The sequence below is a fragment of the Trichosurus vulpecula genome, chromosome 2 (genome assembly GCF_011100635.1).
Source record: "Trichosurus vulpecula isolate mTriVul1 chromosome 2, mTriVul1.pri, whole genome shotgun sequence".
In the NCBI taxonomy this organism is placed as follows: domain Eukaryota; kingdom Metazoa; phylum Chordata; class Mammalia; order Diprotodontia; family Phalangeridae; genus Trichosurus; species Trichosurus vulpecula.
In genome coordinates, this window is record NC_050574.1 from 238,366,391 (window position 1) to 238,438,479 (window position 72,089).

The 72,089-nt window shown below is 36.6% G+C and overlaps 2 protein-coding genes across 4 annotated transcripts; one reads left to right on the forward strand and one right to left on the reverse strand.

Annotated features, from left to right (window-relative positions):
* Nucleotides 1-6,322: 6,322 nt before the first annotated feature.
* ITPRID2 (ITPR interacting domain containing 2) lies at nucleotides 6,323-51,516 on the forward strand. Of its 3 annotated transcripts, none has more exons than XM_036744441.1 (18): nucleotides 6,323-6,656; nucleotides 7,194-7,239; nucleotides 10,440-10,489; nucleotides 11,528-11,584; nucleotides 13,539-13,578; nucleotides 13,666-13,764; nucleotides 15,823-16,031; nucleotides 16,735-17,426; nucleotides 29,288-29,360; nucleotides 30,482-30,573; nucleotides 33,850-35,046; nucleotides 36,275-36,355; nucleotides 36,465-36,592; nucleotides 36,974-37,124; nucleotides 40,143-40,208; nucleotides 40,913-41,374; nucleotides 50,010-50,133; nucleotides 51,267-51,516. In XM_036744441.1, the coding sequence occupies exons 1-17, from the start codon at nucleotides 6,443-6,445 to the stop codon at nucleotides 50,112-50,114; spliced, it is 3,762 nt and encodes a 1,253-aa protein (XP_036600336.1). In that variant the 5' UTR covers nucleotides 6,323-6,442; the 3' UTR covers nucleotides 50,115-50,133; nucleotides 51,267-51,516. The 3 variants fall into 3 exon arrangements, with proteins under 3 accessions (XP_036600336.1, XP_036600339.1, XP_036600338.1); XM_036744444.1 differs by having other exon boundaries at nucleotides 40,143-40,196; XM_036744443.1 differs by having other exon boundaries at nucleotides 13,669-13,764.
* A 10,186-nt stretch (nucleotides 51,517-61,702) lies between these two features.
* On the reverse strand, nucleotides 61,703-62,299 carry LOC118836932 (proteasome subunit beta type-7-like). Its single transcript, XM_036744027.1, has one exon. The coding sequence runs from the start codon at nucleotides 62,297-62,299 to the stop codon at nucleotides 61,703-61,705; it is 597 nt and encodes a 198-aa protein (XP_036599922.1).
* Nucleotides 62,300-72,089: the final 9,790 nt, after the last annotated feature.

Sequence of the window (72,089 nt, forward strand, 5' to 3'; positions counted from 1 at the left end):
CCATACCCAGATCAGCTTTCAAACAAAGGCATTTTCATTCCCTTCACCTCTGATAATTGTTACCATGGCTAGTGTGAAGGGATAGTTTGCAGGGTGACCAGGGAGAGTATTTGCATACCTAATATTTGATGTTGTTCAGCATTTCAATCATGCCTGACTCTTCGTGACCCCATTTGGGGTTTTCTTGGCAAAGATACTGGAATGGTTTGCCATTTCCTTCTCCAGCTCATTTTGCAGATGAGGAAACTGAGGTGAACGAGGTAAAGTGATTTGCCCAGAGTCACAGTGTCTGAGGCTGGTTTTGAACTCAGGTCTTTCTTCCTGACTCCAGGCCCAGAGCTCTAATCCACTTTGCCACCTAATTGCCCCTAGTATGTGATGATGGGACTGATGTTCTAGTATTTTCTGTCCTGAAAAGGTGGAACCTTGCTTAGCTATTATGTAGACTATCACCATTATATAAGATCCTTCTTCAAAATGCAGCAATCATCAAATATTCTAATGGCATTCATGGTAAGGGTAGCCTTAAGGATGTCTGAGGTCCTGAGTTGAGAACTGCTGGCTTATCTATTAGATGCCAAAAAGTCAGAGAAAAGGACTAGATAGTCTGTGCTTTCTTTCCAGTTCTTTGTTCTCAGGTCTTCCTGAAAGTAAAAATAAGACACTTGGTTGTTCTATAAGAAATGTCAGATATGTGGGGAATTCTTTTGAATACAGGAAGAGTAATATTTGTTCTAGAGAGGAATGAATAGGAAAACAAAGTAAAAAATAATATCAAATCACTATTTTATGTACATGTCTACAGACCACTTCTTTAAGCCATTGCATAGAATCATTGCTTATTTATTATAAGAAATGATTTTTAAAAATTCCCTGCCTTTGTACTTTCCATCTCCTTTGGGTTTCTGTTGTATGAGGTGCTTTGTTGGGATGCTGCTTACTTTAATCAGCCTAGAAACAGATTTAAAGGATTATATGGTGGCTTTAAATAAGACTTTAAAAAAAAGTTCGCTTGTGATTGTCATTATATCTTTATATGAGTATTCAATCAGTCAAAAGGAGTGGATTTTTAGATTTATACCTTTCAGAAATTATAGGTTTGGGGTTTAAAAAATAATAGGCCATATCTCTCACTATAAATATAAATGTTATTTCATTAGAATTATTAACTCCCTTATGCCATCTATCAATTTTCTACCCTAATATTAAGTGGAAGCCTCTCATTTTGAGCTCTAACCTTCTGGTCCATACCTGCATGAAATAGGTGTACTTTCCAGTTAGATGTAATAAAGGAAAGGACTGTAGTTCAGAGAAGGCAACAGTAAGAAATTGTTTACCAGGACCAAATCCAAAGTCTGGCAGTTATACTGATCTCTCTCCCTTTTGTCTACCTTTGGATTTGCCAAGTCTTATTCACTTTGGCTTTATTTTAAAATGCATTACTGGTGAGTGAGGAAAGGTTTGTACTGTGTTTTCAATGACTCACTCAAAAATGTCTCCATTTAAATGATATATTTCCCTATTCAGAATACAGATATTTTTCTTTTTGTTTTAAGGTGGGGATGAAGGGACAGAGAGAAGGAGATAAATGAGAGAGCAAGAGAAATGAATCAGAAGAAATCAGTTTTTATTTATTATCAGGTTTTTTTTATTTATTCAGATTTGTGGATATATAGCAAGTATTCATTACATTGTGAACTCCTTGAGGGCAGAAACTATCTACTCTATTTGTATCCCTAGTCCCGATGCCTGGAACAAAGTAGGTGCTTAATGTTTATTGATTAATTCATTAAATGAAACTTCATTTTCATAAATTTTTACTGAAGTCCCACCATGATGCTTCTAAAGGCTAGAGCTGACCCTTGGTTCTTTTTTTTTTTTTTGAAAGTAAAAAAAGTATGCTTCAATTTGTATTCAGACACTAATTCTTTCTCTGGGGATGGATAGCATTTTTCACCATGAGTCCTTCAGAGTCTTCTTGCTAATTCATTCACAACTAATCATCTTACAATATTGCTGATACTTTGTACACAGTACATTTTACTTTTCATCAGCCTGTGCAAATCTTTCCATGTTTTTCTGAATGTATGTTGTTCATTATATCTTGTGCCTTTGTTCATGCTATAGTATTCCATCATAATCACATACCACAACTTTATTCAGTCTTTCCCCAATTGATGGGCATTCCCTCAATTTCTAATTCTTTGCCCCAGAAAAGAGTTGCTATAAATATTTTTGTACATATAGGTCCTTTTCTTTTTTGTTTATATATTTTTTTTGGATACAGAGCTAGTAGTGATATTGCTAGGTCAAAGGGTATGCATGGTTTTATAGCCCTTTGGATGACCCTTGGTTTTTGAAGGCTATAGAAGCTAAGCACAAGTTCTGGAAGGATCTACCAAAAAAGGGCATGTTTAAATATGCTTTCTAATATGCTTAAATTGTCTTAACTTTCTGTTTAAGAGGATGCCATTTGTTATATTTATGACTGCAAAACCAAAACCATTCCTGTTACATAACCCTGCTTTACTTCAATGTGGATGAGGTATATTCTTAACCTGTTGCTCAGAAACACCACAGTATTCAGCCACATGCAAGAATAGTGTACTCTCAATAAGGTTTCAATAGCTCTTCAGGGAGTTTAGTATCAGGAAGAAAACAGGAAAATGGTATTATGTTAATTGCTAAATGAACAGTGAAAAATGACAGCTCAAGTCATTTAAAAGCTTAAAATCAAAATGTGCTAGAGTTTAAGACTAACTTATTTATCCAGAGCCATTCAAGGACTGGTATATTGGGGACTGGTGTATGCATGCATGCATGCATGTATGTACACACATATGTGTGCATATGTATATGTGTAGGTATATGTATGTGTATATATGTGTATGTATGTATGTGTGTGTGTGTGTGTATACACACACACACACCAATCAAGGGATGAGTATATTGGGAATCGATATATCAGGAAATAGCATGAACAAAGGCACAAGAAGAAAATCAGTAAGTATGTACTATGTTGAAAGAATAATTAGGGTTTGTTTATAGTGGTAGTGGAGGAATCAAATTCTGAAGGAGTAGGAAATATTGTTGAATAGGTCATGCACATAAAATTTGGAAGTGAAGTGTGCCTTTAGTATCCTATCTTACTTTCCAGTGTCCCCCACCATCATCTTCTTTCCCTGAAAAAAATGCATATATATATATATATACATATATATATACACATACATACATATATATGTATATAGTCTTCTTTCCATATTGGTATCTAAATGACTGTAGAGTAATTCAATAATTTGATTCAACAAACATTTATCAACCTCCTACTGCTTGTAAGGCACTGTACTAGGTGCTGGGATTACAAAATCAAACTGAAAAATAGTCTCTGCCCTCGAGGAGATTATATTTTACCAATAGAATATAATACTTAAACATATAAGTAAATTGAAAAATAATAATTTAAAGAGAGAAAACACTCATAGGTAGAGGCATCAGAAAAGGCTTCCTGTAGGACTTGACACCTGGGATATGCCTTTGTTGTTACTATTCTATTTCAGTCATGTCTAATTCTTTGTGACCCCATTTGTGGTTTTCTTGGCAAAAATACTGGAGTGATTTGCCATTTTCTTCTCCAGCTCATTTTACAGATGAGAAACTGAGGCAAACAGGGTTAAATGACTTGCTCAAGGTCACACGCCTAGTAAGTGTTCAAGGTCACATTTGAACTCAGGTCCTCCTGACTCCAGGCCAGGGACTCTATTCACTGAGCCGCCTAGCTGCCCTGAGCTAAGCTTTAGAAGCTAAAGATTCTAAGAGATGGCAGTGATGAAGTGTATTCTAGGTATGCACGACAGACAGCTTGTACAAAGATATAAAGAGATGGAATAAGGAGTTCTGGGAATAGCAAGTATGCCAATTGGCTAAAACACATAATGTATAAAAAGGGAGTAATGTGAAATCATTCTCCAAAGGAGGTTAGAAGTAGGTATAAAAGGACTTTAAATGACAAGGTAAGTTTGTTTTGTCTTAGATGCAATAGAGAAGCAGTGGAAGTTCTTGAAAAGAAAAGTAACAAAGGTAGATCTACTTACTAGGAAGATGATTTTGGCAACTCTGTGAAGGACGGTTGAGAGACTGAAAACAGTAGTACAGTGAGAAGTGATGAGTATAAACTACGGTGGTGGCCTTGTGAGTAGAGATGGGGATGAGTGGGAGTGATATTTTGGAGGCAAAATCCAAAAGATTTAGCAGCTAGTTGGATATGGCCTGGCGGCAGAGTGCAGAACCAAGAATGCCAAAAAGATTTCAAACTAAAGTGGTCATTTAGATGGTAGTTCTCTCAGTTTGGAAGAGAAGCTTAGGGATGAAGATAAGTTCTGTTTGGGGTATGTTGACTTTGTCTATGGGACATCTCCAGGTGAAAATATCTAGTGGGCAGTTGATGGTGTGGAACTGGAATTTAGGAGAGATGTTAGGTCTGGGTATCTCAAATATAGTCTATACAGAAAGTTGGTTACCAACCAAGTTGGCCAATAAAAAATACTCATATTGACCAAATCAAAGGTCTTTGAAGCTAGGATTTGTGTAGGATTACTTTGAGGTGGAAGAAATTGCAACTTGGCAAACTAGGTTAGAAGCTATTTAAATAATTGACAGATGAATTTTTAAGAGTATGTTATATTCTACATGTGCTATTCTACACAAAGCCATGTTCTTACAAATTCTCTTTAAGAACTGAGATTTCCTTTTACTGTCAATGGAACTAAATTTGACTGATTTGTAATTAAATTTGGAATCCAACTTGGAAACTTAACATGTTCCCAATTGTATTGAGTCATTGTCATCATGAAAAAAATTATTTTCCTATTATGAGTATATTTATGGAAAAGTTAATTTTAATTAAAAATGATAACCAATGTTACCTCTTGTTCTTCAGAAGCTAGTCACTGGATAAGTAGAAAAGTTTGAAAATACTCATCAGGTTAGTTGTTACGTTTGGGGGAATGGAAGTTGCTTAATATTAACACTGTATCAGCTTCTAGATCAGTAGCTGACATTACTTTCCTAATTTGTTTTGCTTATTCCATTAAAAAGATAACTTAAGAATCTTTACTGTGATCATGATTGCTGGACAGCTTCAAAACTCAGGGAATTTTTTCAGCATCCTCCTTGCTCCCTTCGCCAACCTCTTCTCCTTTCCTTGTTCAATGGATGCACCAACTGTACGTAACACAGAAAGTAGCCAGGATAGTCGAGGGACAAACAACCAAGACAAATCTGCACCCTCATCTCCCCAAGCATGGACTTAGCACTACAGAAAAGACTTCAGATTTAGAAAACCTTACAATGGCCGGAAATATCATCTGCGTGTACCACTCCCCCTCCCAGTCTTCTCCATGTTAAAAGCAGCTAACAAAATAGTGTTGGGACTATCATGATGGCAAATAAAGTCAGACATTTTAAGAACCCTAAACTGTAGAGGGCGGGGGAGGGGTTCCTCATAGACGTGAGCGCTTCATTTTCTGGGTCAAATGGATTATGTTTTTATTAGACGGGGAGGACAGGGCAGAAGATTGCTTGTTTCCCCGACCCCACCCCTCATCCCAGGTGCGGTAAGGGGGCAAAGCAGCCTAGGTTTGGAGTTGAAGACCTTTGGCTAGATTCCATGCTCCGTCTTTTTGAAGGTGAAGCCTTGGACAAGTTACTTAATCCCTGGGCCTCAGTTTCCTCATTCGTAAAAATAAATAAGGTGTGCACCAGATGAGCTCCAAGTCCGGGGCAGCCTCTCTGCCAGCTTCACAGCCAACACCCCGGAGCAGAAGTGCAATGCCAGTGACGGGCACTCAGACGGTGGCCTCGGCAGCTACCGTGCCCACCTCCCTTCCCGCTCAGCACCACCCCTCGGCGCACGCGCGCGCTTGCTTTTATATGGGCCGGAAAGGGGCGTGGAGACGCCGGGGAGGGACGCGCTGACGCCAGGCCCGCGGCTGCGGCCGCCACAGCACCATCAGCCGCAGCCCCTGGGGCCGCGCGAGCCTCGCTCCGAGCTGCCGCGTCAGCCCGGGGAGGAGGGTCGGGGGGTCGGGGGGAGGGGCGGGGGGCGGGGGGGGGTGGTCCGCGGGGGCCGGGGCGGCGCAGCTGTTTTGAAGTTGAGCTCCGGCCTCCGGCCGCCGCTGCCTCCGCCGGCTTCATGTGAAACTTCTCCTGCCCGCCCCCTCCCTCCTCCCGCCCCTCCCTCCTTCCCTCCCTCCCTTCCCAGTCCCCACCTCCTCCTCCTCCTCCTCCTCCGCCTCCCTCTCCTTCTCCTCCTCCTCCCGGCCCCGCGCTGACAGCAGGGCCGGGGGCTCCCCCGCCGGGCTGTCTTTGCCAGGTTGACGGCGGTGGGGCGGGGGCCGCTCAGCCCGAGCCCCCGGAGCCCCCGGCGCGCCCCGGGGCCGGGATGGAGAAGCCCTCGGCGGTGGCGGCGTCCGTCTCGGAGGAGGAGGTGCTGGAGTGGCAAGTGGCGAGCCGAAAGAGGAAGGCCTGGGCCAAGTGCCGGGACTCCTGGCAGGCGTCGGAGACGGAGGAGCTCTCCACCGAAGCCACGCAGGAGGACGACGACGAGGACGACGCGGACCTGGCCGGAGAGAAGCTGCCCCCGGCTGCAGAGCGAGGTCAGGCCCGTCCGTGCGTCCGGCTGTCGGCCCGCCCGTCTGTCTATTTATCTGTGGGTCTGTCCGTCCGTCCATTAGTCCGTCTGTGTGTCCGTATGTTTACAGGCAGGGACTTTCATTTCTGCTAGGGAGGGGGCCTGCTTGGGAGTAACCATCCAACTCTTTGAATTCAGCCCCCCCCCCCGCCTCCAAACTACCCCTCCGGGACACCCAGACACCCCCACTCCCCTGGACGGTGAGGCAACCCTTCATTGATAAGGTTCGTAAGGAAAGGGTGGGGGGGGGGGACTTAAAAAAAAAGGCATTTTGTAACTTAAAATGCTTCGGTTGCCCTCTGTTGACCGAGGAGTAGTCAAAGTAAACACAAGTCAATTTTGAGACTCCTAGCCTCGGAGATGGAGAGCTGATTTTTTTTTTTTAATGCTTCATTTTGATGCGCAGCTAATCGTGTCTAAATAAGAGCAGTTTGGGACTTTCTCATTGGATGGAAAGTATCTTAGTACTAATGATCTGCCTCCCCGACTCTTTGTTTCATAGGAAACGTTCCAAATGAAAAGATCGCTATATGGCTCAAGGACTGTCGGTAAGTCAATTTTAATAAGAGAGAAAGGAAGAAGAGCCCCCAAAGGGACTGTCCGCTTGCCCATCTTCTCTTGATTCTCAGCTTTAAGTCCAAACAGCCGTGACTGATTTTTGTAAGTTGTGTCACTTTTCCGTGGAACCTTTACTCATCCCTTGTGTTGATCTTGAAAGGAACTATCACTTTATTTGAAGGAAACTTCACAGTTCGATGTTTTTCACAAGATCACTGATGCAAACTTGTACAGTGCTTCCTTGAGTACATACTGAAGCAGACTATAGTTAAATTTCTCTGCCTCCACTATGTTTTGGAAACTCATTAGAGCAAGTTTCTTCTTGTAGTTTTGTATTTGGAGCATGGATTTATCCATGTCACTGGCACTGAAAGAAAACAGCACCTTGAAGGCATTTGGTGCTCTGAAGTAATTTAATTATACTCTTCTGCAATGGTGAAAAATGTTTTGATAAGGTACATTAGGTGAAGCACATTTGTTTGTAAGTTTGGCTCCTGTAAAGTTGGCTTTTTTATATTTTAATTTTTTTGCAGGTTACTTGTTTAAGGTTTATTGAACCTTTAGCTTCAGAGCACCTTGTGTCAAGGATCATTTTAGTATTTCCAGCTTAGGCAGCTGATGACATTTTCTTAAAGAAAATATTTTCCTCTGAGAATGTCCTCTTCAGTTTATTTTTCTTCCTTAAAGGCAGATGAAATCCTGACATTTTTGATGCCATTTTTGATAAGTACCTTAGAATCTCTAAGCACTTTTTAACCATGGAGTTTAATTTTTAAAAAAAAAGCAAGATTTTGTGACTCAATCATAAAATCTAGAGTTAGGCACTTTAAAGATCATTCAATCCAGTCTCTGTCAGTAGGAAAATTGTGCCTGGTTATAAGGCGATTTCATTTGTCTTACACCTGCTTAACTTGATAGTGAGGCTCTAATTTGTTAATGGTGTTAAAGCTTAGTTGATATTTTACATTTGAATGGAAGATTTGTGTAAGTATATTTGGTGATTCTTGAGAAAAAGACCATGAAATTCAGTGAATTTACTTTTATTCACTTCTGATTATGACTATAATTGTTGTGGATAATGATATTTTCTCGTATAGCTTTTTAAAATATTCAGTCTCCGGTTTTAATTGCAGGATTGTTATTTCTTATATTTCTTTTTTTTTTGAGAATCTCAAAGATATTTTAGCTTTTAAAAGAATATTCTTAAATTTTATTGCTTGAACATAAATGTGCGTATAGAAAATGTATTTCTTTGGTAACAGCAAAAAAAGGAATTGTACCTTGTTAACTGATTTGCAGAGTTGAAGCATTTGTAGGTAGGATATGATTACATAGGAAGTAAGAGTCAATATTTTTGGTTTTTAAATTGCAGCCTTTAAAATAGATGCAACCGAAAAGTGTTTCGAGTCTTAAGTATTTAACCTTTCATGAAAATCCTTGGACTAGTTAGTATGCCATTCATTCTAGACTGATTTTCAGTCTTTTTTCCCTCTTAGATCTCATTCTTCTCCTTCCTTGCAGTCACACTTGTTGGGTACAAATACATTCTTTTTTACTTGTGAAAGCTAAAAGATAAGAAGTTTCACTAAGGTTGGTAATACTGTCATAGATTTAGCTGCCTAGGAGGAGGTATTAAAGTAGCATCTCTTTGGAGAAAACAGAGTTTTGAGGTAGCCTCTTAAACTGAGTTTTTGGGTTTTTTCACCCTGAATGGGTGGACTATGTGTAATACAACCTTGAATATGGTATTTTTATTTTATGTGTTATGTAAAATCTTTTTGCAAACTTATCTGTATGTATCATTCTATTAGAATTTTCAAAATCGACACTTTTCTTAAGTCCTATCTTTATTTTAATTACCATTTTATTTTTCGTGGGAAGGGGAAGCAAGAGTTGTTCAGATTAGACATAAATTGGCTAAATTACCCTCTAATTGCTTGTCACAGAAGCCAAAGAGGGTTTTTGGAAGACTTAATTATGCTGTTTGGGTTTTTTTTTGCCATTTACTGTTAGGTGCATGTAACAGTGTAACAGGTATTGGCATCCACAGAAATAATTGCCAATATATCTGAGCATTGGGAAGTAATTATAATTGTTAAAATGAACCACACACAATTAGATGTTTTAACATATAAGAAAAATCCCATAGTTCCCAAAGTTTTATTGAGATAAGTAACTTTATTTTTGCAAATTCTTTACCACAGAAAGCATTGAATTTGCTTGATCTGTATTCCGATACACTTAACATTTTGAGATTTTATTTTTGTTTTGGTTTTTTTTTTCTCTTCAGTTGACTGTTAGATTTACAGCAACTCTATAAATTACTTCAGAAGGACAACTTTCATTTAAGATAAAAGTTCTGTTACAAAGCAAACCGCAAGTCTCATGCTATGATTTACTTTTGAAATGTTTCATACTGATTTTAAGTGTAAAAATATTTTTCTTTTTCAAAAAAGAAATTTCCAATTCATCTGGCTTTAACAAACTAAGACAACACATTCTTATGAACAGAGATCGTATTAGCAGTGGTTAGTTGTGTGTAGATTTTAATGTTAATACGCAAGATTTCTGAAGTACCCTTTAAAATAGTTAATAATGATAATAATAAAAATAGTCTTTCAGTTATTTGTTCCTACCTCATACTGAGGTGTGAACTTTAGAAGCTTTAACAGATTTGTGTTTTGATTTTTTTTGGTAGTCATTCTTGAAGTCTAACAAATATGAAAAAAATGTGGGAAGTTTTTGGGGAGAGGGAGGACAGGAAGACAGGGATTCATAAAATGTTAGACCTAGAAAAACAAATGAAATTTAAGAAGATTGGGACTTGTTTAGTAGTGTCAGATTTTCTTTAAGTTTCTGACATAAATAATTTTGATTTACTTCAACTCTGGTTTTTTATTTTGGGAAGGCTAGTCTAATATTTTTAAAAGAACGTCAAGCTATGTCAGTAATACAGTTCTTGCTCTTGATCGATGACAGTTGAACCTGTCTTAGTGAACTGTTTTTGCAATAAATAATTTTTTAATTCTTTGAGATTTACTCATGTAATCAGTTTTCATTCTTTGTGTATGTTCTAGGAAGAGTGTGAAACTTTGGTTTTAAACTTGTTATTATATAGCCTATTAAGGAAGTATGTAAAGGAACAATATTTTAAAGAATTAAGACAGTTATGTGTGTTGTGTGGTTTCAGAACACCTTTGGGAGCATCACTAGATGAGCAGAGCAATATTACACTCAAGGGTAAGAGAAAGTAACTTGTCAATATCATTTTTAAAATGTGGTTTCTGCTCTATTTTATTTTGGATTAAAAGTGTATATTTAAGTCAAATGCAAATATATAAAGTTTGCAGATACAGATAAAAAGTTTTCCTTAGGGGGGCAGCTAGGTGGTGCAGTGAGTGGAGCACACCCTAGAGTCCGGAGGACCTGAGTTCAAATGCAGCCTCAGGCACTTGACAGGTGTACTAGCTGTGTGATCTTGGGCAAGTCACTTAACCCCAATTGCCCTGCCCAGGGGCGGGGGGTGGGGGGGGAACCAACAAGAACACAAAAAAAAGATTAAAAAAAAGTTTTCCCTCAGTCTAAATGAGAAGAACTTACCTATTGTAAGCGGTAAAAGCAAATATTTCATGAAACTCGCCTCTTTTGCATTTATAAATCTTAGTTTTCTGATATGATTAGATATGGTAGGAATTTAGCAGTAGTAATAAGTATTTGTGTTGAATGGACTGGGTAACCCTTGATATAATAATTAAATATTTCTTTGCTTATACTTAACTTGCCGCACCTGAAAACTTACCACCTGTGCAAAACAGAACTTTAAAGTTCAAAGTACAAGAATGTTCAGGTAGTTACAGGGCTAATAAAAAGCACGTACAGTATCAGCAGATCTAGCTTGAGCTCCTGGGTTTTAATATGAGAGTGAAGGAAGAATGACTGCTCTAGGATGTGGTTTTCAATGAAACTCCTAGATAAGATGTTACCTAATTAAACCTCATCAAAAAATAGCAAGTTTAATTAGCTTGTAGGTGGATCTGTGAAAATTTAATGTGAGTACAAATTATTATTATAAATCTTTTTTTCCGGTTTTCTAGAGCTTTTCATTATGTGATTTCAGTAGAGATATCTGAGTAATTTCAGGGTCTGAAATATTTCACTATATTTTACAAATTTGCTTGGTTAAATATAACTGTAAATATTTAACTAGAGTTTCACCTTGCTGTTTGGGAAAGAAAACACAATACTAAGTTTTCTGAATTCTCAAATGTTAATTTTCAGGTGTTCTTGTGAAAAATGGAGGAAGTTTTGAAGATGACTTGTCTTTGGGAGCTGAGGGTATGTTTGCAAGAATTGTGTGATTTGAAGGCAATAAATACGCTTTTAAATCCGATATATCATTCTGACAAAACTTTTTTTCCCTTAATGGTGAGGAAATTGAATGTACTTTGGAGTTGGCTATCCAATGAGCTAAATTTAGTTATATTAAAAACTACTTGGACTTATCTGCCAAGATCTTTCCTGTGTGCTCTGATGCTCTAGTCATAGCATGTAGGATTAGTATAAGAAAGCTTGTGGAAAAAAACCTGAATTTTCCATATTCCTTGGGTACCATGCTTAAATTTTGTATAGAAAGAATGCAGAAATAACTGAGAGAAGAGTGGTGCTGAGAGAAGGAAACTAAAATAGATGTACTTTGGAAAAAACAAGTTGAAGCTGATTTTAGTATGAAGTAAGCTAAGATCAAGCTGGCAGCTGCTGCTTGTTATTATCAACTGTTTTTGTGACAATGCAGATTTTTTTTTTCTTTTCTCTTCCCCCTACCCCCTTTCAAAAGATTATAGAACTAGGACAGGGATTTATTAGAACTTAACAATGGGGAAACCAGTCATTGACTATATTAGTTCTTTATTAGTGTGCTAATAATGCTACAATTTTCAAATTATTTCTTTCTGTTGAGAGCAAAATTGACTAGATTAAAAATGGTTTGGTTGTTTTAGGAGTAAATGCTTATTTTAGTGGAGAAGTTTTTAGTTGTTTTTAGGTTTTATTGCTCTCCTTTTGTATTTTTTCATGTCGAATATCACATTATTGATAGTAGCTATCATTGTTATTATGTAATTACCTTTGTGCTGCTTACTCGTGGCTAAAGACAGTTATTCAGAGTTTTAAATTGTACTAAGGTAATAAAACCATTATACTCATCCAAGTAAGTAATACCCTTAATCTTTGATTGATTTAAAATAATCTACCTAGCCTAATGTGGTTTCAATTAAGAATGAGAACTATAGAATAATTTCTCAAGATGTTATTTTTGTTGATATGTTCTGAAGTACTTATTTTTTTCAGTGAACTTGAGTTTATTGCTACCTATCAGTAAATTGAAAGTTGTATTAAAAAATCCCTTGTAAAAATGCAAATTATTATTGAGAATAAGAAGACACTTTTGTCACTGGTTTTAGCAGTTTCTCAGAATTGAATGATTTCATAAGGATCCAAAGTTGTATTTTTTTTTTTAAGTTTAACACTTGTTCTCTTCATGCAAATATTTCCTTGGTTATATTAATAATGAAATAGCTAAACCAGAAATGGAAAATGAATAGTTGGCTGAAATGCATATTGCTAAGCATTTTTTATTAAGTGTTTTATTTCACATGTATGTAAAAATTTAAGAAACAGGTAAAATAGCTATTTAATGCATGCTTGGTGAATTGAATCATTGAATCATATATAAATTTTTTCTTATTTTTGTAAAATGAAAGAGCTATATTAAAAAAAATTGTACTGTCAGAATCAATAGCACATATATAATAGTGTGTTATATAGGAAAAATTGGTTGCTTTAAGTAGTTAACTTTTTAGCCTTTCAGAAAAAGTGTGTTAGGAATATAAATGTTCTTGGTTATATTGAGGAATGAGAGCTAAACACTCCCCCATCCCCTTTTTAGGTATTATTTTTATATTTCTGTTGCCAGTAGTTTCTAATTAGCCCATTAGGACCATTTATAATATGTACTGTATAACCAAATTCATTTATTCCAAATGATTATGTAAAGGAATTCGGGTTTTAGGGATTTTTTCCTTCTTAATTCAAACACTAAAATGGAATATATAAGAAACATGTGACTCTCATCTTATCTCTGCATTATGCCTAATGGTATGCAGATTGCCAGCCAAGATGAGAATTTGGAATCTAGGGCACTAGTGTTCCTGTAGCTAATTTACTTTCATATGTACTATATCATAGTAATCATGACTAGTAAACATTTTTATGCATTTTTTTCTTTCTGCAGCTAACCAACTACATGAAGGTGATGCTCAAACTGAACCCTGGTATGTGCTTTGTTTGACTTTCTCTCATTAAAACAATAAAAGGCATTACGAAAAGTAAAGTTTGATGTAGTTTGTTTATATTCACAGCAGTAGTGTCTTGGCTAAGGAAAGACGACTTCAATTTCATCAGAAGGGGAGAAGTATGAATTCTACTGGCTCTGGAAAAAGTAGTGGAACCGTATCAAGGTAACTCAAGTATTTTAAAATTATATGGAATTAAATTGTGTCATGGGTTCCTTCCTTCCCTACTGAATTGTCTTCCTAGCATAACCAAATCAAATTAAAAATATTTCATTTTCCGGTTTCAGCCAAAATTTATTGTTTTAATTGTGCTTTTAAAATAATTTAAAACAAAAAAAAAATAACTCTCTGTGTCACAGTGGTTGAATTGAGCTCTGAAGGACCTTGTAAAGCCAGGGGTTCCTAGCCTTTTTTTGTTTGTCATGGACTGCTTTGGCAGTCTAGTGAAGCCTATGGACCATTTCTCAGAATAACAGTGTTTACATGATTGAAGACAATGCTAAATTTCAATTAAATTCAGTTACATTTAAGTTCACAGACCCCTTGAAATCTATTCATGGAGCCTTTGGGAATTTTGGGCCTTAGGATAAGCCTTGGTATAAAGGGAAGTAAGAATTTCATAGTAGAATAGGAGGGAATAGTATGAAATAGACTGTACTCATATGAAGCAAAATACAGAATAAACTTTACTAACTTGCTGAACCTAGAACCAAACCCATATAATAATTTTTAAAATTTAGCTAAACTGAAGTTCTGCAAACCACACACATTTATCATGAACCAATTTGAATTAGAATAAATCTATATATTTTCTAAAAATCTCCTGAATTGGAATTTCAGAATACTCTGATAATAACTTCAAGTCCTCCAAAGTTTTCAAATTTGTTACTCTTTCTGCCCTGTTGTTTACAAGAACAAGTCCCAGAATCTGAAATAGTTTTAGAAAGAAATTGAGGGGGTGAGGTGGGGGGAGGGGAAGAGACAGAGAGCATGTGCAGAGCAAAAGAGCACGTGAGGAAGTGAGTTGGAAAGAAAGGGTGGCTCCTCTGCAGGTTCTGAAAAGTTTATATTATGTAGGATTTTTGCAAGTATACTTCCACATGAATCACATGTATGCACTTACGCAGTTTTTGCCTAGAGGACAACTTGAAAGCAAGGTAGATTGAGATGGATATTAGAAAATAGAAACGTTTAATAAAATTTGGACAAAACCAAAACACAAGCTTTGGTGGATCCTAAACAAGTCCTGGGTGTGGTAACTTAAAACAAGAATACTTTGGGTGGATCCACAGCCTAGGGGAATGCAAAATAACTTGTAGCCATCTGTAGCATTCCTAGAGTTACTGGGTTCAGGCAGCATTCTAGGTGCAGATTATATAAAATTGGATTTAAACAGTATAATAATTTTTTCTGAACATTATAATAAATCATTTTTCCCATAGGCCAAGGTGGTATCTTGGATTACCAATGGGAGCAGAGTGGAGGGATGATATGTGTTTCATTGAAACTACCTTTTTTATTATATGCTGTTGTCCATATCTCACAGCTTCCATTGCCTGAGCTGAATTGCTTAAAGGATTCAGGCCCCTCCCTATCTTACTATATTTGTCCACTCCTATCTGTATTGTCTCGCTAGAATAGAAAAGATGATAAAACCTGAAGGAAAGCAAAAAAAAAAAAAAAAAGCTCTATATCTCTTGGCATAAGAGTTCTTTAAGTTTCATAGGCTCTTTTTGTTTCCTTCCTAATGAAGAAATTTCTTCCATAGCTTGACTTTTACTTTGTTTTCTCAAAACTTCCCTTTCCTTCCCACCTGGGGGAGGGGAAGGGGGAAGAGGGAGGAAGGGAAAACAACTACTTTTCTTTAGTGGAAATCCACTAAAATGACAAAGTCAATAAGGTGAGTATTTATTCTTTTAGAATTGTGTTGATTGGTTATTTTTTTTAAGGCTATTTAGTCAACTTTCTAACTAATTCCTTGAATGTAACGACTCTTTGTTAGGTATTATGCCTTATTAACACCAAAATGGATAACAGCTTAAACAGATAATAGCTGCAAAGAAAAAACATATTTTATTATACTTTTTATTTTTAAATCTTAGAAAAACAGGGATAGATTGTATTAGTTTTTAACTTGTGTATGAAGTCAGTTGTTTGTGATTTTTTTGTCTTTGCATTTTGCTTCATTTTACTTCCCTCCCTACCCCCATTCCCCCTTCATAGTGTTTCAGAACTGCTGGAACTTTATGAAGAAGATCCTGAAGAAATTCTTTACAATCTTGGATTTGGACGAGATGAACCAGATATTGCTTCTAAAATTCCATCAAGGTTTTTTAATTCATCATCATTTGCCAGAGGGATAGATATTAAAGTATTTTTAAGTGCTCAAATGCAGCGGATGGAAGTGGAAAACCCAAATTTTGCTTTAACAAGTAAGTTTTTTTTTTTAATGGAACAAGTTATGATTTTGCAGTCACAGTAAATAGTTGTTTAAACATCCTCATTCTTCAAGAATAGTACTACAAATGTACTTGAATGAAATGTTTATATTTAAAATCATAAATAATTTTTTGAGTAACTTTTTATTCTCTAATAAAAAATGATGGTCTGACTTGGATTCCTGTAATTAATTTATCAAACTCATTATGTGTGTGTCTCTCAAAAATAAGGTATACTTACACAACCTGTATTGATATTACCAAGAATAATTTACTTGCAAGAAACTTACCAGTTGTAGTTCAAATTTGCCGGTTGTGTTTTAGTTTTGGAAATGAGAGGTGGGAGAGGGGCCATTGTAATCATTAGATGAAATCATAGTCTAAAATTTTTGCAGTTTTCCTTAATCACTTAAACTCATTGTCTTTGTGCTTCCTTTTATATTCTCTAAATATTCAATAGGAAAATAAAAATCTGCCATGTATACCTTACAAACATACACTCTGTTGCCATTTTATATTTGCTTTGCTTTGTCATGTCAAAAACTGATAAATTCTGTGCTTTGTGCTAATACATTCTATTCATAAACGTGCAAATATAAACTATATGAAACTCAGATTAGAAAAAAGAAAGGATTGAGAGTTTTTCTTATTTAATATAACATGTCACAAATTTAAATTCATTTTTGTCTTCATGTAGGCCGTTTTCGTCAAATTGAAGTGCTTACTACTGTGGCCAATGCTTTTTCTTCTTTATATTCTCAAGTCTCTGGGACTCCATTGCAGAGAATTGGTAGTATGTCTTCTGTCATCTCTAACAAGGAGACAGATGCCCCTCCACCTTTAACTCGAAGTAACACTGCAAGTCGATTAATGAAAACACTATCAAAACTGAATTTATGTGGGAATCAACTAGCAGGAGAAAGTACCCCATCCCCAGCTGCTGAAAAGGGAAAAATTTCAAGTGTTCCATGGACTGAAGAAAATGGCATTAAAAGTGATCAAAAATCACCCAAAAATGTAAAAAAGAAAGATAGTTCACCTTTGTTGGCCACAGTGAAAGAAGAGGTATCTGGTAATCCAACAAACATGGGCAGTGTTAACATTGAAAGACTTTCTGATGAAGTAAGTAGTAATTTAAACCAAGGAACGGAAGATGGTCAAAATAAGGAATCTGAAAGTCATGAAATTAGACAAGGTGAAAAATCTGGCATTATAGACTCTAATTTGAATAGTGACTTCATCATATCCAGCAGTAGTGAGATAGAAAGCAGCAGTGAGCTGAAAAATGTACATATATCTACACCAGATAAAGAACCATGTGTACCAATACCAAACCCATCCTTAAAGAACATAATGACATCACAAAAGGACTCCTTTGAAATGGAAGAGGTAAGTACAAAAATACCGGAACTGTGTTCAAGTGATGTGCAATTTTCTTAAAAAAAAAAAATCAGTCATTAATTCCCTCTAATTCATATAAACCAAAGCATTTATAAAATGAAACCTAGCTGGATGAATGGAAAAAAAAATTAAGCCTTTCAGGTTTTGACAGTGTTGGTATTAAAAAAAAAAATTTGTCTTATTCAAAGGTGAAATAAATGACCATTTCCTGGTGTAGGTGTGATTTTGTATGCACACACGTGCATACAAAATACATATAATACATATGCGTATATGTATTAGTATGAATGAAGAACCTGAGAACAGGTTTTGTTGGAGGTATGTGGAAACAGAACATGATGATATTGGGTCTTTGGAAAGAAGGTAAAATATACATAGAAAAAGGGAGACAATAGGCATTAAAAAATTTTACCTTACAGTTCTGATTAGGGTTAATTATGCATCTAGTGTAGCAGAATTGGATATGACTAAAAGATTAATTTGATCTGATTTGAAAAAGCTTAGATGAGCTTGCTTTGAATAGCAAGAACTAGTAACCTCTTAAGTTACTGAGAGAACGTAAACTCCTTGAGAGTAGAAGCTGTTTATTTTCCTTTGTATTCCTAGCACAGTGCCTCAAGTATAGTAGCATTAATAAATGTTTGTTGATTAATGATTTCTTGATCTTTGGAAAGCTTCATTAATGGATCATGCAGAGTGATCTGTAGAAATCAAAAAATTTGGTATCATCTGATTTTCTTGCATTTGTATAGTTTCTTCCATTTCTATTAACTTAAAGGTAGCCCACCAAAAGATTCTAACTTACTCTGATTTTACAAATTTTGTGTTTATGGAGGGGGGAGGCTTATCTAATTTCTTCTGAAATTTAATATCGCATTATAATTTGTCCTTAAAGTAGAATGCTTTTGAAAAAGATGTTAATCTAAAGTAAATTCCACCCTGCTTTAGTCAATCCTTTTTTAAAATAACAATTTGTTTTCCATATTAAAATAGTCTTTAAAATGCAATGTTCACCTGCTAAGATTTGAATGTACTGTTTCCTTTACAATAATTTGATGGCATACAGACTATTTGCAGTAGCATATTTCTTTTAGTCTCTTGTCGTAAAGTAACATAGAACCTTAAATATTGACCATGGTATTTTTTTTTACAACTTTATTATTTATTACAATTATTTAATTGTAATTTAAATTACAGATGTCTTATTTAGCATATAGGTAAGGATCACTGCTACTTGATAAACATTCTAAACTTGGAACTTTGAGATCTTTCAGTACAATAACCATTGCTGGGAGGGAGTAATGTGCAGTCCCAGTAATCAAGTGACTACTAGAAATTGCCAGTCTCAGTCTCTCCTCTGAGTTTCAGTCCTGCATCACCAGTTGCATTATTAGACATTTTGCACTGAATGTATAAATTAAACATTTCAGACTTTGAGACATCTTAAATTTATTATCTTTTACTCTAAACTCTCCCTTCTTGCAAATGTAAATGTTTTTGTCCAAGGCATTATCATCCTTCCAATGTCTCTGCTTTATAATCTTGGTTATCTTTGATTCTTTATCCTCCCTCAGTTCACATTTCTAGTCAGCTGCCAATTCTTGCTTGTTTTCTACCTTGCCTTCCAAACATCTCTTCCATTCAACCCCTTTTCTTTATTCAAGTAGCTACCACCTTAGTTCAGGTCTTTGTCATCTCTTGCTTAGATTGAAATAATCTAATTGGTTTCCCCAACTCAAGTCTCTCACCACTCCAGTCCATGCTGCACACTGCTGCAAAAGTTATTTTCCCTAAGCTTAGTTCTGACCATGCAGCTTCCCTACTTTACCAATTCCAGTGGCTTCCTATCTCTGCTAGGATAAAATTGTAACTTCTCAATGTTTATAGTCTAGCCAAACTTATTCTCTCTGGTTCCTCTCTAATGATATCCCAGTCTCCCTTTTCCATCTCTTTGCATTGCCATCCTCCATACTTGGCATGCATTCCTTCTTTACCTCTGTTTCATAGAGCACCTTTCTTCCTTTATGAGGTAGCTTAGGCACCATCTTATTCATAAAGCCTTTTCAGATAATCCCTTCCTCCCCTTGACCCCAGCTCCTAATAACTTTCCTCCCAAAAACTACCTAGTAATGTATCTACTATATGTGTGTATATGTATTTATTACATATATATGTATATATGTGTGTATATATATTATATATATGTATATATGCTTATGCTGCAAAGACATAAATATGCTTGTCTAGAATGTAAGCTCATTGTGAGGAGGGATTATCCTATTTGTATTTTTTTTTGGAGTGTGGAAGGCAGGGCAGTTGGGGTTAAGTGACTTGCTCAAGGTCACACAGCTAGTAAGTGTATCAAGTGTCTGAGGCCGGATTTGAACTCAGGTCCTCCTGACTCCCGGGTGTGCTCTACTCACTGTGCCACCTAGCTATCCCTATTCTTTGCATTTTAATCCCTACTACCTTAGTACAGTATTTGGCCCGTGGTAGATACTTAATAAATACTGGTTCATTTTTTATAATGGGCATATAGGAACAACCATTTATTAGTCTTTCTGAAGCAACTTTTCAGTTAAATCAGAAAAAAAATTTTAAATTAGAAAACAAAACTGAAGAAATATGCTTAGAATTGAATCTTAATAAACAGGGGCATCCTTAGATCAGAATAAGAAGAGAGTTCTAAGATATCCATTATTCCAATTAGGACTTAATCAGCTGTCTTGTTAGTTATTATAAAGTTTCCAACAACAGTATATCTGAGGAGTTCAGACATCAAAGGTGATATTCACACTGGGTTGTCCAGACTCCAGTTCTCTTTTCCTGTTTGTTGTACCATGGTGGTCCTCGAGGCCTTTCTCAAGATAGCAGATGACCCTAATTTGAGTCTCAATCAAATAATGGGAACCCATACACTTAAGTGGTATGTTGCTAATTGTTTTTTTTTTCTTTTTTCTCCCTTCTTTTTGGTCTTTGAAAGCAGAAAAATTCACCTCAATCCAGAATTTAGGGCTGGCTCCTAGATAAGGAGAAACAGTGTACCACCATTCTAGAGTAATAGACTTATAGATAGGATTCTTGGGTTTTAATGCTATCTTAGGCACTAGTTGTGTGACTTTCGTCATAAGACTTAAACTTTCAGAGCCTATGTCTTCATGTGTAAAGTAGGAATTTCTTGTACTATGTACCTTACAGGTTGTTGTGACTAAGCACTGTGCGGGCCTTACAAGCACTGTATAAACATTTGTAGTTGTTATTCTATGTAAAATTGTCAAAAAGCCAAAATACTGAGGATTACAAAGTTAAATATTTTGGTAAGATCTGAAGGAATTGGAAAACCTTCCTTTCTTCGAAGTACATATATATATATATATATATATATATATATATATACCCTTAAACCTTGATTTGTCTAGATTAAATTGAGTGCTTCATAAACACATTTGAAATATGGAGAATTAAAAGGGGAGAATAATTTTGCTATTCAGGTTCATTGAATTATAGACTTAAAATGACTAGCACTGTATTTTCAAGCTCTACACCCTCTCCCCACCCCCTTGGGATCCTTAAAGAAGGTTTATTAAACAATGGATAAAGACGGGAAGCATGTTATTTTACTTCCTTTTCTCCCAGTTAGATTTGGGGCATATTGACAGAAATGAGAACAATCCTACTAGTGCAACTTTTAGATCCCAATGAAAATGTGTTGTAACTTTTTTCAATCTCTTTCCTTTGAATTTTGAGTTCTATTGGGAACTTACTTCCTGTGAAGACAGCCAGTAAGTATGAGTAAGAGTTCTTTCAAAAGAGTCTTTTTCAGTAAGTCAGTTCTCTTTAATAGATTAGTTGAACATCAGTCAGTACCAGTGGAGGGAAAAGAGGCTTTTGGGTTGCTAGGTAAGGCATTAAGTTCTAAAAGTGACATTGTACCAAGAGGAGAGGAATACTACCAGGGTCAGAGGTGAGAAGCTTTGGCAGCAAGAAGTCTGGCTTTTGAGAACTTGGCCATTGAGAGCAAAGAGAGACTATATATTATATGAAAAAAGAGCCAAGAAGCTGGGAAGACTAATCCAGGTCTGTAAAAATGCAATTGTTTGCCTCATATAAATTACCCAGACACCATTTCTCAATTTGGATGCCAGTTTATTTACATGGAAGTATTTTGCAAACTATTCAAAATTATATTTACTTCTTTTTTTTTTTGAAACTTGCAAAATTAGAAATTTATTTGGTTTGTCTATTCATAATGACAGAATTACTTATGGTTTCTTTTGTTCTCCTTAGACAGCTTATTGTGAGTATGTTACTACAGCAGTGTACTTTTCAAAACAACAGAGCAGTAATATGAGTGATTGATTGAGATCTAAATTGAAAATTACCCTATATCAGCAGCGCCTCTTTGACAAGCTGGGACTACAGTCTCTCCCACAGAGTTAGCATTATGTAACAATGAGCTAACTGATTGTGCATTTCAAGAGAGATTTGTTTTGTCTTTACCTGCCTCTGTGAAAGAAGTTTCTATGTGATATTTTCCTTATATCCAAGTGATTTGCCCAGGGTCAAAGAATTAGTATGTGAATGTGCTGTGCTGCTGATGGCGTAACTATTGGCCATGTGTGTAGATTTGTGACCCTCTCATTTGTAAAATGTGTTCAGTATATATTTGTGTGCTCAAAATGAAGTTGCTCCTGTTTACAGATTTAGCTGACATTCATTTTTTGACTTTTCCCCTCCTAAACTTCAGAACTTTATTTTACCAAAATTAGTGTACTCAAACTTATTAGACTTGGGTTTCAATCCCGATTGTTCTATCGTGTATTCTTTTGTACTTTACTATAGAACAATCTTCATAATAATTTTCCTCTTGCAGCGTAAATAATTGTATATTTTGCTTTCTTATCTAGATTGTAAATTTTCTCAGGACAAAGAAAGACTGCCCTTTTTTAAAAATAAGATATTTTCTGCACAGTGATAATTTAGTAAATATTGTTAAATTAACAGGTTAGAATATTTTGAGCTAAGCTCCCTGCCCTCCCAGGTTCTCATTCTTTGTAGAAATGAAGTATGTCTTAGTTTGTATAATGGAGGTATTTTTCCAAGTTAAAATTTTTGGTGATTGTAGGATATTTTAGAGTGTGATGTGATCTCTCAGATCATCCATTTCCATATCCCAATCTTCGCATGTGAAAAAAAACACATTAAGTGAATTTGCAAAAGTCATGTTGCTAGTTAATGCAGAGCCAGGACAAGAATCCAAGACTTTTGCTCCCAATTCAGTTGATGTTCTTTCCACTAATATCATACTACCTTTGTGGTAGTAAGATTTTCTTTTGGATTTTTAAGATGCAAATCTAAATTGATTCAGTTTGTTAAAATATGCAGCCTTGGTTTTATTTATTTATCTGTATTTGTTTTTTCAGGAAATGCAGTGTGGTATAGAGGGTAGAAAACTGACCTCAAATCCAGGAAGACCTGAGTTCAGTTCCTTCCTCTTAACAGCATATTAATTCTTTGACCATAGGGAAATCATTTAAATCCTCAATGCTTTGGAGCAACTCTATAAACCATAAGTTGCAGAGAAGATGCAAACCCTCCCATCACCCCCGAAGTCAGATGTTCGGTCCTTATTTCCTATCCTTGTCCAGTAAAATGTGTTTTCTCTTTATTAAAGATTCCTGACAAAAGATAAAATTTAAAGTTAAAACATCCACCTGTTGATAGTGCTATGTAAAAGAAGACACAAGAATGTTCTAAAATGTAAAATTAATACTGTTGAAATCAGGGCACGATTTTGATAAGTAACCAAAACAATTAGTGTTTTTACCATTCTTCTGGAATACCAATTTAGAATGTTCATTTTCTGAAGTTTATCTTTCACTGTGATGTATATGTAGTCTTGGGAGAATTTATTTTTAAGAGATGGGGATTTGGTCATTTATAAAGTAATATAAATATGTTCTATATGTATTAGGAATTTTTAATTCCAGAATATTGAGACAACAGGAATTCTTCTTTCCTACTGAAAGCCTTTAGAAAGTTTCAAAACGAATAAAGAATACTTCTGGGGGCATTTTTAAAGAATTCAAAATGCACATTAATCAAAGGGTGTCACTATGGGTCTCATCATAGTGTGATCCATTTGGGAGTTACACATTTTCCTTTGCAAAAAAAAAATTAAAATTATAAGACACAATTTTTTTTTATTTCAGTAGCCCATAGAACAGAATATCGTAAATTCAGTCATTGTTCTGAGTCTGTATTCCTGCCTTTGCTTCGCTGGTTATTAGAATTGTCTAATTTTAGTAAGTAGAAAATAGTGATTAAAATTATAGCTGCTCATTTAAGTAAGACAGAGCCATCAAGCTGTCTTGTCAGAAAAAGAAAGGAACAGTTGAAATTTAGGGAGTAAACAAAGAAGTGGTTTGATTATAATCTTGATGGCTTAATTTTTTTCTTTAAGAGGATAGGTCATTTATAAAATAACACAACTATGTGGGCAAACTGCATTTCAGAAATTGCAGTGTTTTCTAATGATTCCAAGTTTTGGTTTACACTAGTATTTTTCTGATGACAACATGAAAAACAACCAAAGAATTGATTCTGCAGGTCATCCAAAGGGCAATGGAGAGATGCATAGAGAGCATGAGTAGTTTATAACATATTAAGAAAATTGTTCAGCAAAGTGGTATAAAATACAGTATCCAAAAATATATATGACCAGAAAAGAAGATGGACTTGTCCCAATAGATAACTCTGTTCCATTGGCATCCATGAAATGTAAAGGGATCTAGACAGTGACCTTCAATAGTTTGTGTTTACCTCCCTGTGAAGTACTTATAAAACTCAGGAACAGGATTGAAACAGGATGAAAGTCATGGTTGTGTTGCATCCTCAACCCAACCCTGGTGGAGGTAATACACATTTATCAGAATCTATCATGGCACTATCAAAAGATGCTAAAAATAGTGAAAGGAAATTTTTTAAACTTTCTAGGTTTGTAGGTGATTTTAGGTTTTTATTCTTTCAGTGTTCCTGGTTTAACCACTTTCTCCTCAAAACCTTTGAATTGCCTTCTTTTACCAGAGATAAGCATAAGACTAGATAGAGTTCGATTAGAAGCTATTGATGGAAATGGCATGTTGTTGCCTACATTTTTGGTCCAAGTCTTCTACATTGTCTGTCTGCCACTAATAGTATCAGAGAATCACAGAATGTGATAGCTGAATGAAGCTTTAGAAGTCGTCTAGTCCAATTTGCCTGTTTTGTAGACAAGGTTTCTTGGAACTAGAAAATCATGTGACTTGCTTAAGAAGCAATAACTAGGAAATGGCAAAATTGGGACTTTAACTTGGGTCTTCTGACTTTAAATTCAAGACACTTTTTACTAAATTTAGATTTTGACATTGAGCAAATTACTTTCACAGGATCATAGAATTAGATCTAGCAGAGTTCTACAGGTCACTTGTTACTGCCCTATCATTTTAGAAATAAATAAACTGAGGCCAAAGAAGCCAATTAACTTGTTCAAGGTCACTCACCTGATAGGTGGGAGTGACAAGATTTGAATTCAAGTCCTTCCATGTTAAAGTACTCTTTTCACTGTGTCATGTTTTCTCTTACTTTTACCTTTCTTAGCCTTAGTTTTCATATAAAATTATGTAATTTCATATATAAAATTTATACAGTATATATGTTTTATATATGTATATATTATATGTGTATATATCTATATACCCTTTTCATCTATAAAATGAGAGGGTTAGATTAGATCATAGGATTAAAGATTTAGAACTGAAGGGGGACCTTAAAGGCAATTCACTCCATCCTCCTCATTTTATGTATAAAGAATCTGAGTTCAAGTGATCTGCCCAAATAACAAGAATGGGTTGCATTTATGTAGTGTTTCGATTTCCAGATTCCTTGTAGCTCCATGGTTCTCTAATTAATTTTGGGATTGAGCATTAGGGTTAGAAGAGGAGTTTGATGTTAGAAATGTAAATTCTTTCAAATTATATTAAAAAACTGAACCCTTAAAAATGTAATGTAAAAACATTTCAAATAGGCTTTTATTAACTATAGTTGTTGTTGATGTTTTTCTCTATATCAGTATTACATTGAAACCTGATATTGTGCTTTGGGTCACCTTTTTGGTTTAACTCTACTGAGGTTCTTTAGTAGTTTATGAAGGCCCTAGAAAAGTAACCAAATTCTGTAGATAGTTGCTAGTGATATATAAATGTTCCAGTATTTTTCTAATCATTTTGTCAATGAACAGAATGAATATTAACTGTAAAACTGGAAGGAAAAAAAAAACATTTACATGTGTTCGGTTGTATTGTTTTTTTACTTCATTCTGTTGTAGTTTCTGGTACATTTTATAGAGTAAATTGCTATGACATAAGTACACGTGATTTTTTTTTTAAAAAACTAAGTTAATAAATACACAGTACCATATGTAAAAAAATTAAGTTAGTACCTTTTTTCCCAGAGATTGTAATGAGCTTTTGATCCAAATTTGTGACAAGTACTATATACACAGTTCTGTCATCAATTACCACATCTGTTAAGAGAGAGGTCTTAATAAACTATGACTAAAAAAAAAAAAATTAAAACCAGAGGAGCCAATTGTGCTGGTAATAAAATTTTTCCAAAAACAAGAAAAGATTTCAATTATATAGATCCATTCCATATCATTTTTTACTTAATGTGGTAGCACATGTTGCATAAAATTACATTTTAACTATGTTTAGCTCTGCTTTAATAAGGTACTAAATATTTTTTAAATTTGTGATATTTTTAAATAATTTAAGAAGAGTAATTCTTTTAATGTTATAGAATCTGTAAGAAGGGGAGGGATTTAATAGGTATCTATTTTAAAGACTATTTATTGATGTTTTATTTACAGCATTACATTTAAGGTAATGCATTGTTTAGAAATTCTGTTATTCTGTTTTATGATAGATTACAAATAGAAGGATAATAGCATTTACATAGGACTTTAAGGTTTGCGAAATGCATTTATGTAATTGAAAAATCAAAATTTCACAATTTAGTAAGTTGTAATGTTAAGTTGAAAGCTGAGATTCCTGGAACATTCTTCTTGTGATTATAGTGCTGAGTTAAAATTACTTAAAGCGAACTTAAAAAAAAAAAGTCTAGGCCTGAATACAACCTAATAATAGATCTTTTGTTGAGTATGAAAATAAAATGCATTTTGTTGGCTTTTGAATTAAACAAAGCCTTTCCTGTTGAGCTTTTTCCTATGTGCAGTTTTGAAAAAAAAAGTTATATAACACTGCAAATTTTATATTTACAAAAGGAAAAAGTTCAATCTGTTTTCCTTGTTTCTCTAATTGAAAATGTTATTTGGAGTTGATCGTTTCAAGCGACTAATATCCTCCAGATTTTAGATGACCATGAACTGTTGTAGATAAGACTCTAAGGGGATAAAGTATCATGAATTTTTATATGTGTGTAATAACATTTTTGCCTTGTACAGTCCTATAGAGATGAATTTATTAGTTTTTTCAATATAGGGTCACTTGAGCAAGTCATCTTGCCTCTATAAGCTTCGGTTTCCTTCTTTGTAAAAGGATAGGTAAATAGGTAGATAATCTCTTTAGGTCCCTTCTAGCTTTTAACATTATGTTTCTGTATTTTGATGAAGCTATTGTAAACCACCTTTGTGTTCTTATATCATTAAATTACATCGTCCTACTAATCAACTTCGTGTTTAATGACATGGTGGTTTTTTAGATAATATTGTTAAGATTCAGATTTAAATATGCCATTCTTATATCGAGTATGTACAGTAAGCTGGAATGAATCTCATCCTCAGAAACATTCTATGCTTTAGAACTGCAGAATCAGTATGTAGTAAGAGGCTCTTACCTACTGTTTAGAATATATAAACATATATATTTCCTGCTTTATCAACCTTGTGGAAATTTTCTATACTATTTCAATTTAAATGTTACAGGATGGGGCCACTGAGGTTAAATATCCTTAAATAATGAAATTAGTTTTGAAATTGTTACTAAAATTAGTGTTCTATTTATTTTAAAGATATTTGATTTTATAAATAATCAGACAAAAAAAGACTTAAGCTTCCTTACAGCCAGATTTGTATGGTTTTTAAACCCTTATAGTAACAAAAGTTTTAATTAGGCATTATATTCAGCTGATGTTTATTTAGTTCTTTAATGATATCTTCCTTTACTTTGTAATTCTCTAATTATCAAAATATATTAAGTAAGTACATACTTCATAAGGTCTATATTGTTAAAAGTTTTCATAGTGTATGTGGGGAGTGGGCATCAAGTCTCATTTTCAAAGGGGAAGAAATTTAACCTCATTTTGTCACCTTTGTACCTCAGCTACCTGTCTACTACTGTTTTGACAAGATTTTTTTATCTTATTGGAATATATTCAGTAATTGCAGAAAACCGTGAATAGACTAATAGAGGCCATGATCTGTACTTGGAAAGAGTACCAAGGTACCTGAATGTACCTGAATGAATGAATACATGCATGCATTAATATGTATACATACAGGATCATAGATTTGATAAGAGATCCATCAAAGTATGCTGGAGGGACTCTTTTTTTCTACAGGTTCTTGGTGTGAGGACAGAACTGTAACTAGATGGCAGTTGCTGATAATTCAAAAAAAAAAACTTGTCTAGATGTTTAAGCTCACTGTAAATTGTAAGGCAACACAAAGAAATATAACAGGAGGCTTTTTTTTTTGGTAAGGCAATTGGGGTTGTGACTTACATAGGGTCACACAGCTAGTAAGTGTTAAGTGTCTGAGGCCGGATTTGAACCCAGATCCTCTTGACTCCATGGCTCATGCTGTATCCACTGTGCCACGTAGCTTCCCCAGAGACCTTTTTTTAATAATACTTTTTTTTTTTTACAAATATTTTTATTTACTGCTAGAAGGTATAATTCTTCATGATGCACAATTAACTTAATCCCTGATAACTCAAGTCCCAATAAACTTTTAGTGGACAGTAAGGGTAGGGTTACCGTTTCCATACTTTACCTAGAATACATGTATGTCTTGTCTAGTTTCTAACTGGGAAGTCCCAGAAAAGGAGATTAGGGACAAAATAAGGGGGTTGCCCCTGTAACATTTTTTCCTAGGCAGCTAGGTGGCACAGTGGCTAGAGCACTGGCCCTGAGTCAGGAAAACCTGAGGTCAATTCCAGCCTCAGACACTTACTAGCCATGTGACCCTGGGCAAATCATGTAGCCGTTATCTGCCTCGGTTTTCTCAACTGTAAAATAAGGATGATAATAAAAACAGGTATCTCCCAGGGTTGTAAGATAATGCTTGTAGAACACTTAACATGGTGATTGGCACATAGCATATACGTAGTGTTTCTTCTCTTCCCTAGGGGTGCTTCTACTTAACAGAAGTTCTACTTTTAAAGAGAGATATTGTCATGGGATTCTATATTTAATATTTATTTTTGTCATTGAATACAATTGTTTATATGTTCAGTTATTTTTATTTCATGGCTTATGACACTAGGAACTATTATTCTCCTTTGTAGTTATTAACTAGACAATTGTTTAATTATTAAATTGGATTGTCAGGGATTCCAGCAAATAAAAGATGAGCTTTGTTTCATCTCTTTTAAAATATAACAACAACTTTGACAGATGGATTTGTGATTTCATTCTCTCAAGTTACTTTCTGTAGCACTAGGCAACCCATCCATGAATGTTATTGGACTAATTTTTAGTTAAATTAGCTTGTGTCCTGTTGCTGTCAACATCTATTCTCACTATTTGCCTTAGAATGTTCTGACTCCTAATGACTTGAATCTCTTCCATAGGTTCAAAGTACAGAGGGAGAAGCTCCACATGTTTCAGCCACTTGCCAGCTGGGTCTTACCAAATTAAAAAGAGGTAATCAGACATTATAGCTATTTGTTCCTTGGAGCTACTGCCAAAGTGATGTCAACTATTTGGAAATGGAATTTTATCTGATTGTCAGCATCAGGAATACATGTACAAAAATATAAGATGAAAATCAAGAACTAATGTGTACATGTTGCATTATACTTCAGAAGATAATCTTTGTTGTAGTAATGAAATTCTTAAGCTCCTTCCCTTTTCTTTTACATGTCATACTCATTTCTGTGTTCTGATTAGGTGTTATATTTTACCACCATGGAAAGGTAGGGATCAAAGCAGTAAAGCTATTAACTGCCATCTGCATTTTTGGAACTTGAAAATGTGATGGTATTATGCACTTCTAATTTGTTAAAATGTAAAGTAGGGCTCCTTGTTTTGAAAATATGGAGCCTTACCTAACACACAACCAGTAGTTAATTAACTTGGTTAAAATCTCTTCAGACCACTGTTATGAGGTGACTGGCACTGTAGCTCTTCTCCCATCCCTATTTATAAATCATTAGCTAGTTATAAAGTACCTTTGATTTTGGGGCCTCTTGCATTTGCTTTTTAAAATGTAGCTAAAGTAAACTTGCCAGCTCTTTTTAAACCTCAAAAGACAGTGATACTTGAGAAAAGGAAGTGGCTAATAAAGAGGTAGGAATCTCTTTTTGAAACCTTTATACATAATTTATAGCCAGTTTTCACTATTTTGAGATTTATGCAGACCTTTGAATATAGCTACTGTCCCATCTCTCTACCTCTTCTCTGCTAAAGTTTTTATGGTTCATCAAGAACTTAAGTATACTTACATAATAAGAATTTTCTTTTTTGTATATTTAGAATTACTTTTCATTTAAGCTGGTTCTACCTGAAGAATATAAATCAACATAAGGCTCATTCGTAATGCTTATATTTAAAAGGATTTCTGGCTTGTATCAGAGACAAGTATTTTAATATAATGTTGAGCCTTAAGGTTTAGTATTCAATAGAAAATCTAGATCAGCTTTAACTTTTGAAAGTGGTATTTTATATAACTCAAAATAAAATTTACACACAATAATATTAGTATCAAAATAATTTCTGTAACAATATCTGAATTAAAGATTTTCATAAGCATTTTTTTTTGGTAGATCAGCTATTGCGTACTGCAAGTCAGCATTCTGATAGCAGTGGTTTTGCTGAAGATTCATCTACAGATTGCCTTTCACTTAATCACCTTCAGGTAAGATGTTTATAATGCAGTGATTATCATGATACACTTTTTCATTCTAAACAATATGCCACTACACTTTTTTTTCTGTTTGGGGCTTGGTCCCTATCCAGTAACTTTTCTTATTGCAATTTAACATTGAGGCCGTAATTCCTTCTTGGCATTTAGATGTCTGCATACTGACTCTAGGTTTTCATTTTTCAAAAACTCCTATTTTGGTAATTATTTAAACTCTGTCTGAATTTTATAAGTCCTTCATTTTTGTTTTGGGACTTCTAGAAAGCCAAGATTATTTCAGTAGTTTATCTTCTACCATTTCAGTTATATATTTTGTTTTGTGTTTCTTATCCTAATTGTGTTTTTTGAATATTGATAGTGTTTTGTTTTTTAATGGATCATTTCAGGCCCTCAACAACACTCATTAGTCACTATGTTTGTGTGCTAAATATTGTACTACTTTCTATGATAGGAGACTTGAAATTTTCACAAAAAGATAGTACCTTTTCTCATGGAACTAATTGTTTGGTTAGGAGTACATAGTATGTATATGTATACATTAAAAAAACTTAAACATCTTCAAAACAGTTGGTGAGTGAAAATTAATTTAGTGATAACAGTAAAATAAACTTGGAGGATATACAGATCAATAGAAAAGGGGAAGCATTAAAGAGAATGATCAGGGATGGAATGAGTCAGGAAAACCTTCCTTTGCTAAGTTTTGATCCATGTATTTGTAGGGAGGGCTATTGACAGAGAGAAAGTAAATAGAAAAATGGAATGAATGGTCAGAAACATACAGGTGGCATGTGTATAAAAGATGGAAAACAGGACCGTTTAATTGGAATTGTAAAGAATAGGTGTTGTGAATTAACCTGACTATTCTTAGCAATACTGAGATCCAGACAGTTTTGAAGGACTTCAGTGAAAATGCTATCTACCTCCAGAGAAAGGACTGATGGAGTCTGAGTATGGATCAAAGCATGCTATTCTTTATTTTTTTCCACTTTTTTTGAGGGGGGATGTCTGTGTTTTCTTTTACAGCATTACTAGTATGGAAATATGCTTTGCATGACTGCACATAAATAACCTATATCAAAATGCTTGCTGTCTTAGGTAGGGAGGAACAATGGGAGGGAGGGAAACAATTAGAACTCAAAATTTAAAAAAAAATTAATGTTAAAAATGGTTTTACATGAAATTGGAAAAAAATAAAAGATTTTTAAAAATCAAGTTAATGGGTGCTAAGTTAAGAACTCCTTTGAAGCACTACTTAATTTTACCTTTTTACTCTCTAGAGATTCCCAGCCAAAAGTGATTATCTCCCGTACCTCAGAAATTATCAAAACACTACCTAGATCTCTTCTTAAATTTTACAGTATTTTACTTTGTATCATGCTTATTTGTTTCATGTTGTATCCTCTCACCCCCAACCAAATGATGAGTTCCTTGAGGATACAGACTATATGTGATTTTTCAATTTTGTATCTCTCACTTCTTGTGCAGTCTCTTATGGCTGTGCTACAGAACAGCAGGAACTGGATGGAGTCCAAAGAGCTGAATTTTAATCCTTGGTCTGTCAGGATTAGTAGTTATGTAATCTCTCTGAGTATATATTTTTTTCCAATTTAGGGTTCTTCCTTTCCATATATCCCTAACCTTTAACTTTCTTTTCAATTCATCTTGTACAGTTATGTCTCACCCACTATTTTCTATTATGCTTTTCTAGGTTAAAAAAAAATCTACAGTAACTAATGTTTAAAGTAACAAAACTCTATTCTGCTATCTCTTCTTCATAACTCTCCAGCATTTTCTGTACCATCCCATCTTGTATTTTGTCACTCTTACTCCTAATTAATTCACAGTACAAATTCTCCACCATTCTAGCTGAGCAGAGTTTTATGCATGCCCACCTATGTGCTTCTGACCATTCCATTTTTCCATCTACCTCCTGGGGTATTTTGATTATGTACTTAAAGTATATATTCATCTGTAAAATGCAGATAATTCATTTATTCATCACTTTTTCTCTTTTTTCTAAAGCTGTTGTTAGGATCAAATAAAATTATAAATGGAAAACATTTTATAAATCATAAAATGCCAACTGTTATTATATTTGTCAACTACTTTCTCTGTACCAGATACTATGGTAGGCCTCAGGGATACAAATCCAAAAAACAAAACAGTCCATATTCTCAAACTGCCCATATTCTGATGGGAATAAACATACAAGGTATCCCAAAAGTCTTAGAGCAGTTTTATGCTTTAATGATGCAGTTTAAACCTGCATTAAGACCTTTAGGAACACTGTGTGTGTGTGTGTGTGTGTGTGTGTGTGTGTGTGTGTGTGTGTGTGTGTGTGTGTGTGTGTGTGAGAGTGTGAGTGTGACATAAGTATGTCAAATACAAAGAAAAATACAGTATAGTTTGTTTTGGGTATGTTGAATGATGAATCAAAGAATGATAATTGAAGACTGGAAATGTCCAGTTGGCAGTACATGAAACTCAGAAGAAAGACTAGGACTATATATACAGATCTGTGAATCCTCTGCATAGAAATCTTGCATATATATTGTAAAGTGACTTTTGCTTTTTTAAAATCTTTTTTTCATATTGGAATCTCATTCCTAGTAATGAATTTTATTAATCTCTTTAATATTGAAATTCTTTTTTTCCTTTTTTAAAGTTGCTATTCTGAGTCGATTCAAACACTAGTATAATTACATAATTTCTCAGAACATAGTGCTTCTGCATTTTGATTAACTGTTACTTCATTATATATTGCAAAATCTTTATAACTTTAATTTTAGGTTTTAAACATTCAAATGAAATAAAAGAGCAAGATAGTTGCTGCTCTCACATTCTAACAGTGGGAGACAATACATACAGAAGGGTTCAGTTATACCTCAAGTGAAAGTCTCAGGGGTCCTTTCTTCCACTGTCAAATTGTGATTGTGTAATTTATTAAAACTATTGCTAAAAGTTGCCTTGGAGATCATCCAGTTGACTTTCACAGTTTAGAGTTGAGGAAACTAAGGATTAAGAGTTAGAGGGACTTTTCATGATTGGTAAAGTCAACATTTGACCTCAGGTCTTATGACTTCAAATCCAGTGTTCTTGCTACTATATCACATTGCCCTGTTTTCTAATAAAAAACTAATAGTAATAAGTAATTACTAATTAGTAAAACTAATAGTTTTCTAATAGTAATGTCTATATAAAAATCCCCTATCAGTCAGCAGTTGTGTTTTGTATTCCTTAGCATCTACTCTCCTCATATTCCCTTCCCAGGTTCATGAACCTCTGCAAGCTATGGGAAGCAGTGCTGATAGCTGTGACAGTGAGACAACAGTTACATCACTTGGTGAAGACCTTATAACACCACCTGCAAAAGACCAGCCTTACTTTAATGATTCTGAGGAAGAATCTCTCATACATCTCCAAGAAGGAAAAGAGAAGACAGCAACAATTGTTGAAAAGAGACAGATAGATAATCAGAACCTCCTGATATGTGAGAATGTACAGAGTAAAGGAAGTGAACAGGTTGCCCCTGATCAAGGGGGTCCTGTTACTGAAAGTGAAGATGATTTACCTCCAAGAGAGACACTTGCCTTACTTCGGGCCCCAAGTGCTGAAAGTGATATAGATAAAAGTAATGACTATGAATTTACCCAGTATACAACACACCACATTCTTAAATCATTGGCTTCTATTGAGAGCAAATGTGATCATGTGAGCTCTGAAAAAACTACTGGCTCTCCTTCTTCAATTGATAGAGTTAATGTGGCTTTACAAAGGGCTCAAATGAAAGTCTGTAATCTCTCTGATCCCAGAGTAGGGCGTAGCCTGATAAAATCCAAAGATTTGTTAAAACAGAAGTACCTATTCGCAAAGTCTGGGTATCCCCTAAGAAGATCTCAGTCTTTACCTACCACTTTGCTGAATCCTGTAACAGTTGTGTCTTCTGTAAATGTCCGATTGTCTCCAGGAAAAGAGACTAGGTGTAGTCCACCTTCCTTCACCTTTAAATATACACCTGAAGAGGAACAAGAATTAGAAAATGAGGCAGTTGAACAAGATAGCCATTCTCTAGTTAAATCTACACTCTTCATCTCTCCATCTGTGAAAAAAGAAACTTCGCAGAGTGAGAGCAACAAGTTGATGGAAGAATCAGATCATAGTAGGACTTGTAACCGTTTACGTATCCCAGCCCCAATCTCACAGTCCACCTGTTCACTTCATTCTGTCCACTCTGACTGGCAAGAAAGGCCTCTGTGTGAACATATGAGAACACTTAGTACTCACAGTGTTCCAAACATGTCAGGTGCCTCCTGTTGTGCCATAGGTCCTCCTTTGGGATGCCCATACTCGCACAGACCTAGTAATTATTCTCATCGTTCGTGCTCTGTGAATCCTCCTTCTGCTATCGAAATGCAGTTGCGGAGAGTACTACATGATATCAGAAATTCACTGCAGAATCTTTCTCAGGTAAAGAAAAAAGTTGGTTTTAAATTTGAATTTTGAAAAATTTGTTGTCTTAGGTCTTATTTTTATTTACCAAATAACATTTACAAAATATTGAAAATGCATAGCATATACTCAGCTGTACAGTAGTATATTGATAATTCAACAAATGTTTTGTACTACATGCCAGACACTGTGCTGAAAAAAAAAAGAAAGAGCCAGTGGCCTCAAGGATCTCACTTTCTTTTGGGGGAAAATAAAATTTGCACAGACAAATGCAAACTAATTTCAGGGAAGAGCACTAGTGGCTACTTGGGGGATCAGGAAAGGCTTCTTGTACAAGGTGTCACTTGAGCTATGCTTTGAGGGAATTATGAGTTCTAAGAGACTTGGGTAGAAGAAGACAGCCTGAACAAAGGCAGAGATCCAGACCGGTTGTATAGGAAGACCACAGATTATTGGAATGTAGGGTGGATGAGGGAGGGTAACGTGAAATCAGTCCAGATAGATATCTGGAGCTAGATTGTGAAGGACTTTAAGTGTCAAACAGAAGAGTTCATATGTTATAATAGAAGCAGTAGGAAACCATTGAAGTGTCATAATCAGAGGAGGGACGTGGTCATATCTGTGCTTTGTGTAGAACTTGGATTAGATAAGGGGGTGAGACTGGAGGCAGTTGTGATATTTCAGGCAACAGGTGATGTGGGATAATAGGAGACTAAAAGAATGGATAGCCACTGTCTCAAAATGCCATTTGTTTTTCTCTTCTGTGATAAGAATATTGTATTGCCAAACTCAAGAGTTGTGAATAATGTTATGAGCTTTGTAATTAGCTAAATGGTATGCAGATGGAAACCATGATTAACATCCATAGTTTTTTTTTTCTTTTCTCTTTTTTTTTTTCAAGGGGGGAAGGCAGGGCAATTGGGCTTAAGTGACTTGCCCAAGGTCACACAGCTAGTAAGTGTGGCAAGTGTCTGAGGCTGTATTTGAACTCAGGTCCTCCTGCCTCCAAGGCTGGTGCTCTACTCACTGCGCCACCTAGCAGCCCCTTATAGTTGTTTTTTTTTTTTTTCCTGTGATTTTGAGTGAGTTACATGTTTGGAAGATTTGGTTTTGTTATTAAATTGACCAACTCTTAGCACCTGTTTAAAAATTTAATTTTAAATTAATTTAAAATTTTATTTGCTATACCAAAGCAAAATAAGAATAAGGTAAATGCTATAAATCTCAAACTTTTGCCTTTGTGTAGTATCCAGTGATGAGAGGACATGATCTTGCTGCTGCCACCCCATATTCTACTCAGAGATCATCTATTCTACCTCTTTATGAAGTGAGTTTATGACTTTAAATTGTTCAGAGTTCTTAAAAATATGTATATTTTACACAGTTTGGAAGTGAAATGTAAGCCAGAATATTACAGCAAAACAGTTTTATTTCAGAATACTTTTCAGGAATTACAAGTAATGAGGCGAAGCCTGAATTTGTTCAGAACACAAATGATGGATTTGGAACTGGCGATGTTACGTCAACAAACCATGGTTTACCATCATATGACTGAAGAAGAGAGGTAAAAAAGACCATGTTATCCTCTTTCATTCATTTAATTAGACTTTTAGTTGTAAAAATAATTGCCAAAATGATGTACGCCGTTGGCTTATTTTGCTTAGCAAGCTATATTTTATTTCCCGGGTGAGATGGAGAATGGAAAGAGACTAAACATCTATGTCTTTTATATTAGGTGTCTTTTTGTTTCATTTTGTTACATATAAACTTGAGGTTTTATTGAGAAAGTGAAGAATGCATTTAGGTTTTCCTAACCACCATTCCTTGTGGAACTTAGAATTTTTAGAATGCACTGTTAGCTCTTCTAGTTGTTGTCTATGTACTGTTTTCATAATGCTGAAACCTACCTTTCATTCACACTTTTCCATATAATTAAAAATGTTAGATATGAAGTTGATCAGCTTCAGAGTTTGAGGAATTCAGTCAGAATGGAACTTCAGGAATTAGAGCTGCAGCTGGAAGAACGTTTACTGGGCCTGGAAGAGCAGCTTCGTACTTTGCATGTCGCTTCACCTTACCATTCTCCAACGCTCATGGTGTGTATAACAAAGCGATCTGTTGTATGTCTCCAAAGGAGTTTTTTTCTTTTTCTTGTATGGGAGGGTTTCTTCACATATTTCTGAGTAAATAATGAATTAAATTTTAATAATTTCTTTTGATAACAGAAGAAACCTGCATCATTCTTAAATGATATATGCTGTAGTTCTTATTACAGTGTAGGAAGTAAGACAATCTCAAAGGTTAGTTGATGTAAAAGCTTCATTTGTTCTATTTTTTAAAAAATATTTATGTTTAACATTATTTTCTTTTTAAAATTTTGAGTTCCAAATTCTCTTCCTCCCTCCCATCACTCCCCTATCCACTGAGAAGGCAAGCAGTATATCAGTTATACATATGAAATCATGCAGAGCATATTTCCATATTATCCATATCACACACAAAAATTCTGAGAAAAATGAAGAAAATTATACTTCAGTTTGCATCAAAGTTCATCAGTTCTCTTTCTGGAGGTAAATAGTATTTTTCATCATGAATCCTTTGAAATTGTCTTGGATTATTGTATTGATCACAGGAGCCAAGCTTTTTACAGCTGATCATCCTTACAACTGTGCACAATGATCTCCTAGCTCTTACTTCACTTTACATTAATTCATTTTTTCTGAAGCTACCCCCCCACTCCCATAATTTCTTATACCATAGTAGAACTCCATCATAATCATATGCCACAACTTGTTCAGTTATTCCCCAATTGATGAGCATGCCCTCAATTTCCAATTTTTCCCATCACAAAAAGAGCTATATTTTTGTATATATGTGCCCTTTTTCTTTAATATCTTTGGGGTTCAGACCTAGTAGTGATATTGTTGGGTCAAAGGGCATGGACAGTTTTATTTTGCCCTTTGGGAATAGTTATAAATTGTTCTTCAGAATCTTCGGACCAGTTCAAAACTCCACCAACAGTTTATTAGTGTACCCATTTTCCCCCATCCTCTCCCACATTTGTCATTTCTGATAGCTGTGAGATACTACCTCAGAGTTGTTTTAAATTGCATTTCTTTAATCAATAGTGATTTACAGCATTTTTTTTTCATGACTATAGATAATTTTGATTTCTTCTTCTGAAAACTACCTGTTCATATTTTTTGACCATTTTTCAGTTGGGAAATAGCTCTTGTTTTTATACGTTTAACTCAGTTCCCTATACATTTGAGAAATGAGACCTTTATCAGAGAAACTTGCTGTGAAAACTTTTGATATGACTTCATTATCTGTGGTACCTTTTAGCAAAATATAATTTCCCTGATTATCTCATTTAATTGTCTCTTTTTGCTTTTGCTTTGCCTAAGATCATGATTGCTACTTTTGCCTTTTTTACTTTGAGTGAAGTGTAATAAATTCTGCTCCAGCCCTTTATTTTCTGTGTCAACTGTGTCCATTCTTCTATCTGCTTTCATTTTAATGTGAGCTCACACCATTCACATTCATAGTTATGATTACCAACTGTGTATTTCCCTCTGTCCTATTTTCTTCTTTTTATCCTCTCTCTTTTTATCATGTCCTTCCTTAAATGTCTATTTTGTTTCTTACTACTGCATCTTTTAATCCTCCCTTTTTTCATTCCCCTCTTCCTCTATTTCTCTTACCCATTTCCCTTTTATTTCCCTATTGGGTAAGATAAATTTCTATAACCAACTGAAGTGGTATGTTCCGGGGAGAGGTATGGTCACTGTTCTCTTGGTCTTTACCCAGGAAGGGTCCCTGCTCTCCTAGAAGTGCTGCTTCTCCTTTTTTGCCTTGGTACTGAGAACAGGGCTCTTGCTCCCTTATGACAGACCACAAGCACTCCTTTCTGCCCTGGAACTGTGACCCAGAACTGCTTATGGTCAATAAAGTTGCCAATCAGCACCAGCTGCACCCAGTACTAGCAAAAGAACCCCCTATAATCTCTTTCTGATCAGTTGTCTGATCCCCTTACAATGTCTTAACTTAGAACTCCCAAAGCTGCTACTGCTGCTGGTTTTGCTACCTCCAAAGCCTACTGCTGCTGCTGCCGGCGATGCCTTCTGTACTCTGGGCTGCCCCACACCCTGACGTTGCAGACCTCTCCAGCCAACCTTTATAAGTTGTATTACCCTGACTTTTTTTGCTGTGCCACTCCAAAATTTGATTTGAGGTGTTATTTTAAAGTTGTTTGGAAGGGAACTTTGGGAGACTTCCGCTGGGTTGCCGCCTCTAATCTGCCTTCTTGGTTCTGCCCTTCTATTTTTTTCAAACAATGTCAGAATGGAGAGTATTAGGGAGGAATGTCAGTATTAAGTAAGTGAAAAGTCAAGGTTAAATTTAGAAAAAATGACAAGATAAACTCATTGTCTCTAAGTTCCCTTTCCTTTATATAACATTGGATACTTTACCAATATTAATTTTGTTTTCCTTTCCTTATTTTGCATGTGTGCTAGATTCCAATCAATTGAGGCTTTAGGTTGAACGTTTTCAAAAGGAATGCACAGATAAGAGAGTGACAAAAGAAATGGACTTTTATTTTCTTACTGCTTCTATCTCTGTCCATATTTCTGAATATCCTTCTTGTGAGATTTCAGTCTTTATAGTTTCCCCCTTTCCAACAACCATAATGTATTTATATGTGTTATTCTAAAATAAATGAGTTTTCATTATGAGTATATTACTTTAGCAATGTGTTTGAAGTAAGTAGAGCAGAAGAATATAGGATTAAAACTATTAACATATTTTATGTATATCTCCCAACACTCATAAATTGATTTTTTGGTTCACTTTTAAGTTGGCTTAGAGCGATAGCAACATTACTTTGAGAAGTTATATGCATGTCTGTGACAAAATAGAATCATAGTGGTTATTATAGTGTTATTTTGATAATAGCGATTAAATAAAAGTCACTCCTATTCAATAAATTCTATGAAAGTTGAAATTGACTTCTGTTATACATATAGGCTTCTCCAAATAGTACTCAAGAAATTACTTTTAGGCCTGTATAGGAATATTTGAAATTAAAAATAATTTTTTTTTCATTCTTCTAGGGAATGTATGGAAGTAGAAGTGCTGATAACTTGTCATGCCCTTCTCCATTGAATGTAATGGAACCAGTAAGACTTTCTACTTTTAAATCATTGGGGAAAGGAGTGATACAAGAGGAATAGCATTTCATAAATGTAGACCCTACTTGGTGTAGATGTATTATATAGAATTTAGATAAATTAGAAAATTGCTTGGATTATAAGTTTGACATTCTGAAACTCCTGTACAGCTTTGGTTCTTTAGAAAACTATTTAGTTAACCATAGTGATTTCCCTTTATGGCCCAAAGAATAAAATACATCATCAAAAGTGTCTAGCAGTCCTTTTAAGGAATTTATATTTTCAGGCTCAATACTATATTTTTTAACAGTAATAAAATCTAGAAAGTTATTGAGGCCCTGAATCATATTCTGACTTTTCTTTTGAAGTTCTTTAAACTACTTGAAATCACTTTGTGTAGAGGAAGCGTTTTTAATAATCAGTTTTCAGCAGTTGGATTTCAAGATGCCTTTGTTATAATAGTAAAGTTAAAACAAAACATTGCCTTTCATCAGTTACTTTTAACATTTATGTCATATTTTGCAAAGTATTTAGGTTTTACTTGTTCGTATAATAAAGACAATGTTTATAATGACTAAATTAATGAAGTGCTATCTATGTATCCTTTTTTTAATATTATAGCACTTGGCTGGAAATTTGTTTCTTTAGGTTGGGAATCATTGGTTTCTTTTCTGTCAAGGAGAGAATACAGTAACTTATTCTCTATTTTGTAGGTCACTGAACTGATGCAAGAGCAGTCATATTTGAAGTCTGAATTGGGGCTAGGGCTTGGAGAACTGGGTTTTGAAATTCCTCCCGCAGAAAGTTCAGAATCTGTTTTCTCTCAAGCCACATCAGATTCTTCCTCTGTGTGTTCTGGTCCCTCTCGTGCAAATAGAAGAGCTGGAGTAGTCTCTACTGACTCAGTTGGCAAGGCCAAGACCCATTTGTCAAGCAAGAAGTTATTTAGAGCCTCTGTGGCCTTAACACCAACTGCTCCTTCTAGAATGGGCTCAGTGCAGACCCCTCCAGTTCCTGAAAATTCTGAGGAAATTGGAATAGTTGAGGAAACTATAAAGTCTGTGGAACCTAAATCTGAAATGGAACAAAAACTTGAAAATATGCCATTGCTGCCAGCTTCTGAGGAAAGTCAGAAAAGCGTAGAACATGATGAGTTACAGCAAGTCATACGAGAGGTGAGTAAAGTGTATTTTAATTGCTTTAAATGGTTGACTTGTAAGGGTTAGAGATTTTATTTAGACTTAGCTCACTGATTTAAGAAATACTTGTGACTTACTGTGTTGATGTAATTTTCAGAAGCTCTTTTAGCCAAGTTGTATACTGAATAAGTGATCCTTCATTCATCTACTAAGTGGCTTCCTATTGCCTCTTGGATCAAATATAAACTCCTCTGACTTTTAAAGCCTTTACAGCTTGGTGCCAACCTGTCTTCCAAGACCTGTTATACATTATTCTCCTTCCTTCACACTGTGGGCTGGCCAAATTGCTTTTCTCGATATTCCTTACACGACTCTTATTTCCTGTCGCTATGCCTTTGCACTCATTTTCGCCTATGCCTAGAATGTACTGCCACCTTCCCTCCACTTAAAATCTTTTGTGTCCTTCAAGACTTATCTTAAGCACTACTTTCTGTAGGAAGCTTTTCCAGATTCCTACCTGTCTTCCCGTGATTCCTCCAAACTCCTGTGTTGTATCCCCCAATAGAATGTAACCTCCTTGAAGGCAAGAACTATTTAATTTTTTTCCTTTTACCCCCACCACCTAGTACAGTACTTGGCATGTATTTTGGAACTTAACAAATGCTTGTTGGTTGATTTGTATCTATTAAGTCAAATCTGTAATGGCAAAGAAGTAAGAAGTTCGTGAACTTTGAAAGTACAATATAGTATGGTTCCAGGGATAAATTTCCCAGCACAATGTAGAAGTTTGTGGACTAATGTTGAGAGGAAAACTACTTTTCATGTATTTCTTCATTTGTAAGAGTAGATAATTTTTTTAACTTCCATAATTTGAACTAACATGATTAAAATAAAAGGAATATATATGCATATATATAACATGTACATTCATATATATATAAACACATGTACATATATATATATATGTATGTATATGTATATATACACACACATATACACACCATAGTAAGGGATGGAAAGAATCTGCTCTATTTAGTTTATTTTTGCGAGTGGAAAATGGTATAGGGAGACTTTAAAACCAAACTGCTGAATAACAATAGGGAGGGGAAAGAAATGTGAATAATATGATGTTTGGATTATGTTTTAGATTTAATCCAAAATATTGTATTAAATTTGGGTTCATGTTGGAAAGAGAATTTTGTTAGCTGGGAAGAGTCACAAAATTCAGTGTATTTTTGACAGTGTAGTTAGTAGAACTATAGGAGTTTGTATCACTTAACAAAAGAAGAATCTCTGAAGATAGACAGCTGTTCTGATGACTTCAGTCCTTGTTTGACTTAGTCTTCATCTTTGCAGTCCACCATTTTCCTTTATTCAGTATTTGCCCAACAGAGGTTATACTTCAAAATCTATAAGGTACTAAGGACTTGGATTCTTCCCCATTGGTTGGAAAAGAAGGTTCACAAAATCTCAAGTTTGGAAGCAACCCAAAGACAACCCATACCTGTACAAAATTCCTAAGATCTGTCCTTCACTTTGAAGACCTATTATGAGAGCAAAACCCATTATCAAGAGGTAGCCCATTACACTTTTGGGGAGCTCTCACTGTCAGGAATTTTTTTCACTAAATCCAGTCTAAATCTGCCATTTGTTTCTAGTTTGTTCACTGTGTCCAGAAAGATCAAGTCTAATCCCTCTTCCACATTACATCCATTCATATAAAGAGATAGTTTTCATGACCTCTTTGAACTCTTCAAGCTGAACATCCCCAGTTCCTTCAACCAATTCTTATGTGTTCTAATAATTGGTCAGTCATTTACATAGCTGCCCCAAGATACACCATGTCCCTCCATACTTAAAAAATCTGGCATATAAGAATATATACATGGCTGCTTCACAGCCATGTTTCATGCTGTCATCTATATTATTCCATCCAAATAATTCCATTCACATTGGACTGCTTGATAGTCCTGGAACTTACTATTCAGTTTCTTTACTTAACGCATTCACATAATCTCAACCTTATACCTAGAATCCATTCTTTCATCATCTTTCCCTGTCTGAATCCTTGCCTTCTGTCAAGCCTTAACTCAAGGGCCACCTTCCTTGCCAGAAAGGTAAGGAGCCTTCCTGATCCTCTTATTCAGTTTTCCTTCTGAAAGGAAAGAGGGGGTGGGAGAGGGTGGTAGAAAGTGAATCTTGGAGTCAGGAATACCATAGGTTCATCAGCTTCTCTACATACATGACCAAGTCAAATCATTTAACCTCTCAGTGCCCTAGGAAAATCTCTAAAAAATTAACTACAGGTAATTTGTTACTCTGCATTGGTGAAGGGAGTTTCAACACTTGAAGTTCCCTACACTAATAAAATCACAGATCTTTAGCAATTACAAAAAAAAACACAACTTATCTGTATATCTGTTAAGTATCTCCCCCCCAATCCCTGATAAAAATAAAAAGTTTTTGAGAGCAAGGATTGTTTTTCATTTTGTCCTTGTATTCCCAGTGTCTTTCACAGAGGTGTCCAATAAGTGTTTAAAGTGAATTGAATCACTATAACCTATTGGCCAAATTTTGGGAGGGAAAAAATGCTGATGTTAAATACATTACTTTAGTAGAATTCAGCTTTAGTGACAGAACACTTAAAGTACAGTATTCCTTTTTAACAGCTTTCTTGATAGCCTTGTTCAGTCACTAGACCTTTATCTGATTTAAATTTTATTCTTTTCTGTTGTTTTATATGACCTTATGTTGTGAAGGAAGAAGGTAGACTGCCTTAGGATATGTTTGGGTGGATTATAGTGTACGTGAGCCATGGCCTATAACTGTTTACTGCTATTAAAAAATACAAAGCTGCTTACCAGAATAGCTGAATATGTTCTCACAGAAACTAATTCAACAATGTTAAATGTCAAATGCTAAACAAGTGGTTGCACTGTTTTATGAGAATTCTTCCTTGCCTCATTGAAATATTGATGCTTTGGTTTATCGCTTTTAAGTTTTTTCTTAAACATCAGCTCTGCCAATATAATTTTAAAAAAGCAGGTGTTTTACTTAGCTTCGTTGTAATTTCTTTGTGATATGAAAAAGGCAACTTTTTCCCATGGAAAGGTTGTTGAAATTGAATGATCCGTAACTATGTAAGTAATGAGTTTTTTTCCTTCAAATCCATCTTGACAGTATTCTGGCCTAGGATTTAGTCACTTGTTTCGATCTGAGTGGAAGGGTGTGTTTATACATACCAGATTGCTACTAAAATGGATGTTACCATCTCTCCCAGGATCGGATGTTCTGCCCCACTTTCAGGGGAGCTTACTGCTGCCCAAATAGATAGCACTAGATTACTCTACAAACACCATGGGGCATAAGGTTTATAGAGGCACTTCCATGTGAACTTATCACATCACCTTTCCCATCACTTCAGTGAATTGAGTCTTGTCCTTTATTAATTTCATGTATTTCAATAATAACAGTATCCTATCATTCCCTCCTGTACTTAGGGTTCATTTTTTCCTCTATTGCCAATATTCCTCAATCTTCCATGGCACTTATCACCCTCTTGAATGCTTTGTTATCCAGATTATCTGGGTAAAACCTTCTCTACTTCCTTTGTGTGAAACCTCTCATCTTCTTCTAATTTATCCCAATAGATGTGTTCTTGCCCCCCGCTCCCCCGCCGTTTTTATTTCTTTTTATAATGTCTTGGTTAACCCATCTTTTATTCTGAGCAAACACTCTACTATCCTAACCCTAGTTCTTCCCTCTTCCTTTCACCCTCTTGCTGTAACTGAAATATGATTCTCCAAAATTATGTGCTTTGCCCTTTCCCATGGAAGCCTCACTTCCCACTCCCTCCAATTCAGCGGGTAAAGTGATGAGATCATATCCTTGCTTGTCAGTATTTTTAGGCCATTTATCCTCCATCCTTTTTGCATCTTAAGAAAGAGAAAATCTGTACCACTCTGGTATTAGCTACTTTTGACTACTCAAGATCCACTGACTTTAGCATTTGACTTAGTCTTTCTCCTCACCTTGTACTCTGGTCTGCTTTCCACACTGCCCCATGGCCCCTACATTCACTTGATTTGTTAGCTCCTTAAGGACAGGCACCATGTGTCACTTGATATAGTGGTGTACTCTACAGCATCCATTACCATGCCCTGCACATAGCAGATGCTCAGTTTGTTGAATTGAATAGAGTAAAAATAAAGTAGCTATGAAGAAAATTGTATTCTCAGGGTTAGTCTCTTGTAGCAGTACCATTACTGCTTAAACACTTCATTTATTTCATGCTCTTTCATTGGAATATCCCAAATACTTGGGCCAGGCCAGGGAGGGGGTGGGAAGAAAGGACAAGGGGACTACCTAGACTTGTCAGTTGATTGGTAAAGGGAATTCAGGGTGAGTAACAACCTCTTTCTACAAATGCAAATCAGCAGCTATTTTGCAGTGTATTAGAGAACTACCTGGAGTACTGAGAATGGAATGACTTGCTCAGGGTTACACAGCCACTATGTGTCAGAGAAAGGACTTGAACTTTGTCTTAACCGTTAGAATGTAAGCTCCTTGAGAGCAAGAGCCATTTGTGTTTTTTCTTTAAATTTTTAGTGCTTAGAGTCACAGTATCTGGCATGATTGGTTAATTCCTGACTTTGAGGGCTTCTATTTATCAGTGTGCTATGAGGTCCGTCTTTGGAAACTATCCCAATAACTTTTCATAATATCACCTTCCCTAATGGAATAACTAAAACATCAGATAAGTTAGAAATTTGAGCATTGTCATGTCGGACAAGATTAACTCTGAAAGAAGTTTATTAGCATAGTTTCTCTGTGCTTTGCACTCAATTTGGATTTTAAAAAAGGTTTCCACTTTATTTCATTCTTTTGTTTGTCTCCTTGAATTCTTTAAGAACTCCATTTTCACTACTCACGTTTTCCTTTTAATTCATTGATCAAGCATTTTAAACTATTTTGCAGGGTGTTGCAGTTGTACTTTCTCATTTCTGGGAGTGTAGCTGTTAATTGCAGTATTATTCCTTCCCTCTGGAGATTTTTTATTTTTTTTAAGCCTGTAGTGTTTATTATATTAGGGCTTCTTTTTAAAATACATCCCCTATAATACTAGGATGGTGTAGGGTTTACTGTAAGTACTCAGAAAATGCTTGTTGATTGACTAGTAAAATGTTCATTAATATTCAAAAATAGCAAAGGTTATAAATGACTTGGCATTGAGACTGGGATAGAGACAGTTTTCATAGAAACTTTAATTACTACCATCTTCCTTGTTTATATCTTATAGTTAAGTAAAGAATTCTGGTCTTTACCATGGTTATATCTAACACTAATTCATTAAAAAAATTGATTCTGAAGTGCTTTTATTCTTGTCACAAGATCCTTGTTACTGCTTAAAGTTTAGGAATAGGAAAGAGAATAAAAGCATGGGTATGTTTCAGTGTGATGTGATGCAGATGATTATTTCTACAGTTAACTTTAACAGCAATAACTAGTAGGTTTTGCTGAGTTTATGTAATATATTTCCACTTGACACAATAGAAATAGATGAAATACCATTTCTGAATGTTCTTCAATTAAATTGTGTTCAGGATGTACTTAGGAACATTTTAGGAAATGGATGGGGCTAACAGGAAAGCATAGAAAGTAGAATTTTTAAAAGCTAGTGGAGAGTATCTTAAGTGCTAATTTGGGAAGGCATTATCAGTTTATTTTAGGAAGTACACATTTAAAGCTTTTTACAAGGGCCCTATTTGGAGGCAGTGCTATATAATTGCAAAGAAAGGGTTGGATAAGCATACCCAGTGTCTCACCATCTGAAGAAGGAAACACTGATAGAATTGCTATTTTTCTTGAGCATACCATACGCCTATCAAGAATAAAATGACATCTCTGTGGTATCCTGAAGGGAAAAAAAGGAAAATGTGGAAATTATACTAAAATGAATTGTCTAGAAATTTATCTCTGATGTTTTTAGATATTATGCAAGGGAGTTTTCCAGTGAAATATATTAAACAATAATTTCTCCCTTTGCAAAGATAGATGACAAATTACAGTAAATGAATATTCCTTTTAGATACTTTATTTTCATTAGGAGCAAATTTTACATTTATGTCATTTTGTTATTAATGGTGGTTATTTGTCAGATATTTGTTGTTTTACTTACGTAGCTATGAACATTTTAAACCATAAAGGGACAGAAGATACCTTAAGAAAAATATAAAAGTAGATTGTTCTTTTAATTTATTTTTATAGTCATGTTGTATCCTGAGAAAAGCTATTGAGGTTCACTTAAAAAAAGGTGATGTTATGTTACATCCTTTTCTTTCCATAAGCTAATGGTTTTGCAGAATAATCCAGTGCTTTTGTTATAGGTTTATCATTAGGTTGATTTGATGTCACTACATTTAGTTCAATTATATAAGCATGTATTAAGTACCTACTATGATTTCTGCAAATCAGTCCCTGTCCTCAAGGAGCTCAAATTCTTTCAGGTGAAAAAACATGTGTACAAGTAAATACAAAATGATTTCAGTGAGGAAGGCAGCACCAACTCAGCTAAGGCCTCTTGGAGGAGGTGTCTGGAGCTGAGCCTTGAGATAAGAATCCCAGCAAGCAAAAGTCAGGAGAAAGTATTCTAGCTGTGGGGGACAGTTGTGCAGAGGCACAGGGATAGGAGATAGAATGTAGATAGGTAGGCCAATTTGACCTGGAAAAGTGAGCTGGAGCAGCCAGATTGAGAAGGGAGAAATGCCAAAGGAAGGAGTTCATGTTTTAATTTTGAAGGAATAGGAAGCTGCTGAAACTTATTGGGCAAGGCAGTGACCCCATTCTTTAGGAACATCAATTTGGTAGCTGTGTGGAGGACGGATTGGAGAGGAAAAAGGGCGCTAGAGGCAGGGAAACTGATACACTAGTGCAAAATGTAATTGAGAGTCCAGATTTGTGGTGAATAGAAGTGGGTGGTTGAGATAGGTCATTTCACTTCTCTGAGCCTCAGATTCCTCATTTGTAAACTGAAGAGATTGAACTAGATAACATCAAAGGTGTGGAGGTAGAATGGACAATGCAAGATGAGAGAGAGAGTGAAGAATGAAAGATAACAACAGGATTTTGAAACTGAGTGACTGGAAGGATGGGAGTACACCAGGTTGAGAAATAGGAAATTTTGGAAAAGGAGTCAATTTAGAGGAAAAGATAATTGAGTCTCTTTTGGACATAAGTTTAAGAAGCTTGTGGAACATTTATGTGGAAATGTGTCCAACAGTCACTGCCACTCAGAAGAGAGCTTTGTAGATTTGAAAACTCATATGGGGCTGATGAACTCACCAAAGAAGAGTATAGGGAAGAGGACAGAACTCAGGGGTACCCCTGCTGATGAGAGGTGATGGTTTAAGGGCAGAACATGTGTGATAATCCAGCAGGAAAGAATTCCAAGGATTTGTGAAAGCACTTAGCACAGTGCCTGCTACACAGTAGGTTCTATTTCAATGTTTTTTTTTTTTTTCCCTTCCTTTCCCTTAAGAAGGGAGAGAACAGTGTCAGGAAAGCTCTGAAAGGCAAGGTTATCCAGGAGAGAGAAGATGGTGGTCAGAAATGTCATTGTGTTTCAGAGGTCTGACTAGAAGGGTTGGGATTAGTGAAGATAGAGAAAAGTCCGTGGGATTTTACATTTAAGAAATCATTAGTAAACTTGAAAAGAGCGTTTCTGCCCAATGGTAGGTTCAGAAGCCATATGCACTAAAAATGTTTGGAGGGTAAGGCAGATGCAATGAATGTAGCTACATCTTTTCCTAAAGACTTCATATGTGAAAGGGAGAAGGGGTAATATGATGAAGGAATGGCAGGGTCAGATTTTTTTTTTTAGGATGGGTAAGGGCTAAGCAAATTTTGTAGGCAGCAGGAAGATAGGAGGGTTATTATAGAGACAAGTTCTCAAAGGAGATAGGATAAAGGGCACAAGTAGAGGGCTGGCCTTCGAAAGGCAGATTGCAGATGTGAGATGTAGAATGGGAGAGCCAAGTGCAGAGAGGGAACTCATAAAAGATTGCCTCTATTTTCTCAGTGAAATATTAGGAAGAGGTCCTTGGCTAAAAGGGAGGCAATGTCGGTGACGTAAAAGAAAGTTTGGAACAGACTTTGGCTTGGGAGAATGCTATAGAGTCAAGTTATAGGATAGGTTACCTTTTAAAACCCAGGTGAGAGTCCAACTGTAACTTGGATGTTCAAGTGCCTTTAAATCTTCACTTGATCTGTTGTGTATGTATATATATATATATACATATATAAACTGAAAGAAGTGAATAAAAGAACCTTACTCAAAAAATAGAAATTCTTGATATTTTGTCTGTCCATTGTTACTTTTTAACAGTTTCAAATGAAATTTCATGTGAAAAGAATTTGTTCTATTTACTAATAAATTCTAGATAAAATACTTCTATAATACAAAAATTTTATCAGTGATCTTATCCAATATATTTGTATTTTATATTGGTTTCTGATAGGTACTGTGAATGAAGAGACCCTACATTTTATGCTTTGTACAATATTTAACAAGCTAACTATTAAATGCATGTTAAGTATAATTCTTAATCTTTGTAGGTTATTTAAAAATTGAATTGTCTTTAATCCTTCCCACATCCTTTCTTTGTCATTTTAGATTAAAGAATCTATTGCTGGGGAAATCAGACGTGAAATTGTTAGTGGACTTTTAGCAGCAGTATCTTCCTCAAGTAGGACTGCTAATTCTAGACAAGATAAATAGCCATAAATGGGTATTACAGGTAAGTTTTCTAAATTTTCTGCATAGACCTCAATGCCAATTAAAGCATTGTAAAGCAGCTATTATTTTCATAGTAATTGAAACATTTAGGAAATTTTTACTTCTTTTCGTCTAACAATAACAGGTAACAGAAATTATCTGGAAGCCTTTGCACATCATCTGTAATGATGAACTTAAAGGGACTAGCCAGATTCTTTTGTTGTGTATAGTTTTGTTATATTGACTCATTGCTTGAAATGAATGGCCTTCACGAAATTTTGGGCTCTGAGAGAGTGGTGTGGTAATTTTATGTGCTATAATAGGATTTGACTTCTGAAGTTTATTTGGAGAATCAAACATAAGTATGTTCTAAATGTCTTTTTTCAATTACAGTTTCCTTCTTAGAACCCTGTCTTGTGCATTTATATCCAGACATACCTGAATTTGTCAAAAAGTATTTTATTCCACAAACATATATGGACATTTAATAGTTTATGGATAAAGACATATATTTTTTCACTATAATGTTGACAGTGTAGAAAAATGTGACACTAGCAGATTTGACTCTTTTACCCTCACATTCCCTTCCCAACAAGCACATACATGATATGCATATAATAGAGGCAGATCATAGGATGGTTGATAAGAGTGCTGGGCTTAGGAACACTTCTCACACTTACTAACCTGTAATCCTGGATATGACTTTTAATCTCTGTGTGCCTCAAGCAGTTCATTAGGATTTAGCTACTCAATCATAGAAATCATGGACAACTTGAAGTATATGTAAGTGATAGGTTCTCATACATCTTTCACATATTCACTGATAACACTTATGAAAAAAATCTTTCTAATGACAGTTTGAAAAGAGTGTTGAGTAACTTATAGAAAATTAGAGGGACTACTGGTTTGACAAATAGAAATATGGTACTGTTATATATTTAGATGAAGTCTAGATCATATTTTATTTTAGAAACCATATCACAGTCATAAAGTGACTATAACTAATCAATTATTTATAGATATTTAAATCCTTGGGATCAGAGCAATATCGCTAGAAAGGAATGTTTTTCCCAGTGGTTAATGATTTTTAAATATCAATCTTTGAGAGAAATAGTAATATTCTCTCTTCCCCTCCTCCTTTTTTCCCCCTCAAAGGTTGATGTGGACCAGATTAACTATGGACTTTTGGAATTATGATGGTGTACACTGGTGGAGGTGTCAAGTTATCTTTTACTTGTACTTCAAGAGACACTATTGCTGCTGAGATGGGCTACTGTATACAATGTACAATGTTTATTTCTTCTATGCATATCTTTTATTTTTTTAACCATACATAGAAATTTAGGCACTTTGTAGAATATATGGCTTTTCTAAACTATCAAGACTCTGGCAATTTAAAAAAAAACAAACCTAATATTTATTTGTATGTCTATTTTCCATTCGTTTCCCTGGGTAGAATTATATTTTCAAACTTGAAGACTTCCAGACTTAACAGACTTATAAATAACATATTTCTTTTGTCTAGCTTCTTAAAACACTGACCTCTGTGAGGTATTTACTGTGCAATAACTGATTCATTTTTGAGAGCTTGAAACAACCAATGATTTTTTTCCACTGCTGTTGCTTATTGCCACTCCCAAGAAAAAGAAAATATTCTTTTGTAAAAATTGCTATGAATTCTTGGGGAAGTTACTGGTAACAGTGTGTTTAGAATTAATGAAATAACCTAAAACTACTTAAAGTTCTTACACTGTAAGCCTTATCTCTGCACAAAACAATTAAACCTAATTTTATTATGCTTACATAGTATTCTTTTTAAAAATATGCCTTATTTTAAACACTATGCATTTTTGCATTGGTCATAGTATTGTATTATATTAAGAAAAGTTTCCTTTTCTTTGTCTCAAATAAAATTAATCAATGTCAAAATAATGGAACTTGTGACACGAAATAGATAGAAATGGATGGAGAAACAGTTGTCTTGTGGAAAAATGAAAGTAAATTTAGATCTTTTTCTGCCCCACGAATGATTTTATTTCAGTTTTTATCATCAAAAATATGTTCCAATTGGGGAAAAGTGAAATAAAAGGGGCTACTGTTTGGTTTTGTATGTGGTCAAATAGATGTGTAAAGTAGCATGTGAACATTTGTTGGAATTCTCCTGTGTTTATAACTTCCAACTTCTATTAATTTTTTGAGTTTAAATTCTTAATAAAAAATAGCAGAAGTAATAATATTCTTTTTAAAAAGTATATCTAAAAGGTTTATAAATGTTTGGATTATCACACAGGCTGATTTCTTTAAAAATATTAAAACAATAAAGTATTTATTTTGCCTAATTTTTTGTTATTTGTTTTCCTAAAACTACAAGTCCACGAATTTTGGTTGGTTATGAGAGATAATTTACTGACTAGATGTACATAATCTACTCTTCAGCAAAGCAGGAGAATATTTTTTAAAGCAAAGTTTAGGAAGAGACCACCCTGGACGAAACACCACACACTGTCTGATTTCTTCAGGCTCACCCAGCTATTCTGTCTCTGATGATAACCATCTGAGCCTAAAAAAATTCTTCTTAGAAGGCTATTACCACAGCTAGAAAGAAACATTCAAAGTTTAATTCTTTTTTAGGTTGTTCAACCTCTCAATTATTGATTCTAACACATGCCAACAATGCACAATATGAACTTTTTTCCTTTTCGTGTTCTTGATTTTTCTTCACATCGTAGTCTTTCTCATATATCCTCTCTTATCATAAATAAGAGTATTAATCAAAGCTAATTGATGAAATAATCTAGTGTTACAGAATATGTGCCATTCTGCACCCCTGGTTCTACAATATAAATTTAAGTATCTTACTAATAATAGTGGTATAACCCTCTGAAAGAGGATAGAATGGATACAGAAAGACTGAGGATAGTGTGAGAAATAATCATCTTACCAAAAAACAAGGCAAGATTTTGGTAATCCTCTTGCCAGAGAAGGCAAGAGCCTTGGGTGACCCATAAGGAGACGCCCTTTAAGACAATTACAAAGACTTTTAAGACTCATCCTGATCCACATTCCCCTTCCTGTATTCCATTGGCCAGGCATTTTAGGGTTCACAGCCTGTCCAAATATATCTAAACCTTAGCCCCTCATGCATTTGGATCTATACCCCTGCTTACATCTCTCATTTCCACATTTCAATTCCCCTCCCCCCATCCTCATTTTCTTTATACTTATATTTACTGTAGAAATGCCAAGCCATGAAATGCTTTTAGTCTCATCCCAGGCCGGGTTGTCTGCATCAGATTTTATGATATCCATGGCATGAGAAAGGAATTTTCTCAATTCCTAAGAGAGTTGACAGAAGTCATGAGGTAAAGATTCGACCCGGGGTATCCATGAGAAGAGTCCCGTTCTCTAAGACAGCGTCTGGGTCGGTGGGGGGGGGGGGGGGGGGGCTCATCCTTAGTGAGCTACACCTGGTCTGGCAGTTTTTTTGATCCACTGGAAAAAGGCCTTCTCAGAACAAAAGAAGGGGAGTCTGCTTTTAGACGCACCAGTTAACAGACCTCAACATGCCCCACTGCCCTCCACTACATTCAGTTTGTCATCAGTGTAACTTGTTAGATTTCACAAATTATGTTTCATATAATTTCTGTGGGAACAAAGTTCAATCATCCCTTGCAATAGGGTGACCAATTAGGAGACTATTGTAGTGGTTTATTTTTTAGGTGATAAAAGTCCAGGTGCTAGAAGTGAGGATGGAATGGAATATATAAAAGAATTGGTTAGGGTTAGATGGGGAAGAATGAGGTTTGGTGACTGACTGGATATGAAGAACAAGGGAAAGGAGCAGTCCTGTTCCTCACAAAAGTAGAGGAATAAAGCCACGTGTCTCAAAAATGTGGCTGGAACATATTTCCAGCAGTAACACGTCTAGTTATTCTGCAATGGGGACCAGAGTAATCTGTTACACATACAAAGACAGATTTTGCGTTATAATGGCATTCGAAATGTGTGTGGTTAGGATTCCACAACTTTCTCTTATCCACAATTACATAGTTTCCCATCCCACTATACCTTATTATTTTATGTGGAATATATTGTTGTGGAGTTGCTTTTCAGTTATGCCCCATTCTTTGTGACCCCACTTGGCAAGGATACTGGAGTGCTTTGCCATGTCCTTCAGCTCATCTTACAGTTGAGGAAACCACGGCAAAGGGGGTTAAGTGACTTGCCCAGGGTGACACAGCTAATAAGTGTGTGAGGCTAGATTTGAACTCAGGGAATGGAGTGTGTGTGTGTGTGTGTGTGTGTGTATTTATAATACCCTAGATAGAGACCACCAATGACGAATGCCAGGAATTGTGATAAGCATCGAAAATACAAACCAAAAACAAGAAAACCAAACACTCTCCTTATCACTTGTTTGAGAAATGACAAATCATGAGCAAAGAGCTGGCCTTGAAGCCAGGATGACTGGAATGTGAGTCCTGCTGCCTCCACATTCTGGCTGTAGTGAGACAGAGCCAGTGAGTGAGTGGGTAGAGTGCTGGACTGAGGTTTGGAAGACTCATGTTCAAATCCCGACTCAGTACCAGCTGTGTGACCTTGGACAAGTTATTTAACCTCTGTCAGCCTCAGTTTCCTCATTTCTAAAATAGGAGTAATATCGTCACCTACTTGACAGGATTCTTGTGAATATCAAATGACAGAAGGTAAAGCGCTTAGCAAAACTTAAAGCGTGATAGAAATGCTACTGTCCATTATTATTATGTGAGTGACCCCAGGCAAGACAGTCTGACCCAGGAAGACTCTGCCTCCTCCAAAGCATTCTGACTGACCCCTGCTTGAGGACTTGAGTTCCACTTCCTGTCAGTGATGATAATCTCTAATGCAAGAAATTCCACTTCCTGCCAGTTGACCCATACTTAGAAACTCCAGAACTCTTAACATCTCAAACTCACAAGCATGGCCACCAGGACAAGGACTGTCCATTTCAGGATTGCCCACTTACACGCAGAGGAAGAAAAAGGGAAATAAAAAGGCTCAAAGCCAAAGACTCCTCTAGGCCAGTGCATGTGCTCTATTTACCATGTGCACAAAGTAGCTGTTTCTGCTATGGGAGAGGATTTTTGCCTGCATTGCTCAGGGATCTTTAAGGGTCCTTCACAGGAATTTTCAGAGAGTTATTGTTCACATTTAGGGGGTAAGCATAAAAACTTTAAACCTATGCAGGACTCCTGCCTGTCTTCAGCAAATTAACTGGGATGAAATGGGCACATTTGCCACATCCATAATTCAGAAATGTCTCTGGCCTCCTGCGGATAATTAAGCATTTTTCCTTGAAGCGCTTCCCTCAGTATGTCTTGCACCATAGAAACACAACAAAATCCATGTGGCAAAATTCTGCCTGGCCTCTCACAGTGCCAAATTAAAAATAAAAGCAAATAGTTCCTTCAGCATAGCTGTTAAGTTAAATAATCTCAATTACCCAGGCTCCCAATCCAGGAGTCAACCTTGACTCCTGATTCACTTACTACCTCCCACCCTTTAATCTATCATCAAATCCTGTCAATTCTATCTTCACAAAATTTCTTATATTATTCTTCCTTTTTTTCTGACATTGCCACCACCCTGGTGTAGGCCCCCATCACCCACCACAGACATGGACTACTGAAATAGCTTGCTGTTGGTCTCTCAGGCTAAGGTCTGTCTCCACTCCAGTTCATCTTCCAACCAGTTGCCAAAGTGATCTTCCTAAAGCTCAAGTCTGACCGTATAATCTCCCTACATTAACTACAATCATTCCCTATTAAATTAAATTCTCTGCATTAAATATGAAATCCTCTGTTTGGAATTTAAAGCCTTTCATGTACTATCTCCTTCCTACCTTTCCAGTCTTCTCAAACTTGATCCTCCTCTGCCCACTCTACCAGGCCATGGCACTGGCCTCATGGCTCTTTCTCCCACAAGACATCTCATCTCCTGACTCCTAGCATTTCCACCACCTTGCCCTCAAGCCTGGAATGCTCTCCCTTCTGTGCCTCTCAGCTTCCCTGGCTTTCTTCATCTTCAGCTTAAATCTTGTCTTCTCTCAGGAGCCTTCTGTTTTCCTCTGCTATATGCACCAGAGATATATACATAGATAGCTGTTTGCATGGCATCTCTTCTAATGGACAGTGAACTCCTTAAGGGCAGGGAAGATGTTTTTGCCTTGCTTTGGATTTCTGGGACCTAACACTATGCTTGGCCTGTAGTAAGCCCTTAATAAATGCTTATCAATTGTTAACTGACTGAAGTCCAGGGGCTCTGCTTTATTGTTACTTCAGAGAAGTGATTTGAAACCATTCACACACACAGGACTCACTTAAGACTGGGAGGAGCCTTCTTTCTGTGGTCCTCCTGTAGGCCATGGGGTGATGGGTATCCCTAACAATAGAAAGGCATCCCTTTCTCTCAGGGGCTAAGAACTACTCATTCTTCTGAACTGATCCTTTTCCAGTTTGGGGAAAATCTCTTTCAATCCCCAAAATTCATTTCCTCTTGGCTGCTTTGAAAATAAACTGAATTCTGAAAATATCCTCCAGAGATTGGAAAATTAAATAAGCAAGTTGAAAGGCCCAGGGACAACCCAGCTAATGGGCCCAAAAGACAATTTGCAACAATCATCTTAAATGGTTCTTAAGGACACTGAATATATTCAGATCTGTTTGTTCTCAGGGCTCAAAGGCAGTTTTCTCTCTCATTTCCCCAGGATGGAGGACACCTCATGGTAAGCAACCATCTTCTCTAGATACGTCACTAAAAGTACCACCAGATGTATGTATGAAGGCCTGTCTGGCTTCATCCTCCCCTGCGTTGTCTCTGCCCCACTTCAACTGGGTTATTCTGTTCCAGTGTTGCAGGACTACACTAATTGTTCTGGCCTGTGCTTGAGTCAGACCAGTTCCTTGGTAATTTAGGCCTAATATTGGAATAATAATGAAAAAAGCAGCTAGGTGGCCTAGTGCATAGAGGGCTGGGTCTGGAATCTGGAAGATTTGTCTTCTTGAATTCAAATCTGGCCTCAGACACATATTAACTGTGTGACCTTGGTCAAGTCACTGAACCCTGTTTGCCTCAGTTGCCTCTTGTGTAAAATGAGCTGGAGATGGAAATGGCAAACCACTCCAGTATCTCTGCCAAGAAAACCCCAAGTAGACTCATGGAGTCAGACACAATTGAAAATGATTCAGCAACAGCAATAATTAATAATGACACTAAGCTAGCATTTATATAGTGCTTTAGTGTTTGCAAATGCTTTACAAATATCTCATTTGATTTTCACAACTCTGGGAAGTAGGTGTTATTTTTATTTTACAGATGAGGAAACTGAGGCATGCAACCCTTAAGTGATTTTGCCACAACTAGTGAGTGTCCGAGGCTGGATTTGAAATAAGGTCTTCCTGATACTGAGTCACATAGTCGCCTAATACAATTCCATACTCACCATTATCACTCAACAATCAATAAATGGAGGTTTACTTAGGCAGAGCAGAAGAGTATTCCATAAAGGTATATACATTGAGGACACCTGAGGTTGATCCAGTTGAGCAACCTGAATTGCTTTTCATGGTCCACCAAGCATCAGAGAGTCCCTAAAATCCCTCCTAACTGCTTTTTTCTGAGCTAAGAAGTGATGCTTACAATCTTTCTTTAGGCCCTTAGCTGTTCAGCTCTTGAGAATAGTTTTAATACTTGTTAAGGAAAAACTAAGATAACTTGCACGTAGGCAGGGGTTCAGATATCCCTTTGTTCCAATGCTTCTACTACCAGACATACACTCAAGGAAGCCAGTCAGAAAAAAGGTCTTATACATACATATACATACACACATGTGTGTGTGTGTGTGTATATATATATATATATACACATATATATATGTAAGCATGTATATATGTATATAAACATATCAGCACTCTGTGATAAAGAATTGGAAATGAGGTGCATGCCCTACATTTGATAAAGATTGATAATAAAAAATTATGAACTTAATGAAATTTTATTGTGTAGTAAGAAATGATGAAAATTAATTCAGAGAAAAATGAAAGGGTTTATATGAAATTAGTCAGTAAAAAAAAAACCTCAAAAGAACAATCTACATAATTACTACTTTAATGTAAATGGTAAAAATGTTCAGAGACAGTAGACCTTTGAGTAACTGGATGACCAATGATGGCTCCAGGGAACAGACTGCCTTAACCACAGCTAAGAGGCAAGCAGGCACTGTTATCTTATGCCTTGGTAGACATCATCATTTGTTTTTGATTCATTATTACTCCTTGTTGTTGTTCACTTAGTCCTGTCAGACTCTTTGAGACTCTATTTGGAGTTTCTTTGGGGAAGATACTGGAGTAGTTTGCCATTTCCTTCGCCAGCTCATCTTATAGATAAAGCAACTGAGGCAAACAGGGTTAAGCCACTTGCCCAGGGTCACACAGCTAGTAAGTGTCTGAGGCTGGATTTGAACTCAGGTCATCCTGAGTTCTGACTCTAGGCCCAGTGCTTTATGCATCGTGCCACCTAGCCGCCCTATTTTTTGTTACCAGGAAAAATGTAATCTCTGGAGGATGGGGAAGGAAGGTGCTTCCTCCCACTCCCCAGAAGTCCAGAAGTCAATGTTCTTATAAAGACAAGAGGCATCAATAAAATTTTGACTTTTTAAAAAAGATACTCAGTTGAGGAAGATAGATTACCATGTGGAGGTGAGGACCTACTTAAAATTTTTTCTGTCGTTCAGTCGTTTTTCAGTCTCATCCAACTCTTCATGACCCTGTACAGGATTTTCTTGGCAAGGAAACTGGAGCGGTTTGCCATTTCCTTCTCCAGCAGATCATTTTATGGAAACTGAGGCAAAGAAGGTTAAGTAGTTGCCCAGGGTCTCACAACTAGTAAGTGTCTAAGGCCAGATGGGAACTCAGATGAGCCTTCCTGACTCCAGGCCTGGTACAGTACCAGGGAGCTGCCTAAATTGGTTGTGGACTCAGTCAAAATAGCTGTGTGACTTCTTCAAGGAATGTTCATCGTGTACTAACAGAGCAGGTACAAGGTGGAGGTAATCCAGTGTTAGGGTTTAGAAAGTTATGAGTGACAGTAGGATAAAGAGACAGGGGATTGAAGGGTAGAGGACAGCATAAAGCTGAACCTGTTACCGGGCAGGTCAGTGTTACAGAGAGTGAATGTTGAGAGAAAATACAGAGGATGGACAGGGAAACCCGTAAAGGCTGAAGTCACCAGAGGTTATGATGAGGATGAAGAACAGATTGAGAAGGACTGGAGGAGGTGGAGAAAGTGGCAGAATAATTGGTCTGAGAGAATAGTTTCCCAATTCAGGATCAGTGAAGTCAGATTTTCACAGGTGAAAATTCACATCCTTGTGTGTGGTTGAGGAGGAAGGAAGAGGAAGATGGCGGGATTCGAGGAGATTAATAAATTTGGAGTATGGGGGGTGGGAGACATTAACATGTATATTGAATTCTGTAAGTAAACCACTTTCTAGGATGCATGTTGCCAGAAGGAATCTAAAGACATTTCTAGGGATTATTAAGTCCTGATTGTCAAGCTTGGGGTCCGAGGAAGATTGTGAACCAGGTGCTGAACTCCTTCTTCAAGGAGGAAGAACAAATAGAGAGCCAGGTGATAAAAAGTAACCAGGATCTTGATAGGGTGAGATAACAGGTTGCCATACATCTCAAAGAAGAGTCGCTGGACATGAAAACAAAGAAAAGGTCAAGGTTTTTGGCAACCCTCTACTAAGCAGGCTGCAGAGGCTACTCTTTGTCCATCTGACATAAACAAATGATCAAGAGAATTTTGAACGGAAAAAGGGAAGATATAGAAAAATCACTCACAAATTTCTGTCAAGTCACATATCATAGGTAACAGGTAAACCATAGAAAGGAGCTGCAACAATTCATAGAAGATAATGTCCAAGAAGGGAAGCAACAAAAAAACCAATGGATTTTGCTGTCTATTCACAAACGTATACATCTTGAGTAATAAACAAAGTGACCTATGAATACCAATACAAGAAGACAACATGAGCCTTCTAGGAATCACTGTTACTTGCTGCCACAGGACTCGTGATTGGAACTGGGGGAACTGGCATTTAAGATGATAAAATGTCTCAATTTTAAAAGAGAGAGAGAAGCAAGAAAGAAGAGAAGAAGGAGTCTGCAAATGATGTGCTGGTAAGCTTGACTTTGAAATACCTACAGACCAGGAAGAGTGGGCTTTAAATATGCACATTTAGTGACAGGCACTGGACCAGTGATTTCATTGGTATGGGGAACTCCCAGGTGAGGAAATTCCCTCTGCCAATGCAAAGTGATACCTTCTCTGCAACTTAAACATTTTAGGGAGTTTCTAGAGCACTGATAGGAGGTTGCACAGCCAGTATGTGTCAGAGGTGGGACTTGAATCCAGGTGTTTCAGGCTTTGTGGATAGTTCTCTATCCATCCACAGATCAAAAAGATCTATTATAGATACTCACAGATAGAAAATATCTATGAACATGTCTCTCTTGTGTATTTATTGGTTTTAAAAGTATGTCATAAGGGGCAGCTGAGTGCCACAGTGTAAAGAGCACTGGTCCAGGAGTCAGGAGGACCTGAGTTCAAATCCAGCCTCACTAGCTATGTGACCCTGGGCAAGTTACTTAACCCTGATTGCCTCCACACACACACACACACAAAGTGTGCTGTGTTTCTATTATCTGCCTAGCTTGCATATTCCTAGTCTACTTTCTCCCAGAATACTCTCCTGCCTATTGTACCCTAGTGGAAAAAGTACTCGACTTAGAGTAAAGATCTGAGCTCGAACCCAGTCTCAGACACTTACTTTGACTCTGGACAAGTCATTTGACCTCTCTCAGCCTCAGTTTCCCCCTCTGTAAAATGGGGATAATTATAGCACCTGTCTCACAGGGTTGTTGTGAGGCTCGAGTGACATAAACTATGTAAAGCTCTTTGCAAACCTCAGAAGTGCTGTATAAATGCTGGCTATCATTGTTAATGCCTAAAATCACATTGAGAATTTTTTAATAAGTAAGAAGTAATTTTTAAAATCGTTGCCATGTATGACAAATAGCTTTAACTACCTTAACTTTGGCAACCCCTGGCTATTTAGTTCTTTTTTTTTAATTTGTGGGATAAAACAAGCATTTCCATAACATAGTCCAATAAAAAGAGATGGTTATATATCATTTTCTAATGTTAGGATTTTTCTTCTCTTATGCTTTTACCAAAACACAGCCCATCACTGTAAATCTCTTAAAGTTCACTAGTCATAATGACTCTCCACTTTATTTATTTATCCATATTTTTTGGAGGAAATTGGGGTTAAGTGACTTGTCCAGGGTCACACAGCTAGTGTTTGAGACCAACTTTGAACGCAGGTCCTCCTGACTTTGGGGCCAGTGCTCTGTCTGCACCCAGCTGCCCCATTTTTTTTTTCTTCACATAATTGCCATTTGTTTGTTGGTGATGAGTTTGTCTTATATAAGGTGATCGAGAGGCAACCCCAAACCTTCTAATTCAACAGAGTTGATGAGCAAGCCCTTTTAGGAAGTGCCCATTGTCTGCACTGTTTCTTCCAGCACTTCAGTTTTCAGGGAAGTGACTTTCTCAGTAAGAATAGCAATTGCCCCTTTCTCACTCTTGTACCTGCCAAACCTGCTTCCCTTCTTGCTGGGAATATCAAATGGAGGGAGGAAGTCCAACTTGGTCTGGCTGATAACACAGAGATCTATGTTTCTCCCAGATTCCAAGTCACTGAAGAGTCCAGCTGGTTTAAATTTGTGCAATGCAATCATTGCTGCCAAAGACCAAGAACCAATGGTGATATAAGGCAGTTTACCAGTTAATCCATGAGCATAGATGCTGTAGAGGTGAGGTGCAAGTACTGCTCCTAAAACCAAGGCTGCACCAATGTGACCTTGAAACCTAAAAAGTATCTGTTTAAGCATTTGATTAGCTGTAGCAGCTCTGCGTAGATGTCCCATAGAAAGGGAATGGAGCTCCAAGTTGGAGGAGATCAGCTGAGTTGTCATGTCAGTGTCTGTCATAGTACCAGCACCACAGCAATAGATATTAGGAGATATGAAATATATTTTTGTGTTCTTTCCTTCTGGCAAGAAGGCATAGGTAGATGGCAACATAGGTGAGATTAGCAGATAAGTGACAAAAGTGGCATTGGCAGATAGGTGACATAGGTGACCAAAGTGGCACCTTGGTGACATGGGTGACCAAAGATTTGGTGACATAGGTGGCCAAAATGGCATTGGCAGATAGGTGGCATTGGCAGTTAGATGAAACCAAAGACATTGCAGACATTCGACAAGGGTGCCATTAGCAGGTAGGTGTTATAGAGCCAGCAACAACAGCCAGAGACCAAGAGCTGCTCCCAGGCAGGAGGGAAGCGGGGTGAAGACAGAAACAGAATAAGGTAGTTATCTTTGAGGAGTGAGGAGTGGGTGGTGGGAAAGGTATGTCACCAATGTGTCCCCCGTGTCATCAAGGTGCCACTGTCACCATTAGCTACAGCTAATCAACTGCTTAAAACCAAGGTGGAACCTGTGCCACCATTCTTTCCCTCTCTTTCTGCAAGCCTGGTGCTCAATCCACTCTGCCACATAACTGCTCCTTTAACCAGGCTTTCCTTGTTAATGGATCTAAACGGATTTTTAAATCCCAGGGTACAAAGTATAATCCTCCCTGCCTCTCCTACCTACTTTTACTGGCATCTCATATCCCAAAGGGCATTGGGGTTGATTTCTGTAGGATGTGTTTTGAAGAAGAGAAACAGAAATAAATAAGTCTTTGTTTCAAGTCCTTTGTGAAGAAGTTTTTCAAAAGGTTGGGAGGAAGAGGGGAAAGATTTGAACTCTGCTACCCTGCATGACCCAAAATTTGTGAATTCACACAAAAACGCCTGATCTTTTAACTCGCTCTTCACTCAGTGTCCTTTGTGACATTCTTTGTGAAATCCCACCTCTAAAAACATTGAACACCTGGCGAGCCTGATCCATGGGCCTCTCAGAACGTCACTGGGCTCTTTCTTGGGTGATAACTGCAGAGACCCTCACCAAAGCCCAGTCAGAGCCAGGGTTCCTTTTGTATAGTCTTGGAGAATCCAAGGCTGCCTTCATGCTAAATTGACATATTAGAGGACTCCAATGCAGGAATACTGAGAACATTAAAACATCCCTCATCCCAGCATAATCTTCTTTGACTTTTCAATGTGTCTCCAACACATAGAGTTCCCCTTAAAGTAAAATGACTTTATTGTTCCCATTTTAGAGATGATAGACTAGAGGTTCAGGAAGGTGGAGAATTATCCTAGTTCACATGGTCAGTTGACAACAGAGTTGGGACCAGATTCTGCATTTTGAGAGGTAAAATCCAAGACCCCAGAGTGGGGCTGGCTATTTGTGCAGTACTTTCATGGAAAAAAAAAAGTACCTTCAGCCTAACCCTGATGAGCCGCTTGGTGGCCCAGTAGATAGAGTGCCAGGCCTAAAATCAGGAAGACCTGAGTTCAAATCTGACCTCTGACACTTATTAGCTAAATATTTGACCCTGGGCAAATCACTTAGCTCTGTTTGCCTCACTTTCCTCATCTGTAAAATGAGCTGGAGAAAGAAATGGCAAATCGCTGCAGTGTCTTTGTGAGCTTTAGAATTGAAAGGAATCTTGAAGTTATCTAGTCCAATCTTCTTGCTTTCTGGATGAGGAAACTGGGGTCTAGAGAAGCTAAATAATTTACACAAGGTAGTAAATGGAAGGGTCAGGATTTGAATCCAGGACATCTGATTCTATATCCAGTGCTCTTTCTATGATGCCACAAAGCCCCAATGTCTGTGTCATTATTAGATGTTTTAAATAACAATTTTTTCACCATCCTCTAAATATTGCTAGTTTCCTTAATTGACAAAATACATGATCCTATCTTTGTGAATTTGACTGTTATATAGTTTCACCACTAACTTAATTTTGATCTTAGATGTTTAAGAAGCAGGGTAGGAATGGGGGCTGTGGCTGAGAATTCACTGCTCAGTTAGGGACCAGATTTTCAGTGTGGACAAGCTAACTCCAAGAGTTTTATGATAATAAAACTAAAAGGATAGGATGTATTAGGGGTGGGGTTTGGGGAAGGGTGGGGCTCAAATTCAAAGATGTCATGGGTACAAGGAACACCTTTCATTGGACAGCATTATCTAGGACTTTAGAGTAGGTCCAAGGTCAGGACCTCAAGGTCTTTCTTGTGGAGGTATCCAAGGTTCTGACTGGGGTAATTTAGAAGAAATCATGAATTCCTGAGAGTGCCCCAGCTGCTTCTCTTTGGTTGGGAAAGTTCATCTCAGTCACTCTCCTCTCAAGCCATTTCAGGCTACGTGAAATCTTGTCTGCTTCTGCCATGTTCTTCTGCTATAAGTTGTCGTCACATAGTCCTGGAAGAAGTCTCTACAAAAAAAAAAAAAAAACAAGCAAAAAGTACATCAGGGTGGTTGGACAGGAAGAACCACCAGTAGTAGAAGTGACCTTACCCTACTCTTTCCCTTTGCCCCATGATCTGAGCTCAAACTGCTCAGACTCCATGCACAATGGCATGTGCTCATTGAGCCTGTGAAGGGAGTGCGTGGACAATGTTTCTGAACCCAATGAAGATATGTGATTTCTTTGGCAGTGTGAGCCTGGAATCTAGCCTCCTAGCCAAGAAATATTTTTTAAGCTGCATTGAGAGTTTCCTTGTGAGTAATCCCAAGTTTGAGAAGTTTAAAAGGAGAAAGTTTGGAGATTGGATCTTCTAGGGGAGGAGTTTTGCCTCTTGGAGAAAGAATCTGATTGCTTATTTGGCCCCACAGTACAAAGAGCATTAAGGGGATGTGAGACTTGTGGGATTTGAAGGGATTTGAAATGCCCAATTCTACAGAACTGTTTTGAACAGTGCAAGTCCAAGGAAAAGATATGTCATTTGTTTAGCAGACCCAAAATATGATTGCATTCCAAGGAGAATTTATGAGCTGTTGAAATGCCCTATGTATTTTCTCTATCTTTTAACGGCTCCTATGAGTCCTTTATATCATTTACTTTTTCTAATGGGGTAAGATAAAGACTGTCTCATACCAAAATTTACATTTATTACCTTGAGTGCTATAATGAGAGCTAGGGACCCCGTCACCCACATTTCAGGATATATATGAACTAATCTAAGATAGATTGAGATCTCTTGGATTAAACTTCAAGTGGAGGGGTAATGAATCCTACCCCACCTACCCACCCCCAGCCAAAAAAAAAAAAGAAAGACATTTACCCTTCTAGGTGAGCATGCAAGATCAGACCCAGGCTCTGTGAGCCTAGTGATGTTTAAAAGTGGAGTGGGTTGAGGGTGGGGGTTAATAGAGCATTGGTGACAAAGTTATTTCCCAGTAAGGATGAAGACAGTACTAACAACTGGGGATTCAGTCTTCTTAGTTAGGTATGACTTAGGCAACTAGGAAGCACAGTAGATAAAAGCACCAGGGTAGAGTCAGGAAGACCTGAGTTCAAATCCAGCCTCTGACACTTAATTAGCTGTGTGACCCTGAACAAATCACTCATCCTCTGTCTCAGTTTCCTCAATTGTAAAATGGGAAAAGATATAGTATTTGTAAAGTGTGTAAATGTATTATTTATAAAGTTGTTTAAAAAAAACAACCACGATACCAGACACATAATAGAAGTTTAATACATTCTTCCTTCTTTCCTTCCTTCCAGCTTGGGCTGGTTTGGTGGCTGATGTTTGGGATTGGAATGAAACAAGACCCACATTGATCATACATTTGACAAAAGTAGTTTAATTATCAATAGCACAGAAACGCTATTCAGCTAAGATGTAACATTAATGCCATTGGACAAAGCTTCCCTCACCTCCACATTTGACGTGGCGGTGGATCTCATTAGAAGGGCGTTTGAAGCCTGAGAAACCCCTAGCTCTTTGTGTGCTGGGCTTTTATACCTCACGATGAAATGTTGTGTATTGGGGACAGCAAAGAGGCCAGTTTGGCTAGGACATAGAGGGAGTAACATGAAATTAGTCTGAATAGATACACTGGAGATAGACTGTAACTGAGTATTAAATGCTGAACAAAGAACTTCTGGATTGTCAAAATAGTGTGGGAGCAGCTCTGTTATAGTGAACTCTTTAGTATAGTCAATCATGGTGTAGTGAGGATAAATAATAATGAATTTAGAGTTAGGCATTCTCATTTTGAGTCACTACTTCAGCATTACGAGTTGTGTGACCCTTAGCCCGTCATGTGGCTTCTCTGAATCCTAATTTCCTCATCCATAAGGTATCCCTAATGTAGAGCTTAGCATTCTGTCATCTGCAAGAATTTATTCCTCGAATGACCATAAGGATAATTTTTAAATAATAATAACCATTCAGCACTATCTAGTATTGATAGCGTCCACACCCCAATGCCCAGACTTCTATTCCTTTCTTGTATTAATGTCACTTTGATTCTTGGTTGAGAAATCTCATGTCACCCATGGTCACTATGGAGGCCCTTTCATCCTAGGTTTGTTGTCCTTCCTTCTTTCTTTCCTTCTTTCCTTTCCTTCTTTTTTCCTTTCCTCCTTCTTTCCTTATTTTCTTCCTCACTTCCTCCCTCCCTCCTTCCTTTCTTCCTTTCCTCATTCCTTCTTTCTTTCCTTCCTTCTTTCCTTACTTCCTTCTTTCTTTCCTTCCCTCTTTTATTTATTTTTCTATCTACTACGTGCAAGGTAGTGAGGACACAAAAACAAATGCTAGAACAGCCCCTGCCCACGAGGAGTTTATATAGCAGAGTAAATAAAAGCAATTGTAGAAGGCTGAGGGTACTAACAACGGGAAAGATTTGGAAAGTTCTCGTGGAACTCAAGGCGAGGAGGGCTAACATGGGAGACAGTATGTGCAAAGGCAAGGGCATGAAATGGTACATATTGGTACTAGTGAGTGCACCAGGATTTTGTGGGTCCCTTTGTATCTGGCCCAACCATACCCTGCACAGTTTTTATGGGTCTGGATCATTTTGCTCTTAGTCACGCTTTTGTTAGACTAAAGGATTCCAGTCATTTTAGTCCAGTTTTAGTTGTAACATGGCAGACCACTATCATCTAATATCCAATCATTTTATATGCTCTTTCTGAACCCTATTTAGTTACATAATAATAGCATTCTTGAGGTGCGTAGGCCATAAAGAGGTACACACAGTTTTCCAAGTATTGATGTACAATGATTTTAGACAAGGGAAAGATAGTGCTTTCTATTTTGTTGACAATATCTTTCTCAGTGATTACGAAGAATATAATATCGTCCCTACTAAATAAGAGGATTGCCTAAGTAGTATTTGCAGTAAATTTCAGTAGCAAAGGTCACAGAATTACCTGCATCTCTTCAAAATGACTCATAGATTATGTCAGTATGTCAAAGACCTATGATTTCACGTCACAGATTCAGGGAATGAAATTGGAAATCAAATATTTCACCCAATGTGGTCAATATAAACAGTTAATATGGTCAGATTCCTGGCTGAATAGGGAAGCAGGATTGTTTTCTTTCGTTTCCTTGTTTCTTCCTTTGAAAAATAATTTCTAATTGGTGCTAAAGATTGCTAATTATAATCTGTGCCCAAAAGTCAATAAAAAAATTTAACTTGACCAAGGACTTTTTATAACTTAAAGCTGGTATAGAAACAGGTATGTCTTTGGAGTTGAATTCCTGGGTAAGATTTGTCTTTGGTTGTGCTGAGTGCGTTTGCACTGTCAACAATAATTAAGTGCCAGTTGAACTTCATTCCTTACAAAAAACAATTTCAGATGGCCAGCTCTGAGACCCTGGTGATGCTTTCCAGAGTAAAAAGTTCACAGGATAAAATGGAAAAATCTCAGCAGCTCATCCTTTTCTCTGTCATCCCTGTTTATGGAAACATAAAAATGTGAATGAGCTGCTGTTGGTGCAATCTCTCCTTGTTTGTGTTGCCTTAGCTCCATAGGGACAGAGGAGGAGTCCAGGCCAGGGGATGGGTTTCTACCTTTTACAAGCTTTCTCTGTCATGTAAATAAGTAATCACTTCTGCTTGGATCCCAGGTAACCAACTTTCAAAGAATCAAGCTGAATTGGATCACACAGTTAGAATACAGCCTTTCTGTTGAGTGGCATTTAAATCTCATCTTCTATTGGCTTATGAAGCAAACAGCTGAGGGTCACACATGCAGTTACTATCACTCTCTGTTCCTAAATAAAGCCAAGCATTGCGCTGCATCTGGATGGACAGCTCATCAGTTTTGTCAGTTGGCCCTTTGCTCGTACTACTCATTTCCCATAACATTTTCCCAAATCCGTCTTTCTCTTTGTCCACACTGCCAAATTTCTGGTTGTCTTCTTATTGCTCTAAGTACCTCTAGCCTTATACTTGGTGACAACCACTCAGTCTCATATACCTCTGTTAATAGTGTTTTTCTCTAACCAGCTTATGGTCGCATAATTTATCTCATCACCGAAACCCTGCATTAATTCCTCTTCATACTTCATCCTTGCTTTGGGAGACTCAACCAGTCTATCTGATCAGTGAAATTTCACTAGTTCCATTTTGATCCTTCTCTCCTTCTGTGGTGCATCGGAAAGAGACCTGGATTGGCAGTCAGGGAACATCTGGTTTTGCCTCCTGCTACCTGTGTGATGATGGGTAAGTCACCTCTCTGGCAGTTAGGTTTCCTCATCTGTAAAATGAAAAAGGGTTGGATTCAGTGACCCCTAAGGTCCCTTTCAGCTACAAATCTACAATCTCTCTCTTGGCTTTGCTTGAACAAAAACCAGCCTTCTTCCTTAACTTCTGCTGATTCCTGTACTACACCTGTCTAACCGTCTGCCCCACTTGGACCCTCTTTTTCAGAAAAAAAGGCAGAGAGGAGAGGTACACCCGTTTAGTTGTCTTAGAGTAACCATGTACTATGCTGTTGTATGTTTCCCAATATGGACAGTGAGGAGTATAATGCTTGTCCTACCATTAGCAACTTATTGTGATGAAAGCATTTTGTAAATTCTAAAACACTATATCAGCATGAACTATAGTAATGATAGAGAGCCCATTGATTTAGTCCTGGTCCTCAGTTTATCTTTTCCGTACTCATAATATTCCTTTGGACAAATAACATAATTTCTTTCTTCTTCCCTTTTCCCACCATCAGAAAGATAATGAAGCTTCTTCCTTTCTGATTGTGCTATTGTGAGGTTTTTGTAAAAACCCTTGGAGTATTTCAGAATGATAACTTATGCTGAAAGGGTGCTATATAGTTTACAGAATATTTTCCTCACAACAATCCTGTGAAGCAAGTGGGGCACATACCTCTGTATTCATGTTTGTTTGTTTTTTGAGGCAATTGGAGTTAAGTGACTTACCCAGGGTCACACAGCCAGTAAGTGTCTGAGACCAGATGTAAACTCAAGTCCTCCAGACATCAAGTCCAGTGCCCTATCTACTGTGTCACCTAGCATCCTCTTATATTCATGTTATAGAACTGGAAACTGAGGTACGAGAGATTAAAGGAACTGTTCAAGGTCATATGGCTACCAAAGTTCAGAGCCGAAACTCAAACCCAGGTCTTCTGACTTCAGGTCCAATACTCTGATTTAGAAAGGTGTTTCAATTGTTTTTTCAATGTTCAATAAACTCAAACACACTTTGCTACGATGTCCTTGATTCGTAATTCTATTATGTTTACTTGGAAGGGGTCCTGAGACTTGAGAGGGCCATCTGTGGAATAAACGGCCTACTCAGGTTTGAAAAAAGTAAGGATGAGTTGATTTATTACTGTTGTGGGCACTGAAGAAGAATATTACTTGTGGAGAGAGAGCGGCAGGAAAACTTTTTGTTGTGAAAGTCATGATGTTCTTTTTGTAGCAAATCAATACCCATAAAACTCAAGTTTGGAATTCAGGCTGAGAAACCACAGAGTGGATTTGTTTTAAAATGTGTAGTCTGTCATCTATATATATGGATATATGTATGTATGTATTTGCTTCCAGTATAGTAAATTCACAACTTAGCATTCATTTGCTGAGAGATAGTTTCATATTTCCCCATATTCTTTCACTGACATTGAAACATGGAGTATAGTATTTTTTTCTTTTTTAGCTTCAGGGAATCCTGAAATTATAGAATGGTTAAGCCTGGAAGGGGTGGTAGTGATCTTCCACCCAAGTCCCCTCATTTTTTAGATGAAGGAACTAAAGCCTAGAGAAAGAAAATTAATTACTGAAAGAGACTCTGCCTTCCCCAAGTTGGGAAGGATAACTTGCCATTGTATTCTTTCATTATTTGGGCTGTTTAAAAGGTCTTAGATTTCATAGCTTATTATTATGATCATGATTGTTAATAGCAATAACAATCATAGCAGACATTTATGTTGAGCTTTAAGCTGTGAAAAAATCTTCATTTACATTATCACATTGGATCCTAGCAACACCTCTGTGAGGTAGGTACTATAGCCACTATTCTCCCCATTTTATAGATGCAGAAACTGAGGCTCAGAGATCTGGCTTGCTTATAGTCACACAATTAGGAAGCATCAGGCAGGATTCAGAATCAGATCGTTTGACTCCCAATTCCAAACTGGGTTTGGGGCAACCCAAAGAGCAATGAAAAGACTGGAAAAGGTGGAAAAAATTAGAATCTACTAAGAAAGTTCAAAAACATTTGGATTATTTTTGTGTAGAGAAAAGGCAGTTATGATTTGACCTCATAGCTATCTTCAAGTCTAAGAATATATTCTACATATATTAGCCAGAGGAGAGAGACCAGCTGCCTTTTATCTGGCTTGAGGTTAGAACAAGAGGAAATGGGCTTAAAGTGTTGCAGTTAAAAAAAAATTCACTTTAAGCCATTGGAGAACTTCCTCAAAATGAAGAGTCAAAAGAAACGCCCTTGCCTATGGTCATTTCAGGAAGGATAAAGCCCCCCACTAAGTCTCTTATGGCTCTTCGTTTGTATCTCCCTCTTTCCCTACCCCTCTTTCTCACTCTCTTCTCCCCTTCCATCTCCCTCCTCCTCTCTCTCTTCTTTCTTCTCCTCCTCCCTCTCCCCTTCTCCTTCTCCCTCCGACAACAATGGCCACTACTATTCACTCTGCATTAACTTCACTTTGATTTTGGGTTATACAGTCAAAGGACAATAGACATCACCTGAGAAAATGCCAAGGAATACTCCCCACCCCCCCACAAAACATTCTACTTGTCCCTCTATTGCCTCCCTCCTTCCTACTCATGTTCTCAGCCACATAAACAAAAGCCCCCTCCCATCCATTATGAGCTGGCCATTAGGCTACCTATTACTCTATCTTTGTTGTCTCTTTAATAAATATTTTTTTTTTCAGTAAATGGGAGACCAAAGCAATATTTTGGTACATAGTATTTGATTTAGAATTCTTCTCCATTTATTTCGCACAAAACATCTCTATAAAATTATTTTGTTAACAGTTAACAACCTAGAGTTGATGAAATATAATAAGAAGTGTTGATTTTTTAAAAATCTGAGTCTGAGTCCTGGCAGAGGAAAAAAGTATGATAAAAGTGAGTGAGACATTCCATCTAGGGCTCAGTCACCTCCTAAGTGACCTTTCAACTTCCTAACCTCCTTGATGTCTTAATTTTTCATCTATAAAACAACAGTAATGACACATGGGTTGTGCTGAGGCTTCGTGTTTACAAAATATTTAGAGATATAAAAAGGCAGGAAGCAGAGGCAGTACTAAGTTACAGAGCATCGGTGCTAGAAGGAACATTGGACCGCCAGGTCCAACCCTCACATTTTATCAATGGGGCATCGGTAACTATGCTGATTCAGTGCAAGAGACTGTACTACCAATATGCTCTTGTGATCCTTTTTGTTTGACTCAATGTAGTTCCAGTTTACACTGGGCAGCTAC

Excerpts from the sequence above, each read along its gene's own strand:
- ITPRID2 (XM_036744441.1), top strand. The coding sequence starts at position 6,443 with ATGGAGAAGCCCTCGGCGGTGGCGGCGTCCGTCTCGGAGGAGGAGGTG. Across the intron at positions 13,765-15,822 it reads AGTAGTGGAACCGTATCAAG|TGTTTCAGAACTGCTGGAAC; the intron begins GTAACTCAAGTA and ends CCCCCTTCATAG. Across the intron at positions 17,427-29,287 it reads ACTCCTTTGAAATGGAAGAG|GTTCAAAGTACAGAGGGAGA; the intron begins GTAAGTACAAAA and ends TCTCTTCCATAG.
- LOC118836932 (XM_036744027.1), bottom strand. The coding sequence starts at position 62,299 with ATGTTGCCATCTACCTATGCCTTCTTGCCAGAAGGAAAGAACACAAAA.